The 72,089-nt window shown below is 42.7% G+C and overlaps 1 long non-coding RNA gene across 1 annotated transcript; it reads right to left on the reverse strand.

Moving 5' to 3' along the window:
• Positions 1-20,148: 20,148 nt before the first annotated feature.
• On the reverse strand, positions 20,149-22,193 carry LOC125128821 (uncharacterized). The gene is made up of 2 exons (XR_007135332.1): positions 21,727-22,193; positions 20,149-20,426 (listed from the first exon to the last, which is right to left on the reverse strand). It is a non-coding gene; the product is annotated as an uncharacterized LOC125128821 (long non-coding RNA).
• Between the last annotated feature and the right edge of the window lie 49,896 nt (positions 22,194-72,089).

The raw sequence follows: 72,089 nt of genomic DNA on the forward strand, positions 1-72,089 counted from the left end.
CTAGGATACACGTGCACTTTTTCGGGGGGCCCAGCCCAGCCCAAAGCTCTGTTCGGTTATGCAGGGAGCCACGGCCCCCCTCCTCCCTCCCTCCGCTTTTATTTGACACCCAGAGAAGGGACCGCCAGCCCCCACCCACGCAGACGCTGAGATGAATCTGAGAGGAGTAGACGTAATAGCACGTGTCATCAACCTCTGAGTCACAGCAGGTTGGTTTGGCTCTGATGCCTCCTCTGACTCAGTGGCTCTGCTCCTGCAATTCGCTCTTTGTCCTGTGATCCAACACCACAGTGTCCTCAGTAGTAGCAAACGAGTCTGTCCTCGAACACGGACCCTTGTGTTTGGCCCAGATGATCCTCCTTTTCACAACCCGCTTCCCCACCCCAACCATCAGCTTCCATTTATCTTGGGGACCTCGGGCTTTCATTCTGGGCCATTCTGTGTAGCTGAACAGCTTGCATCACAGGGGTTGTTCACCTGAGTGTCCACCAAGAACTGAACTCCCAATGCAAGGAAATGATTCAATAAAACGAGCACTGTATAATATCTATAAGTCCATTCACACACTGGAACGTAAAGAGTGTTGCAGAGGATTTTAGTTCATGTTTAAAGAGTCAACGTGCTTCAAGCCTCTGGATCTGTCTGCTCAGCCTGGGATTTAGTTTTTATTAAAACGTGACTTAAACCCTTGAAGAAAAATGACTTGCGCTGAGCCAGTTATGACATGGTTTCCCCGACGCTGCTTCCTTAGAGCCTTTAAATGGGGGACACATTCGATTAATGAAGAAAGACTTTTCTTGAGACAGCTTGTATTACTTCAAGTTGGTGGCCTTGACATGGGACCTTTCTGAGAACGTGTGATGACCGTGGAGACGCACCACTCCGTCTCCCTCCAAAAGGACTGGCTTTGAGGTTCAGTGTCAGCTGTTGTACCTTCTCATCAGCTGTGGTGTTGGTGCCAAAGCCACACTCCCCGGTGGGCTCCCTGCAGGTACCTGAGCCCTTCCTCCCACACGGGATCCCTGTGACCAGCATCCTTCATCCAGGGACTGACTCCCCATCAGCTCGGCTGAGACCTTCTCAGGAAGCACTGCAGGGACCCCTGCATCTGATGCTCCTCCAGCTCTGCTTCCTTCTCTCTCTCCTCTGACAGGTGTCAGACCCCCATCCCTCTCCCTCCCTACTCCATCCCTCTCCCCTTCACCACTGCTGCCTATGGCCTCTGTGTCTAACTCTGCCTTAGCATCTGTTTCTCAGAGGACCTCAGCTGACACAGCTGCATTAGCCCTCACCCTTGAAAACTTTTGTAAAACTAATCCCAACATCGCAAGAAGCAAAGCATCTTCTTCCCACTCTGTGCTACAGAGCCTCACACACTTGGATGAAACTCATTCAAAGACAGACAAACAAAAAGCACAAAACCAAAGTCATCATCAGGCTGGTTGCACTTTGATAAGCCTACTCAGATGTAATTCGAAAATGGCTTATTTCAAAATCTTGAAATGTCGTTAAAAGAGAAATTATTTTCTCTAGAGTGTAGATAAAGGTATTATCAAAACATAAGCTAAATCTATGAAAGCAGAGCCTGGAGGGAAATTTGATTTGGGGTTTATAATCTTTTGCTTCTGGTGAACGGAAGGAAAAGTTGGGGTTATACGTTGTGATGTTAATTCAAAGTGATCTTGCTTTGGGACTGAGGCCGTGTTAACTCCCACTAAAGAAATATCAGAGAAAAGAAGAAAGTCAGAAAGGTGTCCTCCTTGTAAATCACAACAATGGATTCAGAAGAGACAGCCGGAGAGAGGCCAGAGGGTTAATAAACACTATCATTTCCGCTTCATATACCTGTCAAAGGTGGCAGACAGGGTTGGGGGGAAGTTCTCAGCTTCATTTTGTCTGGAAGATGGCTTCGAGAGACAAACATCCCGAAAAAGGAAAACTCCCCTAAACTACTATTTCAGGACAGTTGCCCAAAGGGTTCCATTTCTCGGTTAGGGTCTTATAATGCAGCTTTCTTTTGTTGTCTGCAAAAGCATGTTAATTTTTTAGAAAAAGAGCACATTGTTTGGCAGTTAAAAAGAATTGCTGCCTTAGGAGCTCTCTCAATTTCTTTGTGGAAAGAAAAAGTGCCCAATTGTCCCAGTTAGGGCTACAAAACTGAAGCTTCATCTGGAATTTGGTGATTATTAAGAGAAATGACTTGAGCCAAGATGTGCTTAAGATCTAGTAAATCATTGTTGCAATTTTCTTCCGAGCATGTGCTTCTGTGAAGCTCATGGAAGGTGCTGTGGAATGAAATCCAAAGTCGGCTGAACTGCATATTAATTTATGTACGTTCTATATTTTTAAAAATCCATGAAACCCTGAGAGTTAGCTAGGATTCTGATTCTTGGCAAATTTGTCCTATGAGAGGAAATAAAGACAAACTTACTGGGTTTAGTATGTTTGATTTTATGAAATGACTTCAGATAAGGTTTGAGCATAGATCCTGGGCAGGCAAAGTGAAGCTGGAGCAGGCTTCTGAGCAGGCGAAGGCCAAGAGACTGGTGAAGGTCAGACTTTCAAGGTAGTGGTCTGAGCCTGGGAAGCGCTGCCAGGAAGGCTGGTGCTGCTGCAGTAGCTCAGGAGTACGGTCCCAGGCCCACATCCAAGTGCGAGGTGTCAGAATTGGAAGGAGGAGAAAGGATGGAGCCTTGAAACTGTGGTCAGTGGTTTGGACTTTTGATGTCAAGTCAAAGAAACAGGGAGAAAAATTACTTTGCTTCCTTTCTTTTTTTTTTCCTTTTTCTTTCTTTCTTTTTTTTTTGTCTTTTTAGGGCAGCACCTGTGGCATATGGAGGTTCTTAGGCTAGGGGTCTAATTGGAGCTACAGCTGCTGGCCTACGCCACAGCCACAGCAAGGCCGGATCTGAGCTGCATCTGTGACCTACACCACAGCTCATGGCAATACCGGATCCTTAACCCACTAAGAGAGGCCAGGGATTGAACCCACGTCTTTAGGACACTAGTTGGCTTCCTTCCCACTGAGCCGCAGTGGGAACTCCCACCTTGCTTTTTTCACCTAACTTCTTCTTTTATTGCTTGGGCCCCCATTCTTGATCCTCTTTATAATAGTAACAACCACAGCTGACATGTGTTCGGTGTTGGTTTCTTTTGATATATTTTCAAAAACATTTGGAAGAATCACAACAATTATTATCTCCCTCAATTTTCAATGCTAAGAAAATGAGACTCCCAGATATTTAGGGATTCATCCAAGAATTATAGCCAGTCATTAGCTGAGCTGGGACAAGGCATGTGTCTTCTCATGCTCTGTGTGCTGCTGTTGTTGTTTTAACTCTACCCCAGAGCTTTCCGTGATGAGTCGGGACAGAAGGCAAAGCACGATTCCACCACATGCTGGCAAGAGTCACCAGCTGATCATGCGAAAGAGCGCTGTGGGGCGGGCACAGCAGGTAAGGGTAGGGGGATGACACGGGACAACATATGGAGATAGAACATGATGGACAGGTAAGCCCTTAACTTCTGTTTTCCCAGGAAGGGGTTAAACCTCCCTTCGAAATCAGCATCCACTCTCCCTGCCATGGCAAAGCAAACCTGGAAACCTCCAAACTAAGACTGTCAAGGCGTCAAAGGAAATTTCCTCTCCTGTGTTCTGAGGACGCTAACCATCTTCTTGCTCAGAGGGTGCTGAGAAAAACTTTCCTCTTTCCCATTGCCGGTGCGCTACTCTTTACGAGTTAATCACCAGCCTTCACCAGTGGTAACAATCGCAGACACAATCTGTGCCCACGTGGAAAATTGCAGCCCTCGAGGTTATCGTGTCATTGCCGGCCATCCAAAGGCATGCTCGCTGGCTTGTTGGAGGTCCAGACTCGCCCCCGAGAGGCGAGAAGTTTCCACCTCATTATCTTGAACAGCAGGAATTCTAAATTCTCTCTTAAAAAATAGGTCGGTGTTGGGGGGCACAGGAGGGCACTAAAGCTGCAACCATCTGGCTGGTGATGAGGGAAAATGGCTGTGTTATCACAGAAGGCCCAGCACCCGAAGTGGGTAATTAGTCATTTTAACACATTGGCATGTTTACATAATGAAACATCTATCAGTGGTGGGTTCTTAAATTTTATTTTATAATTTACATATGGTAGCACTGACTTTGTTGAGAGATGGGTCCGTGAGGTCTTTTTTTTTTTTAAGTTTTATTGAAGTCAAGTTGATTTACAAGGTTGTGATCATTTCTGCTGTACAACAAAGTGAGTCAGTCCTACCTATACCCACAGCCATTCTCTCTCAGAATCTTTTCCCACATAGATGATCACAGCGGTCTGTGAGATTTGATCCCAGCCGTAATCAAGACAGAAAAGTTCCCTCACTTCCAAAAACTCTCTACGTAAACATCCCCCAACCCCTAACCCACTAGTGACTGCTGCTCTATTTTCCATGCTATGGTTCAGCCTTTCCCAGAACTGCAGATAAGGGGCAGGATGGGGTATGTAGCTTTTCAGCCTGGTTGCTTTCAATTAGCAAGATCAGCAACAATTTAAAACATTTTAAGCAATAGCACAATTCCTAGGCTTCTGAGAACTAAGTCCTCTTCTGCTTCACATCTTCTGCAGGCGTGAACCGAGCTGCCATAGAGGAGGTGAGAGCTCTGCAGCCTGCTCCTCAGCCCCCAGCTCCTGCCACCTGCTTTAACCTTTTCATCCTAGAACTGAGGGCGCCGTGGTCCAGGGAGAAGCAGAGACGCAGAGTGCTCAGGGTGAGATCAGGGCGAGAATTCTCCAACCCTGATTCTACAAGTGATCCTCTCTTGACCTTACTTCTAGCTACACGGCAATGCAAAGCTTCTCCTAAAATGAAAACCCAATTTTAAAATCAGCTACATATAGCATTTATTCTGTAGGCTTCCCCTTCAATGTCAACTTCAAATGAAAATAAATCCTTAAAGAGGAAAAATAAGACAAATTCCACTATGACCAGTCTCTAACCTTACAGAATGCTTACCTCACATCTTTATCCATTTGGGCTGCTGTAACGGAACACCCTAGATGAGGGCCTTGAAACAGAAGACATTTCCCTCTCATGCTTCTGGAGGCTGGGAGTCCAAGGCCAAGGTGCCTGCAGATTCAAGCCTGGTGAGAGCCGGCTTCCTGGTTCCTAGATGGCCGTGTCCTCATAGAAGAGGAGGGAGCAAGGGAGCCTTCTGGGTCTCTTTTCCACGAGCACTAATCCCATTCTTGTGACAGCTGCCCCCATGACTTCCCAGAGGCCCCACCTCCAAATATCATCACACCCGGAGGCAGAATCCCACGGACGAATTTTAGGGAGACACAAATATTCGGACTATAGCACTTCCTATTATGCATCATATGAGATAGGGAACTGCTCCAGAATTTGAACAGTCCTCCCTAGAAAGTTTAAGGAAAACAAGCAGGTTGTGATTTAAGCAAAGAGCACAGATACCCAGCCTCTTGCGAGGTCTCTCTGATCCTCTCTTCAAGATCGGCAGAGACTTACACATCATGTAACTAATAAGCAACAATACCTGTATTGGCTTCCGTTTTGCATCTAACCCTAAAAAAACTTGACCCGGAAACACATCATGGTGTCAAGGTGGCATGTGTTTGAATGAGATTTAAGGGTTTCTTCACAGAACTCTCTGGTTTCCTTAATTAAGCCAGCCGTGGAAGTCAGGAAACGTGTCTCACTTCAGTTACTCAGGATGTCTGTACCTCTGTCCATCGTACCCTTTTCAGACCATACTCTGCCCCAAGTGAAACCATCTTCCCCAGCTCCTGCTAAAGAGAAAGCCCCTAAGGGTTGGGGACCCCCATCTGCCAGCATCCTCAACCAGAGATGGACTTGGACACAAGGGTCTCGGTCCAGAGTGTGGGTAATAAACCAGACCTGGGCTGGCACAAAATGACAAGCAGAGCCACCTGAACGTCTCCCTTGTAATTCAAATCAAACATTTCAAACTGAAGTGAATTCTGGTTGTTGGAGCCGAAAGGTCACGATGCAGAAGACATGATGAGGAAGCTGGGGTTGTGAGGAAGCAGAAACCTGGGAAGCAGATGATGTTGGATGGAGGGGGAGCTGAACCCTGTGGGTTGTGGTCAGTGTCAGGAGCTGACCTCTCCCAGGCCCATCATTTGGGGCTCCTGAGTCCTCTGTACCCGCAATCTGTGTCAACCATCCTGGTCCCATTGCTGGAGGCACTTGGATGGAGGTTCCCTGGTCTGTGAACCCAAGAGCTTTAGATTCTATTGCAACACACGCTGATGGCCAAGATGCCCTCACTGACAAGAGTAGGTGGTAGGATTTCTCAAGTACAAGTTCAAAGATCTGTCTCTTAGCACCAAGTCAGATTTAACATTATGTAGTGAATACATGAGGACAAGAAAGATGGCTTAATGAAATGCCTGAATAAGAATGTTTTAAATAGAGAGCTTCCTTTAAACTCTCAAGAGTAAGCAGCAATATAGACAATAACTCACAGATTATTTCCAGGTAGAATTCCAGGCACAATTGCTTTAAATAAAAGAAGAGGCACTTTTGCAATGAACACATGTATAGAAAATCATTGCTAAAATATTTAAGAATATTTTTCAACCCTTTAATATTTTTCTCATGCTTTCTTCCTTCTCCTGAGATGCTTTATGTATCATGTTTTGTTCTCAATTGCTTATTCATCCTTCAAGGGTCAAGTTAACACATTTTCTATCCAACTTTCCCAAGCGTCCTTGTTTTAATTGGTGTCCTATTTCAGAGTGTAACCGAACTTTTTTTTACAGTATTGATCACATTCTGCTTATATTACCATCCTTGCTCTGTTTGTATACTGCCTTTTCTCTCCTGTAAGTCTTTCCAAATCAGAGACTTTTTCCCATTTAGTGTTAGAAGAGGGAGAGACCATCTAGAAATGTTAAAGCATTTTTTTTTTTTTTTTGTTCACAGGTTCTCGACTGTGACGCTCCCCCCTTTTCAGCCATAGGCACATCGGCTTCCTCAGGAAGGAACAGGGTAGTTACAGCAGAGAAGCAAAAAGAAAGGGTCAATAGGCATGTCAAAGACAATATAGATCCGAGATATTTCAAATGACAAGAGAGCCTCTTTTTAGGGGAAAGAGGAGTACATGTAATCAAAAGATAATGCCGCAAAGACACAGGTGTAACACACAGGTAGCTGACAGTAGCGAGAATAAATAGAGACCTAGGCAATTCTGCAGGAGGGGATTGGGGCTGGCTGGCTTGTAAGGGCTGGGGGATGAAATAGACAAGAGGAGAGAGACCACAAGGGTAGACGAGACCCAACAGCGCTGCCTGGGCCACAGCAGCAGTGGCCAGCCCTGGGCACGAACACTAGGGCAGCACCAACACCAAAATCCCCATCTGCCTGAGTCTGCTTGGCTGCCAAAAAAACTAGACACTTACTTCTCACAGTTCTGGAGGCTAGAATTCCAAGACAAGCATTCTGGCCCATTGGATTCTCTGTGAGAGCTCCCTTCCTGGCTTGCAGAGGGCGGTCCCCTCCCTGTGCCCTCAGGCAGTGCTCGTGGGCGGGACAGGCTGGGGAGCAAGCCACCGGTTTCTCTCTTCTAAGGGCACTAATCCTGGTGGATCAAGGCCAGCTATGGACTGAATTGTGTTCCCTCCAAAATCCATATGTTGAGGCTCTAACCCCCAGGGCTACTCTGCTTAATCCCACTGGGCTGGTGCCCTTATAAGAAAAATAGGAGACATGAGAGCCAGTGCTCGCAATCTCTCCTTCTCTTCTCTCTCTTCCCCTCCCTCCCTCCCTCCGTCTCTCACTCTCTCTCTCTCTCTCTCTGCCATGTGAGGACACAGAGAAGATGGCTGTGTCTACAAGCCAGGAAGATAGTCTCACCAGAAACTATATCAGCCAGCACTTTGATCTGGGACATCTCAGACTCCAGAACAGTGAGAAATATTTATTGTCTGAACCACCCAGTTTGTAGAGTTTGTTTAGCACCTCCGAGCTGACCGATACAGAGCCTCATCTTTATGACCTCATGTGACTTTCATTTCCTCCTCAAAGCCCCATCTCCAAATACAGTCACATGGGGGTCAGGACTTCAGCATACGAATATGGGGGACACACATTCAGTCCACAGCAGGAGATATTTCAGTGGGGTCTGCGTGTGGCCTGCCCTAGAGCTCTCCTGGGAACAGTCTTCATGGACACCTGGAGAGGACTTGCCAACTTCACCTGCCTACACCTGCCCTGACTGCCTAGCAGGAACATGCCTACCTCCGCCACAGACCTAGCTCAGCCCACCCTAAACTGTTCCACGTGGGGAGCTCCTTTGTCAATGGCAAAGGACTCAAATAAATGCCTTCAAGTGGGGGGAGGGCCTCTGGGCTCCCTAAGCAACTGGTGGTGGTGCCACCATCCTTATGTTACATGTCAGCACAAGATTGAGATTTCTGTCTACCACTGAAAAGGCAGTAAAACACATCCTCCACTTCAGACTTTTCATTTTATACCCCTTATGTTGTCATTCTAGAAAGGTCTGTAGAGTTGGATTGCACAAGTTCCATTTTAAAATTGGTTAGAGGAGTTCCCGTTGTGGCTCAGTGGTTAACGAATCTGACTAGGAACCATGAGGTTGCGGGTTCGGTCCCTGGCCTCGCTCAGTGGGTTAAGGATCCAGCGTTGCCGTGAGCTGTGGTGTAGGCTGCAGACGAGGCTCTGATCCCACTTTGCTGTGGCTGTGGTGTAGACCGGTGCTACAGCTCCAATTAGACCCCTAGCCTGGGAACCTCCATATGCTGCAGAAGCCGCCCTAGAAAAGGCAAAAAGACAAAAAAAATAAAATAAAATAAAATCTTCTAGATACTTAAATCTGCAAAACAAGGTCCAAATTAAAAGAGATGAATTTTTTCTCAAGAGCTCAAGAAAACAGTGGGTGGAAAATGAGTAACACAGAACCACACTGCTGGCTGAGGAGAATGACATGATTACTTCAATGCTATTCTATGACTTATTACTTTAAACCCATGCTTAATTACCAGTAGTAACAGAGATTACTACTGAGGCATGGATAATTGAAGATTTTTCTAAATATTAATGTGGCCACAGATTTCCATATATATTCCCATTATAGCTTTCAGAGCCATACATCCATTTCACACTGTTTCACAAACAGTGACACAGACAAAAGCAGGTTGAAAAACTGGCCTGACAAACCCATAAAGATGTTTGAGAATTCACCATGGGCGTAGTTCTCTCCAACCTTGGCAGCACCATATATCGTAAGGATGTAGAAGGAATTCTGCTGAGAATGTTGAGTTTGGTTCAACCTGAATTAGAATCGATGGTTTAACATTGTTCTCCTGAGTCTATGAAGGTCTCTCCATCTTTCTTTTTCTTGTCCCCAGTGACAGCATCATGAGCACTCGGCAGGACCTTTTTGTGCTTCAGACTTAAGAGCCTTAGTTTTTAATGGAACGTTGCATCCTGGGAATGAGGATGACACTAAGGACTGGAAAGGGACATTGATGACCACTACATCAGTCACATGTTCACTCATTAACGTACGAAGCAGACATCTATTGTTTCAAGTTCAGAGACCTGTGTCTGTGTAAGTTCTCAAATAATCCTTCCTGGGTGAGAAAGGCACATTCTGCTGCCTGCCTCTCTGCCTTTCCCTCCCATCCTGCAGGTTGTCGTGAAGAGAGACACAGGCTAAAGTCCAGATGAGGGGCTTGGAAGCAATGTGGAAACTGGGAGGAAGGTGGTGGGGCGAGGGGAGCGGTGGGAGGGGCATTGACGCTGAGAAGACAGGAGAAAGGCTCTGGAAGAAAGAAGACTTGGAGACAGAAGAAATATCAAAGAGGCAGCATCAAAGATAGTTGCACCTGGATGACTGGAATTCTGTTCTTCGTCTTGGGAAAGAATTCCTGGAAATTTTTTAAAAAACATTCTAAGTTCCTGGGAGTTCCCATTGTGGCTCAGTGGTTAACAAACCCGGCTCGTATCCATGAGGATGTGGGTTCAATCCCTGGCCTCACTCAGTGGGTTAAGCATCCAGCGTTGCCATGAGCTGAGGTGTAGGTTGCAGATGTGGCTCAGATCCTGCATTGCTGTGGCTGTGGTATAGGCCGGCAGCTACAGCTCTGATCAGCCTAGCCTGGGAACCTCCATATGCTGTGGGTGTGGCCCTAAAAAGACAAAAAGACCAAAAAGAAAAAAAAAAAAACCTAAGTTCCTAAAAACACTGGAACTGTAGGGCAGATTTGAGCAGAAAATGGTGCTGGTGTAGGTTACAAGGCTGGTAAAATGTTATGGGAGATGAACACCATTCAGAAACTGGGAGAGTTACCTCTTTTTCACTCTTCTATTAAAGATTATGAAAGGGTCCAGCCATGTAAGAGGAAGTTCATTGGCATAAAATGAAGCGTTGCTGCAGGATGGGAGAGAAAGCAATCCTTCCTAATTTCCCAAACTTATTAGCACTGTACCGTAAAGAAGAATAAAATAAGAACTTCAAGTCTGGGAAGCCATTTTTGAAACAGTTCTATAATAAAGAAAAAAACTAAATTAGGTCCGTCTATTCCTATTCTTATGAAAATTTTATTTCAGAGGAAATAAAGCATTGTACGATATAATCGTTGACATGTTGAATGTCTAATTTAATGAGACCTAAAATTTTGAAATTCTATAAGAAAAAAAGGCTACATAATTATAACTGATTTTATTCATTATTGAGGAAAGGTTATGTCAATAAATTTAATGAAATAATAACTCAGTAAGCTCCCCAAATGATATACAGGGTCTCTCAGACACAAATCATTAAATGTGGCAAAGGAAGGCATTATTCGGCGAGAGTTCTGGAATAGAAAATCAAACTTAATTATATTAGAGGGTAAATTGCTCCTAAGTTACTGTCTGTTCCCCTGAAGTCTGGCAACATGACTGAACTCTGATCCCTCGCCATCAATTAATGTTTAAGCAACTGCATAAGATGAACAACCACAGCATGAGTTAACTTAATTTTGCCTGTGGTTGAAGCATAATTTGCTGTTCCCCATTACTGTAAAAGCCATAAAACCATATTAGAAATGTCATATTGAGAGATGGACACAGTGACTCTGAACTGGACCTTGTCTCTGCAGCTGTGATTCTTTACGCATAGGATGGAGCTGGTGTTTTGCCAGCTCTGATCTTAGACGTCGTAACTATTTCATGTCACCCTATTTCACGTCCTTTACAAATTCATCCTGCGTGCTGTGCTCCCACTCCCGTTTTTCCTACTACAAAGTGTGAGCCCATCACATCCAGGAAATCTCTGTCTGTTTATTGCTATGTTCCCAGGGCTCAGAGCAGCAACAGGGACCAAATGAATGTGAAAACAAGAAGCTGCAAAAAAGAACTAAAATAATCGAATAGGGGTACGAACGGAATAACAGGATAAAGGTTTATCGTGAAACTCTTACCTCATAATGTGAATCCACTCCTCTGAGCCGTAAGTTGGAAGCCCTGGTTCTGGATTTCCAGGCCATGGAAAGTATGACTCATCCAATAGGAAGAGTGGAGGCCCTGATGTTGATGCTCGGCTCCTGCACTGCCTGCTCTCTGCCCCCAACACCACACCACACTCACGTTTATGAGCAAAATCCTTAGACATATTTTTATGATAAATTTCAAGATGGCTCCTTGCTCGCAGCTGTTACCGTCCCCACATCAGAGGCATATATCCTGAGAACCCTAGATTCTTTATTTTTGAAACTAAACCTTCTGAGAGCTAGCTCTCTCTCTGTAAAAGTTAGACCTATTCATTCTTGAACTTTTTCACACTTTTCAAAAGTTACTAGCTATACTTCACAAAGCTGAAAATCCCCAGTGGTGGGTTTACCAAGAGTGTCAGCTAAAATAATTCACATCCCCATACAAGCGACGTGGAGCCAAATGGCAGCTCACTTTTTGCTTTCCTGAAAAAAAAAAAAAAAAATTGACGCTTTCAACCTGACCTTTTAAAAAAAAATCCCTGTGCACCAAACTTCACAGACGTAGGAAATGTGCTGAAGAGGGGAATCGGTCTTGAGATTCTTTGCAAAAAAAGACCTTGCAAGCCTTTTGCCTGAGATGGGCCCAGGGGATAAGCATCATTCAGCCTTTTATTCCACGAATATTTATTTAGTTCCTAATGGGAGCTGGGCAAGTGCTTGGCCTTAAAGGTTCTGGGCAAATAACCTGGACACGGGCCCTTTCTGCCTTCTGGCAAGAGAGATTTTGCTAAGGCAAATTCAGTGATATGGGAGGAATATTAAAGAAGGACAAAGGTAAGGTGGGACAGTTCTGTGAATTAAGGGGAATGTAAGACTTTCCTAAGGAAAAGACACAGTCTGAGCGATTTAAGCAGCGTAAAGGCAGGCAGAAAGAAAACGGTCCTCAGGATCCTTGGAGCCCCTTCAATATCTGAGTCTGGCTCTGACTGCTCCCATGCAAGTTTGGAGGAAAGCAAATGATGATCCCAGCTTGGGTCAGATGTCACCCTCAGTCCAATCAGCAGCTGGTCCAGAGCAGCAGGGCCAACATTAACCAACATCAACCATCACTGCAGAGCCCAGGCCCATGGGCACAGTCTTTAATGGGCTGGTTAGAGGCGGAGACATGTCCCCTTAGGAGGAGGTGGATGAGGAAGGAACATTTCTGGCACAGGAAATGATTTTCTCTTATATGCAATGCCAAAGATGTCCTTGCTGGAGGTAAAAGTAGCTCCCGAGGATGCTGAAAGCCATACTGAGTCAAAGGACCCAGCAGTGAGAGAATGACCGCAGTTTGACTATTGGCAAGTGGCACCCAAAGGACCAGCAGACCCTTGTGTCATGACTATGCCTGACTCCAGTGGAAGAAGACCAAGCAAAATCATCAAAGGGACCTGGGGCGAGTCAGGGGGTGACCAGGTGCAAGCTTCCAGGGGAGGCCTCACCTGGCGGAGTTTCATAGGCTGATCCAAGAGCACTGCAGTCAGAAATGAGATGTGACAGCCTGTGCAAGAGGCTGCCAGCCAGCCAAGCACATCAGAGACTTGGACCAGGTTTTCTATCAGGGGCTGATCTCATGGGCCGACTCTGCCTAGAATAAACCCAAGTTTGGGCTCACAGGAATGCGAGGCTTCCTCATAAACCACATTTTTTGTACAAACACTTTGGTGGTTCTCACGGAGCCACTCCTTTGTCCTTTAGGGGATGCTGGCAACAATTCTGATAGCCACGCTCCCAGACAACTAGTCAAGGGCCCAGCTTTGTGAATGGATATTTCACAGGATGGTGGGCAGGCTGGCTGTGTTAACTCTTCCTCACACACAGATCTGAGCAAATGCCCTTGCTCTCTTCCTATAGGAAAAAGGCCACATTTGTGTCCACACACTGGGGTGCCTTGTCTATTGAGTGATCTTTGTGAAGCAGTGGCCATCCATTTTCAAAGTTGATTCTCTCTCTTAAACATGGTTCATTTTCCTTGAGTTTGGGGGTCTTGTTAATATAAACCATCCCTGCAGAGCTATGATTTGTCCCCATGGCTGTAGATACGCCTGCTTCTTTCATATCTCCAGATCTGTGTGCCATACCTTCCTACTGAGAATGACTGCATTTGCAGGGGTCAGTTGTCCTCTGTACAGGCTTAAAGGTCAGACTTCAGGGATGTTTGCCTGCTCCAGGCATGACTGTACAGGTACTGTATGCATCCTCCTCTGTGACAGCAGCAGTGTCTTGAGGGTTGTACAGGCCAGGTCCGCCCCGGCCAACCCTGATTACCCCAGTGCAGAGGATGGAGCAGAGGTTTCTCTTCTTGTCTCAAGATGCTTCTCATAACTCAGGTGGCCTCTTCTCTCTCCATCTTTCTCCTCTCCCCTTACCTGCACTGGCTTCACTCTCTTCTGTTGCTCAGCACTCTTCTCCAGGGTCTCAGCTCCACTCCACCAGTGATCCTGGGAGTCCTCAAGGGACATTGACCATGGAGCTGAATGCATGAAGAAAAGCAGCCTAGTTCCCAGCGCATCCTTCACAGTCTGTAGCATGGCTGATCCAAAATACGAACAAGCCTTTCTGCTGCTGAGGTTATTTGCCTCTCATAGCTAACCCCCAAGCTTAATTTGCCCACAGAGCCACTGCTTCTATATCCTGTATCCTGAAGCCTCCCTTCTCACTAGAGAAGGGAAAGGAAAAATGGTGAGTAAGACAGAAAACTCCTTCCTGCCACCCGTGACTTCCCACTTCTAAGCACGCTGACTCTGCCTTTGCTGGCAGCATAGCCCCTCTTGACTTTGAGAGGCCCCTCATCCTGGGACTGTGCTGGGGACAAGTGTGATTTCTACACCAGGGGGCTGGGGTCCAGCCCTGATTGCCACTGATTTTATCTGGACATTTTGCTCTATAGACATGGTCTAACTTGAGTAACTTTGAAAGGGATTTCATTTGAAACAAGACTGCTTAAGCTTGAATTGCAGCCAGGCCTTTTTGAATGCTGGTGGAATTACTTTCAATGAGAAACTCTAATGTAATTTTCTGTACCTCCTTGAGAAAAATGAAATCTCCCCTTCTGCTGTTCCTTCAGCTCACTAGGAGGCTGAATGTCACAGTGTCTGGAAAAATTAGCTAGCTACACTTGAGTAATCGTTTTTAAAGTTATCTTGCAAAATTTTTACAGCTATAAAGAATAGTGTTCCATTTCCCCCAAACTATGCTCAATCATATTCTCTCTGATGAACAGTGCTTATCTCGAGGGAAGGGGCTGGAAGAGAAGACGACTTAACAAGACCGTCGCCTTTTATTCTTTGTGTTTCTATACTGGAACATTTTATGAGCATATGTATACATAGTATGTATTATATATTAATGTAAAATACCTTTAAATCATTTTGAATAATGTTAGAGTTCAAGATATATATGCTGACCTCGAATGCAGATTTTCACTATACCATTAATCCTTCACAATCAACCACCCCACTGCTTAAAAACCATTAACTTCTGTTTACTTGTATACTATGTGTGATTGTTGCTGATTTATTAAAAATAACTCCATTTTATTCCAGTTTTTTTCAAACAGTGACGGACTACCTACAAGGCCATCTTTCAGATTTGAGCTGTAGACTAATAAGCATGGTAATGATTGCTACCTTTTACTGAAAGTTTATTATTGACAGTGCCCCTAGTTGCCTTTTGCAGGGGGGCACACCTGCAGCATATGGGAGTTCCCAGGCTAGGGGTCTAATCAAAGCTGCAGCTGCCGGCCTACACCACAGCCACAGCAACGCCAGATCTGAGCTGTGTCTGCAACCTACACTACAGCTCACAGCAACCCTGGATCCTGCACATACCGAGCAGGGCCAGGGATCGAACCCACCTCCTCGTGGATATTCGTCAGGTTCTTAACCTGCTGAGCCACAACGGGAACTCCCAGGGATGCTGCTTTGATGGTCCTTTGATCATATACTAGATGGTGATAACAAGTGTATCTTGGTTCTGAAAGTGAAACTATCAGATATATGTACAAGTCTTTTTTTTTTTTTGCATTGAAAAGCCTTCCACTAAACACACTTTGCTGTTAATATTAAGATTCCCAAGCACACGCTCCTGGTGTAGTTGGGACTATTCCCAGAGCCTCGGTGTGGCTGAAGGGCCACAGACGGACCTTGCTCAGACTTCAGCACCTTTGAACCCTCACAATAACTTGAGATCTTGGGTGTGAAGCCTGGTGTTAGGTGGTTTAGACGCGTCCTTCCTGCCAAAGCTTCTTGGTAAAATCCTTTGTTCCAGATCATATTTCCTTCTAGAGGACAGTTATGTGTTTTTTAAATTTTTATTACTTTATTTGGAATTAAGGAAAGTTTTATGCAAAACATGCTTTTGCAAAATCGTTTTGAAAAAAAAAAAAAAAAGCGAAGCATCCAATATTCCTGTGGAAGGAAACTGAGAGGAAAAAACCAGAGTCACCAGAGCCTGGATGAGTTTTCTTACCCTTTGCCATTTGGAAGGGTGGGCGAGAAACCATGTATGGGTGGAAAGTAGGTTCATCTTTGCCTGGAACCCGGGTGGCAAAGCTCATTATCTCAGGGGCCAGGCCACGCATCTGAAGAAGCCAGCAGGTGCCAGGGTGCCCGCAGCACATCTGACACCACCAAGGAAAGCAAAGGCGCAGTTATAATTGTACCAGGGCATCCAAAGAATGAGAATATAAAATGGCTTAAACTATTTTCTTCAACAATTTTTAACTTACATGATAAAGAACCCGGCCTGATCACTCCAGTGATGCTCTCCAACTGGAGGGTTCTCTCGTGTGCATATACAACTATATTTTCTTCTACCTTTTAAGATTCATATTTCCCCCTCCAGACCCCCACTCCCAAGTAAGCTGGTAGCTTTGCAACTTACATTGTGTGTGGGATCATTATCTCAAAAATCCATTCTGTTATAGTTAAACTCTTTTTTATAACTTTTGTATCATCCTCAAAATCCTCATGCTTCTCTAGCTTCTTTTTCTTTAGGACAAAACCAATGACAATAACAGCTATGGCTCAGATTATGATCTTATTTGTGAGGTACAGTGGAAAAACATTGAAAAGGGGAAAACATGCAGTAATCAAATGATGCGCCTTTATCTTAGGCACTGACAGGAAGGTTCTGTTCCTTCATTGAGAAATTTGGCAGTAGTGCCTCAGACAAATACAAGATATCAGTGTTGTGTGACTTTCTCTTTTGTGTGTGTGTGTGTGTTTTATTAATAATGGTTTTCCAGAATGGAAATGGGTCTAGGATTCTGGTCTGTGTGCTTTGGTCATTGATTGAGCTTCTTGGCATCATTCTGTGTTTCTTTAGCTCCCAATTATGATAAAACACAAAAGGTCCAGTAGCTTCTAAAGGAATTGTAGGAAGTAAACTAGAATGTGAGGTTTAATCATGTAATATAAGATGGATTGATAATTAACTTGATTTATCTGGTTAATTATCCATGATAATTGACTTAATTTTATAAAGACATATGCTGTCAAGACAGTACAATATACCTGAATGTTGATGGTGAAGATTCATAGAAGGAAGAGCAAAGAAATACAACTTATCTTCATCTTCCTCAACCTCGACTTTTCCTTTCCAAAATAATACATACAAACCCATGTGCCACGATGTGAAAGGAAACTGAAAGGCTGAAGAACATTTACTGTAAAGTAGAATACCATAAGGAAAGGATGGGCCAAATAAACTAAGAAAAAGTGGTAAACAAATTAGAAATTCCACCACCTTGGAGAAGTGAGGGGTGTGTGTGTGTGTCTGTGTGTGTGTTAGTCTGGCACAAATGCAAATGTCTGGGGTAGTTTCCTTTCTACCTTTTGGCTCAGTCCTAACATGGATGTTGAGGTCCATTCTGCTCTGTGCAAGGGGGACTTTTTAAAACCGTGAACTCACTGATTTCTAATTCTAGGAAGTGGGCTCTTATCTTTTATTGATTTCTGTTTATATACTGAAGGGGCAGCTTTTATGCCTACAGCCAGGAGTAGTATGTCATGTCCCATGTATAACTAATATACATTAATATATTAAATGATATGCAAACCAAAACTAAACATATATACTTCCTGCTCTGATCATGAAGTAGCCTGTATTGGACAGCCTTCTGACAGAACACAATTATAAAAATTGTAAGAATATATAAAATTATGATTGCTGTCTAAAAGCACTGAGAGTCATCAAAGGAGACAGGATGCTCAAAATGCTATGGTCCCTGGGAGAAGGTCAGGGTGAAGAACTCAGCTCCATTCACCCTGGTTTCTTCCTTGAGGATGCTTGTTACTTCATAGGCTGTGGAAGAATGCCAGCAGGAATTTGCAGTCCTATGAGACTGAGGGGAGGGAGGTTGGATCCAGGACTGTCTAAGAACCTGGGTCTTTCTATCATTATTATTATTAAAGTATAGTTAATTTGCAATGTTGTATCAATTTCTGCTATACTGCAAAGTGACTCAGTCCATATATATGTAGACTTCCATCTATATATGGAGATTGGATATATTTCCCTGTGCCATAAAGTAGGATATCATTGCTTATCCATTCTAAATGTAATAGTTTGCATCTACTAACCCCAGACTCCCCGTCCATCCCACTCTCTCCCTCTTCCCCTTGGCAACCACAAGTCTGAAGAACTGAGGACTTTATGGGCCAAGTCCAAGCAAGGAAGGGATCCCAGGAAAGTGAGTCCCACATCTGTGCACTGCCTCTTCTAAAGTGTTAGCCAACTTCTAAACTGCTCAGTGTAAAAAGACCTGAAATCCTGCAGAAGCAGTTGAGACTGTCAAGTATGGGGCAGATACTTTAATAGCTGCAAGGCGCTGGGAAGACAATGGTGCAGTTCAGAGTCTATTAAGACGGACACAACCTGGTCAACACCTCAGGCTCTCAGCCAAAATCACAGAAGGGCCACAGAAATAGACCAGCCCTACAAACCTAAAACTAGGTCATCTGCTGGCTCTTTATCTATTTTCAGTACCAAGCTTCACCATTTCAGGAGGAATAAAACACAGTTCCAAACATTTATGAATTTTAGTCAGCAATGTCTAGCATCCAATCAAAAATTACAAAGCATGCTATGAGGCAAAAGAAAGAATCAAATGGCAATATATTCACACAGTTTAGGACTTAGTTAGCTCACCTGGAGGGGGTATACCCGAGCTGATGCTCCCAGGAAGACTGAGAAATGGAGGGGAAGGCAGGGATCTAGGGAAGAGCACAAACAAAATGACCCAGCGTGCACAGGGAGCCCTCGCCAGTTCCATGCGTGTTACCAGTGAGCAGTAGGTGAGTGAGTCAGAAAGTGGCCAGGATGGGACAGGGTCTGAGCCACTGAGGGTATGTGCTTTAGCCTGAAGGATCTCACACTGCTTTACCCATGTAACCACTTATCTTCAATGAAATCTCACATCCAAGTCACAAGACAGATAAAGACTTTCAAGTTCAAGGAGGAAAGGCCTTGTGAAAGCTGGAAAATTAGCACCCCTTGAATGTCACCCCAAACCCTGATTCTTCCCTATTCCAAGAGCTTCCTCCACTTAATCCATTAAGTTTCAGTTTAAGAAATGACTCTGGGGAGTTCCTGTTGTGGCTCAGCAGTAATGAACCCAAATAGTATCCATGAGGATGTGGGTTCAATCCCTGTCCTTCCTCAGTGGGTTAAGGATCCAGTGTTGCCATGAGTTGTGGTGTAGGTCACAAACATGGCTCAGATCTTGCATTGCTGTGGTTGAGGTGTAGACCGGCAGCTACAGCTCTGATTCAACCCCTAGCCTGGGAATTTCCGTATGCCGCAGATGCTCCCCACCCCCCCAAAAAAGAAAAGGACTCTAAGTGACAGGTAGACCAAAGAGACTTCACAGCTGAATGCTATTAGCCAGCCTCCCGCTTTCAACAATGACTCTGGGAATGGAGTGGAGATAAATTTTAGACGATCATGATGGCAAAAAGCTAAGACAGATGAGGAGGGTGTTACAGTTGTTCGGGTGAGAAACTATGGCAGCGGTGGGAAGGCTGGCTTAGGTGTGGGATTAGAGAAACTCTTAGGTGGTGAATTGGGACAAGCTCATGACAGATTGGATGGGGGAGTGAGAAAACCTTATCTTGTTTAAGAAGAGTCCCTTCAACGTGAGTGACGATGGGGTTTGGCCTGGAGGGCGCCCTCTAAAGAGAAAGACTGAGTTAGGTGCCCTGCACTTGGAAGTGATTTCAGACGGGAGAGTGGCAGATGTGTGTGGATGTGGGGAGTGGGGCGAGGTAGGCAATGAACTAAGGAGCAGATGGAGATACCAGGAATCGTCAGGGCTGGTATTCGGAACACAAACAGACATAACAGGGCTGGTATTCAGAACAAAAGCAGACATAACCAGAGACTTTCAAGAGCCATTGCTCACTGGAGAGATCCAAAAACATTCAGAGGCCAGAATAACTTACGAAAAATAGGTAATTGAGAAGAATTCTGTCTCAGCTCTAATAAATAAGCTTTTGTAAAGGGTTATTAAATGGTTCAAGTTCCAAGGCTTTCCAGACGGCAGATGATCAACTGCAGAAACAAACCACTTCATAAGCAAATAATCGCCTTAATTTTCCGGGAGACAAGACACAACAATACCACCAGAAAGATGTATTGTTTGCACTAACATTTAATACTTAGTCTGGCAACAAACCAAGAAAATGGAATGGGTCCAACAGAATTTTCATTAGGTACATTTCCACTGCCTTGCCTGAGCTTAAAATTTTCCTTTTAATTATGAAAGGAATGGGAAAAAGAAGTGTTCATCAGACGATCCCCATTATTCTTGAAAGTTGTTTCAGTTTCGGCAAATGTTTCACACAGCGTTCTTTGTGTTGCGGAGAGATTTATCTGTCTGCAAAGACCGAGCCCACTGATCCCATAGGAACTCTGTGGAAATATTGAATATAAGAGTTTCTCACTTATGTGCAGTTACGTTCTATCTTTAAAGCACTTAAAATCCAATGATGGGCGTTCCTGTTGAGGTTTAGGGGGTTAAGAACCCAACACAGGGTCCGTAAGGATGCGGGTTCGATCCCAGGCCTCGCTCAGTGGGTTAAGGATTGGCATTGCCACAAACTGCAAGCTACAGTGTAGGTCACAGATGCAGCTTGGATCCTGTGTTGCTGTGGCTGTGGGGTAGGCAGGCAGATGCAGCTCTGATTCGACCCCTAGCCTGGGAACTTCCATATGCCATGGGTGTGGGCCTAAAAAGAACAAACACACCTCTGTCTCCTCCAACATGAGATGAGAGGCAGTGTTTAGTGGACAGAGTAGTTCTTTGAGTCTGTCTCCCCTAACTTCGCATCAACCCTCGAGATGGGAGATGACCCTGGCTGAACCATGGGGTGAAGAGGCTTAAGAGGCCGACAGCTGGGTGGGATCCCACTGCTGCCACCTACCCTTCATGTCTTGGCTCCTCTTGCAAATGGGTAGGGACAACCAGAGCAGATGGCTGGTGAGAAGTGTGGGTGTGACAGGGGCAAGCTGTTCCCATAGGGCCCGGCCCGCACTGGGTGTTCAGGCTTAACCCCCGTCTCCTCTTTCTCTAAAATGGGTCTCAGTGCCGTCATAACAGGGGAACTGGTTCTAAGCGACACTGTGACAGGAGCAGTCAGGATGGTTTGGAGCCGCTCTCCTCTCTTGGGTGTTCCCGCTTCTCTGGGGATCAGGGGCATTGGTCCCATCACTGTGGGAGGCCTTTCTAGTCTGTGCTTGACACGTCACATGTAATGCCTCTCACACAGAGATCAAAATACCCTATCAAAGTCCATTCCTCTGATCTTATTGGCTTCTTGCTACAGCTGCAAAATCTAGATCCTTTATTGTAAACTAGAAAACTGGGGTGTAGAGGGGACAGGCGACAATCCCAAAGTCATACTGCTATGTCTGGCAGAGCTGGAACAAGCCCCGCATCTCACGCTGAAGGCACCTGGCAGCCCCCACTGTGCCTCCCCCGGGCCTCCCTCCTCCAGGCCGTGTCTCCTGGAGCCTCTGTTATTCTGCACCCGCCTCAGATGTTCCCCAAATACTCCACCTCCACTTTCAGCAGAAAAAAAAAAAAAAGTCTTCTAATGCATCTCATTGTGACACTAGAACTGATACTCTTCCAGGAGAGGCAGACTAAGGCCCCATCCCAAGCAGAGACGCGGCAGCCCTGATCCCTAGAACCTCTGAGCATCGTACTTACGTGGCAAAGGGTCTTTGCAACCAGGGTGGAGGTGAGGACCTTGAGACGGGGCGCTTCTCCTGGCTCATCCAGGTGGGCCCCAGGTAATGGCGTGATCCCTTTGGACTGGAGAGACTTTCCCGGCCGTGGGCAGAGGTGGGTGACTAAGAACGGAGGATCAGAGAGATGCGACATCTCTGGTTTTGCAGACAGAGGAAAGGGCACAGACCAAGGACTGTGGACAGCCTCGGGAGCTGTGCAGACAGACACCCGGTGTGCCGGGGCTGCCATAACAGGGCACCACACATTGATGGTCCCACGACAGAAATTTATTATCTCGTGGTTCTGGAGCTAGAAGTCCAGGCTAAAGCAGCAGGCGGGGCTGTGCCCCTCCTCCCCCACCCTTCAGGTCCCTCTCCATGCTTTCAATGGTTCCCTGGCTTGTGGCAGCAAAACCCCAATCTGCACATGGCTTCTCCCTGCATGTGTCTGTGTCCAAGTTTCCTTTTTATAAGGACACAGTCCTATTGGACTAGGGCCCACCCAGCGACCTCATCTGAACTCAATCCTCAACTGCTAACATTTTTCTCCCAAATAAGGTCACATTCTGAGGACGACGTAGTTACCACTTCAACATACCTTCTTTTTTGTTTGTTTTGGAGGGGAAGATACAATCAACCCATAACTACAAGGACATGGGTTCTCCCCTACAGAACATTCTTTCCTCCCTAAAGAAACCCAGGCCTGCCGATCGCTTGATTTTAAACCATGAGCAGCAATGTGGACTTCTGAACCACAGAACTGTAAGATAAAAAATGTGTTTTTTTGGTTTTTTGGTTTTTTAGAAAAAATTATAGTTTATTTACAATGTGATAATGTGCGTATGAATTTTTTGAGGGTTTTTTTTTTGTCTTTTTAGGACCTAACCCACAGCATGTGGAAGTTCCCAGGCTAGGGGTTGAATCGGAGCTGCAGCTGTCGGCCTACACCACAGCCACAGCAACATGGGATCTGAGCCGTGTCTGTGACCTACACCACAGCTCACAGCAACACTGGATCCTTAACCCACTGAGCAAGGCCAGGATCAAACCCACATCCTCACAGATACTGGTTGGATTTGTTTCCACTGAGCCACAGCGGGAACTCCAATAATGTGTATTTTTTAAGCCACTATGTTTGTGTTAATTTGTTATGGCGGTAATAAAAAATTAATATATTTCCTCAAAGCCATTTCCAATTTAAAAAAAAACAACAACAGAATGCTAAATGATGGGGTAGTGATGACAACCCGCAAAAATCTCAGAAACATCTGCTAAGGATGAATTCCCACCACCAGCCAACTCACGACATCCCAGGAGCCGTTTCTCCCTTGTTCCTACTTGAGAAGGGAAATCACCCAGCAGACAAAAGTCTGCACCTTCTTTTCTCGAAATGCTCATACCACAAGGACGCGGGCTGTGGGCGAGCTGGTGATACCCACGCAGGCTTCCTCCTCCTCATCTACAACATTATCAAATTAACATCCTCTGTTCCAGCAGAGCCAGTCACCCAGCATTAAGCTAATGGAAAATGTGTGCGGAATGAAATTAGGGACTGACTTGATCAATGAAATGGGGGACAACTGGATCCACCTTGTCTTGAAACCAAAGTGCCATCTTGAAAGCAGAAAGCAAAACAGCAACAAAAAGAGATAAAACCCAGGCCTATTTCAAAGGTGGTTAAAATTACCAACTCAGAACACAGCACACAGGCCGGGCCTGGCGTTTGTGCAGCACAGGGCCTGATCGGTTTTCCGGGTTGAATAAGGGCGCCTCCCACTGGGTCCCCTTCAAGCGACAGATCTTGCAGACATGGTGGCGGTGCGGTCAGTTCACATTCAAGCTGTCGTTGCGCTTCCTCTGTAATATCTACACGCTGCTTCCACGGATATTTTAACGTAACCTTGGCCAAGCGTTCTTTGGTCTTTTAAAGGCCGAGGGTTTGGAGCTGGATTGAGTCCCGGCCCTGGAAGTGGACAGTCATAATGAAATGTCAGTTTGCCTCCCGTCTGCGCCACTGGGATGCACCCAGCACATCAGCAGCACGTGGCCCATAGCTGCTGGGTGCTAGAGTCGAGAATGTTCTGACCTCTGACCACGGGACAGCAAAACATCATACGTCCCAGATTCTCACTTATCCAGCTGCTCACCTGATTGCCTAGTAAGCGGCTCAGGCTTGTGACCATGTCTAGTTTCCTGCTTCCTGTCTCGTAGCTACCCCGTCCCTTCCTCCACAGCCTGACACTCCGGGAAAGTTTAGCATCTCAGTTAATGGCCACTCAGTGGGCTTAGGTCTAAAAGTTTAGAATAATCTTTGACTCTTCAACTTTCTTCATACCTCAGCTCCAGTACATCACAAATTCTGTCTCTTCTACCTCCACGTGCATCCAGAATCTAAGCGCATCTCAATACCTCCATGGCCACCGCCCTGCTCCAGGCCAGGCTTCTCATCAGATTATGCCGAGGGCTCTTCCCCTTCTGTCCACTTTGCCTTCACAGGCTTCAGCCTGTTGTGAATGGTGAAGTTTCAATTAACCTATGAAAATGCAAATCAACCCCTAATTGCTCAAAATTTTCCAGCAGCTCTCCATCTCACTTACCAGAGCACCAAAGCCCCTGCCTAGACTTAAGGGCTTTCAGGATCTGGCCCCGCCTCCCTCCCGCCCCTCCCTCTCTCCTCTGCAGCCACACCGGCACCCCTGCTGTTCCTGACTGTTCCAGGTTTGGTGTGATCTCAGGGCCTTTGCACTGGCTCCCCCTCTGCTGGAAATGCTTTTCTCAGGCCACCTCCTGGCTCCCTCCCTCTGCAGCTTTGAGCTCCTACGGAAACGATGCCTCCTTAGTGAAGTCTCTCCTGAAGCCTTCCCGCTTTATCTCCCTCCCCCATTTTATTGGCGCCGTTCCTTTCCTACCTGCTCTCTCATTTATTCTGCTTTCTGGCTGACTTTCCTTTACTGGACTGTAAGGGTCATGAGGACAGAAATGCTGTACTTTGTCCCCTGCTGCATCTGAAATCCCGGAATAAGGCCAGCCCCCAGTCACCCACGGAAGACACTGTGCGAGTGAGGGATGGGCTTTCTGAGACAGTAGGGGAGGGCCCCACACACGAGCCCCTCCCTGGGAAACTCATTCTTCCTCCACCCCGAAGCCAAGACACAGGGTGGAGCCTGCTCTCCTTAGGGGGTTAGCAGCTGAGGCAAAGTCTGCAAGGCCCTGAGTCAAGAGTGAGTGATTTTTCCTAGGTCAGGGCCTCGCATGCCTGAGCTTAGAGACGCCCCCAGAGGCTCAGGCCCTGAAGCTCTAAACTCCCAAACAGTCCGTATCCCTCCGGCCTTGAGACCCAGGTTCTCAGATTTCCCAGGGGCCAGGAGGGAGGACTGTGGAAGGAAAACTGCAGCTATTAGGAGCAGCATTTGGGCACAGAAATGTTTGATGGTAGTTTCTCCCAGTCACTAATGGTCTGGGGGTGTGTCCAGGAGGGAGAGCGTCCAGCCGCCAGAGGTGAGCAGGAGGGTGGGGACCCCTGCTACTCACCCATCCTTTAGGCATCTCTGGTAAACCAGACCTTGTGCCGGGCACTGCAGTGACCACGGGGAGGGACAAGGTCCTGTGCCGGTTCTCAAGGACTTCCAGGCTAATTACAGACTCAGTCGCAGTTGCTCAGAGGATGCCTGGGGGGCATCCATAGCGGGCCTCCTGCTCAGGGTGGAGGGCAGAAGAAGACTTAGAGGAAGGATGCCCAGCCAATCCCCAAGCTCCAGGAAGGATGGCCAAGTGCAGAGATCCGGGGAGGCTGCAGGCCGAGGGCAAGGCTGGGCTGAGACCCGGGATCAAGGAAGGCGTGCCTGCAGCCTGCAGGTGACCCAGCGGCTCAAGACCAGAGGCAAAGGACACCGGCAGGGCCGAGGGCCGGCTCCCCAGGGCGTTGCTCACTGACTTTTCTCTGAGGAGGGTGAGGCTACACTCATTACTTCACTATTTTCACCGGTTGGAAGGTGATCATCTTACAACTCTTTGAGGAAAAGGCACTGGACATGTGCCTTCCTGATTTCGGAGCCTGATGAGAAGAGCGGGAAGCAGGTCATTAGAGACCATGCAATTAGATGTCCGGAGAAATCCAACATTCAGAGAAGGTTGTGACTCTGGGGTCACACAGGGAGGTGGCAGCGGGCCACAACTTGTTTACCAGATTTCTTTGTTGCATTTTATAATGACGCAATTTATATTACACAGTTCTAAGAGGCAGTCCAATTTGTGAACAGAACCAGGAGTTAGTAATACTGTCTGCGATGTCACTTCTGGATGAATGTGAAACGAACCTGAGGCCCATTACCAAAGTGACTGGAGGGAGGACGCTGGGCATGAGTCAGACCCCGCAGGGGAGCCGGGCTCTCCCAGGGCTTCTGGCTTCTCCTTCGCACCTGCTGGCCATCCTGTCCTGTGAAGAGGCTGCTCTGGCCTCGGGGTCGGGAGAGATCCTGCACATCTAATGTCCACGTGCTTGGCTGGGGTGAGCACCAAGCATTGGGCAGTAATAGTGTTGCGGGCAGTAACGGCGAGTACTGGACACTAACAGGGAGAGGGTTCACCCTTTGAGATGATGACGCTGGATCTAAAGCCCTCAACTGAACTCACACGGCCAGTCTCTCTGCCTTAAAGAGCAGGATTGCGGCTCAGAGAGACGTGGAAACAGCAGTAGGGGCTCCGTACAAGCTTGTTTCCAAAAGAGCCTCTCATAGTGGACGGAAAGAGCTTTCTGTCAGCCTGTCTGAAAGCGAGACAAATAGATGGGACTTGCTGCCTGTGGGAAGAACGGCTTGCACTGGATTACCTTTCATATATGCATTTATATATTAACAAGAGCATACGGTATTGCTTTCTTTAGGAGATGGATCAATTTCCCTGCCACTGCGTTCCCATGACTCACGGCTCCAGCTCGGATGGTGACTCACAGTTTGCAGGTTTTGCTCAGGTCACGAACATGGAGAAATACTCGATTTAATAGCAAGGCTCAGCCACAGAGGGGGTAAAAAAAACCTGACCTTTTCTGTGCAGAATTTTCTTTCTGAGATACAATAAGATACATGGGCTGTGTTAATTTAGGGCTTTTGAAAAGAGGTTTAAGAAACATCAAGTACCATTTTGATTAAGTTGGAAAATGGAATGAAATTGCATTTCAACTGTCAAAAGACAAAGAAGAAGGAGTGAAAAATAAATGTACAAGTTTTGTGAGATTTAAAAAAAAGACTTTGCAGACATGATTAAGTGAAGGATGCTGAGTTGGAGAAACTGTGCTGGATTATCCAGATAGGCCGTGAATGGGATAAGTCTTTATAAGAAGGTAGAGGAAGATCTGCCACAGACAAGAGAGGAAAAGGCCAGGTGACAGCAGGCAGCAGTGATGGGGCCACAAGCCATGGAATGCAGTCCCTGCCCCCACCGAGCCTCGGCAGGGTGGACAGTCCTGCCAGCACTTTGATTTTGGCCCAACGACACTGATTTTGGACTTTGGGACTCCAGAATTGCCAGAGAACAAATTTCCATGTACAAGTCCTGCTTTCTCCGGCACAGCTTCGTGGCAAGAATTTGGTGTGCATGGAACTATAGCTCAGAGCTTGCACCTCAGGAAAGCCTAGCACACAACCTGAGCCTCCAGGAGAACAGAAAGTCAACTACCACTCCCTCATGTTTCTTCCTTTTTCTTTGAAACCTTCCTGCTTCAGAGGGAGTCATCTGAGAGTTCCCTTTAAACATTTCATTTTAGGGGACTTGGAGCATTAAGTGTCTGTAGAGAGTTAGTTAAATAACTCAAATTCTCTGAGATTTAAAAAAATGGGGGGAATTTCCTGGTGGTGCCACAGGTTAAGGATCTAGCATTGGCCAAGAAAAGGGGAGGATTAAACAAAAAACTTGGCTCTGAAATCACTTAGCAGGAGAAATAGCTTGAGCCCTTGAAGATGGGGTCCCGTCCATTGACTGATGCTTTGCAGATGAAGATGGAAGCCCCTGACCATCCTCCACACTGCTTCTGGCTTTTGAGATGAGCCAAACATTTCCCTTTGTTTCAGTTTTGCTTCTTGAGTCCTTAGGTGGGTGTCTTTAAAAGTCTCGGAGACTAGGAAAGGCAAATCTATGCAAACAGTAAAAAGTTCACCGGTTGCCGGGAGACGGAGGGAAAGGAACCCTGAAGAGGCAGGGACTGAGAGGATTTTCTTAGGGCAGTGAAATATGCATTACATGTAATGGTCCATTTGCCCCACCTCAGAATGTACAGCACCAGGAGTGAACCCTAATGTAAACTATAAACTCTGGGTGATTATGAAGGGTCCGTACAGGTTCATCAATTATAAGAAATGTACCATCAGGTGGGGGATGATGACAAGGGAAGAGGCGGAGCTATGCGTGTGGGGGGGCAGGGGGTGTATAAGGAATCACTATAATTTTTCTCAATTTTGTTGTGAGCCTAAAACTGCTCCCCCACCAAAAGTCTATTTTTTTAAAGCCTTGGAGAACTACCAGTTCTGCCACAATGGAGTAGCTTCTAATCCTCCCAGGTTCTCCCCTGACAACTGAGAAACTCTGGTCATAACACAAGAAGCCTAGAACACTTGAACCAGTAGAGAGAAGGTGGGACGCCTGGGGACCTCAGAGAAGCACAGTGGGGACTTCCTGGGGTTTCCTTACTTCCTCCCAGACATCCTCAGCAGAGCACCGCAGAACCCCCAACAGGCACAAACACAGAATGCCTGCAGAAAGCCTATTCCCCTGCCAGCCAATGGACCAGGAAAGTGCAGCTTATGACAGAAAACCTTCCAGGCTGGGTCCACTATACTCTGGCCAAATACCAATGGATAAGGATCACACCCCATGGTTTCCGTAGGGCCAAACAAGTGGGAAGCTGATCTCTCAGCTCATTTTTGCCCCTACCTGAGCCCCCCCACCCCTCCACAGAGCCAGCTGTGGGCCCAGTGCTCTGATTCCTTGCTTGGTGATATCTCTGGGGATACAAACAGCTGGCCTCCCATCACCAGTCCAGAAGAAACAGACAGCACTCTGAGCCCCCCACCAGGGTTCAGATAAGACTGAGCCTTGGCTTCCACCAACATCAACCAGACTGAACTCCTGAATTCAGGAGTGCAACTCGGGGTCAGTCAGTGCTCCTCTTGGATTTTTTCTAACAGTTCCACTTTGGTTTTTTGGTTTTTTTCCTAAGCTATTGTGTTCCTCTTTATTACTTTCTTTTCCCCGCAAATATCTTGAAGCTTATGCTTTATTTCCTTGTAAGGAATTAGCATAGTCATTTTGCAGTCTGCATCTGATCATCCCAACTGCTTGAGATTATTAAGTCCTTTTCTATTTCTGCTGTCACTCATGGAATTTCCTATTGGGCCTTATTACTGTTATCCTGAAGAGAATATTTGAAATATAATTTGTAGATTGTATAATTTCAGGTTGAAAATGATGATTTTTTTTCTTCCTCCAGAGAAGATTTGTATTTGCTTTTTGCCTGGAGATTGGGTCCCCTATAAACCAAGCGGAAAGCTTGAGAATGACAGATTTGAACTTGGCTGTAATTCCTGTGGTCTTTTCCACTTCTGGTTCACCTTAATCCTGGAAAGTAACACTTTAGAACCTTGGCTCCCTGCAGGAAAATCTTCTATGACTCTCTCCAGTTTCTTTTCTGTCCCGCTCTCTCAGAGGCCATTAAATATTCTTCCAATTCCTATCCCCATTTTAAATGCCCTCAGAGCTAAAGCTTTTGTGTACCTTTGCCTCTCTGCATTCTTTTTTTTCCCCACTCTCTTGTGGACTCTCTTTTGTATTCCTTCTTTTATCATATAGTCAATGTTTCTATGAAAATTTTAAAATATGCATTTTGTTCTTATTTTTCAGTTGGTTTACAGGGGAAGATTGACGTGAATTGTCTAATATCCCATTATTTAATACAGAAAGTTACAGATCTATTTTTTTTAATTAAGTAGGAACAAATACTTTTATGAAAGCTCAAAATTTTGAAGGTGTCATTTCTAATGTGATCGGCAATTGGAGTGCCTATGCTAATTAGTTTACATTCTGCAAACATCCATAAACATTATACATGCAAATCTAATTGGAAATTATGCAGACTATTTGCATGTGCCCAAAGAGAACCCATTGTTCATTAAGATTTTAAATTACACCAATGATATGTGAGGGCTGCTTACTGATTTTTGAAAGTAAATTAGTAAGTTTAAAAGGAAAAGAAAATTGGGTCAAAGGTACTATAACTGAAAGGACATTTTTAATTTACTTTGATAATTTTAAATGTGCTGGCCATGTCATTTAGCACACTTTTGAAGACTGATAATATAAACATTTGAGGGATTGATGTCTCAGGTCTACTTCAAAAAGGTTATTAGGAGGAGGCATCTCAATTGTTTATATATTTTTGTTTATATATTTTATATTGTTTATATATTTTTAAAAATAAGCTATAACTGTTAAATATTGCTTTCTGTATTCCTAGAGATCTTCTCATGGACTAATCCACTAGTTTCTAAGCATCTGATTTTCAGCAGTCCAATGCTCTACTCCTGAGCTAGCCCACCTCTAAGCATCTGACTTCCTAACTCTGCTGGTAATCCTCACGTCTCATCTGTTGGGTGCTACAGGTAAAGTCAGCGTCACAACTAACAGGTGGTCTATTAATTAAGTAAAAGCTGAGGTCTAAGTCTATGTCTGTAGCGCTTGAGCTGCCTACCTCTCAACAACCAAGGGGGTCCTTTCCATGCTTGGCGGATGGGCTAAATTCCATCATTTGAGAATTAATAATAGAAGAAGAAATCATACCATATATTTGAGCCATCAATGAGCATTTACGAAATACTTTTCTATGCATTATATCATTTGGTTGTCACAAGAGTTGGAAGAGGTGGGATCAAAAAAAGCTGCAACACTGGCCTTGAATGGGAATAACTTGATCTCTCTGCCTAACTTTCTATCACTCCTCATTCTACCAGGTGTGTGATAGAATGGTGATTATTTAAAATGGTGATCAAGGAGTCCCCATGGTGGCTCAGCAGGTTGCAAACCTGACTTGTATCCATGAGAATGCGGGTTCAATCCCCGGGCTTGCTCATTGGGTTAAGGATCTGGCATTGCCCTGAGTTGTATTGTAGGTCAGGTCTCAATCCCAGCTCAGATCCTGCACTGCTGTGGCTGTGATATAGACTGGCAGCTGCAGACCTGTAGCCTGGGAACTTCCATATCCTTTACATGCAGCCCTTAAAAGCAAATAAAAGAAAATAAAATGATGATCAAGCAAAAGCCAGTAACTCTTTTAGAAAATATTTAAAACGTATATATCTTATAGATTTCTCCAAATTTCCCGCCTATGAGTAATCTGTCTCTTTAATTTTCTATTTATTAATTTTTCTAGCTCATAGGTCTCCATCCACATTCATACCCCCCTTCACTCTGCTGCCTTTTTTATTTGAAAATTTTGCATAATCGGACTGTGCTCAGCATTGGAGATAAACTACTGAGAATCAAAATAAGTCGAAGCTGACATTCAAGTCTAAAAGAAGGATCACTCTGAGAGTATGGTTTTAAGTTAAAACCGATCATTCTAAAATCTATGTCCTTTGGGAGCATTTTGATTTACAGAAAATGCTAAACACTTTAGATATCGTATTTGGAAAATAGTAGGTTTGCCCACAGAATTTTCAAGGTAAATGCCTTTTTTCTTCCTGAACAATACTCAGACCAAAGCCTCAGAGGAGAGACCTAAACAGTTGCAAGGCTTATTGTTATTTAATAAAGGCAGAATTACTTTCCATGACAGATATCCCTTTAGCTTTATTAAGAGATAAGAAAGGTCAGGTTGAAATTAAATATGCATTTTGTGGTTTAAATAAGGTAATAATGAGATTTCCTTAAGATGGTGCCTGATAAAGAAATCAGCTTGCTGTTTCCTGCAGCTACGCTGAGTAGGCAGCAGTTTCCAGAAGGCAGTATAGAGCAGCACAGATGGGGGTTTGCATGAAACAGCACCAGCCTGAGAAAGCTTGGCTTTCCCAGTCCCGAGACACAGGGCTGAGAGCTGGGTGAGAGGAACCTGGGCAGGTTTAACAGCCAGTGAATGACATTTCTAACCTTTGGAGAATATTGGAAGATGGCCACTTCTGCCCATCTGTGTAAATGACGTTGTGTAAATGACATTGATGTCTTTGCTTTGAGAGATCAATAGAGTGTGAAATAAAGAAAATAGCACCTCTCATAAACTAGAGAGACCTCAGATAGCCACAAAGCATCTATTACCTGTCATCACCCTAATGAGCATTGGCTGTGGGCCACCTTGAAGAAGGTCCTACTCCGTGTACCTTTTACCACTTCTCAGCATGATGCTCTGCTTCTCAGAATCTATTTTTTTTTCTCTGCACTAAGAGACTTAGCATATCTTCTCCATAGCTCTAGAATCTCTCTCTCTCTCTCTCTAAATCACTGAACTTGTGGCCTCTCCTTGAATTGTAAACAGCAGGTAACACTGATGGGTTGATCAGAGAGCTGCCTGTCCTCTGAGGGGATTTCATTCTCTTCTACTTCTTTGGCCCAGCCCTGAGCCGCAGAATGATGATAGAACATCAGAGTTGGACAAACTCTTAACTGGAATTTCCCAGGCTAGGGCTCAAACCAGAGCTGCAGCTGCCAGCCTACTCCACAGCCACGGCAACGCGGGATCCGAGCCATGTCTGCGAACTACACCACAGCTCACAGCAACACAGGATCCTTAACCCACTGAATGATGCCAGGGCTCAAACCCGCATCCTCATAGATACTAGTTGGATTCTTAACCTGCTGAGCCACAACAGGAACTCCATGAAATACTGTCTTAAATGTACTTGAATCCCATGGTGAAAAAACTAATTCCCTTTGCAATTCTTTTTAAATTCTTCTCATAAGTTAGAAAAAAATTTCTTTGTGCTAGCTCGTCCTTAAAATCCCTCCAAATTTTGTCATTTCTATTTTCTATAAAGCGAAATCTGGTTTTCTGCTTAGAGGTTTTGTCAGTCAAGAGAACCTAACTAGAATTAATCAATACTGCCTTTTTGAAAATATTTATTTTGCAGTTACTATCTATTTATAAGATATTATCCTGGCTGTACATTTATAGACGTCCTTAAAATTGTATTAAAAATAGACTAAAGCAGAGTGGATCAATATAAATAAAGTTTTAGTGTAGACAATGCTACAGGTGGAAAGCAGCTCTGGCAAAATCATGAAGGTGACGGGGCCACAGACCATTGGAGTTTAGGAAACACTCCGCTAGCACAACCCCCTTCTTCAGAGATGAGAAAATTAAGGACAAGGAAGCTTTGGTGACAAGCCCAGATTTACCAGGAAGCTCACGGCAGACTCAGAAGGAGAACTCCAGTCTGCTTTCTCCCAGCCTGCTGAATGTTCTGCTAAGCTGCCTGCTCTTCTCCCAAGACAGGAGACCAAGCTGAGTTAGTTTCTCCCACAGAAGCTGAAAAAGTCTGACAGGCATGGCACACATCGCTGTTCCATGAGACACAAATTTTAGCGTTTCAGAGGAGGTTTTTAGAACAACGCTGAGTCATGATGAAGGGTCTAAGGTCATTTTCAAGAGTGAAACACTAAAGCACATGTTAGGGAATTTAGCCAAGCTCCACTTGCAGAAGCCATTTAGCTAATTTCAAACAATCAATTGCCGTATTGATAAATTAGGCTCTCTTGCGAATGCTCTACAGAAATACAGAAATATTCAGTTACAAACTGTGTGTGTGTGTCTGTGTGTCTGTGTGTGTGTCTGTGTGTGTGGTCCTAATGGCCTAAATTTTGTCTTGCCTCTGTTGCATGTGTATGATTTCCTAAGCATCTCTGAGCCCATGCGAGAACATCAGTATACTGTGTTTTTAGCCAACAAAAGACTTTTGAAGATACATTTCCTAATAAAAGTCTACTTCTCCGGAGGCTAATATGCCAAATATATATTTTCTAAACTGTAAAGGCCATTTACTCCAACTCAGTAGGTTTCAAACGTGCTGTGAATTTAAATCACCTGAGAACTTGCATCTAGGAAAGATGTTTTATTATAGTAAGAGAAACACAATATAAAATTTACCATTTTGACAATTCTTAGGGATACAGTTCAGTAGAATTAAGAACATTCACATTGTTGTGCAACCATCACAGTCATCAAACTTCAGAACTTTTTCATCTTCCCCAAATGAAATTCCACATAAACAACAACACTCTCCCCCTTTCTCTTCTTCTCTCAGCCTCTGGCAACCGTCGCTCTGTGTTCTCTCTGAATTTGACCACTCTGGGGATCTCACTGAAGATGAATTATACAATATATATGCTTTTGAGGGCTGGCTTATTTCACTCAGCATAATGTCTTCAGGGTTCATCCATTCGTATCACGTGTAAGAATTTCATTCCTTTTTAAGGCTGAATAGTATTCTCTTGAGTGTATAGGCCGTGTTTTGTGCATCCATTCATCTGTCGAGGGATTTTTGCCATCAATGTTGGTGTACAAATATCTGCTTGATCTTTCAGTTCTTTTGGATACATACACAGAAGTGGAACTTCTAGATCACATGTTAATTCTGCCTTTAAGTTTTTGAGGAACGAGTATACTCTTTCCCTAGCGAACGTGCCAGTTTACACATATCGCAATGCACAAATGTTTTGACGGGTCGACCTCCTCAGCCACACTTGTTATGTTCTGGTTTTTTGGTTTTGTTTCTGTTTTTTTGATAGTAACCATCCTAATAGGTGTGAGAGGGTAGGTTGCTGTGGTTTTGATTTGCATTTCCCCAACCATGAGTGACATGGAGCATCTTCTCGTGTGCTTATTGGCCGTCAGTATATCTTCTTTGGAGAAATGCCTATTCACATTATTTGCCCATTTTCACTTGGGTTGTTGGTTTTGGTTGCTAATTTATACAAGTTCTCTCTATTTTTTCACATTAATTTCTCATCGAATATATGATTTGCAAATGTTTTCTCTTGTTCCGTGCGCCACAGAACATTTTCTCCAGCGACTTTTTCAGGGGTGCACGGAGAGGGCTGGAAAACTGCAGAGTTCCTCGAGTGATTCTATGGGTCTTCGTCTCAGGCTGCCTCCTCTCCTGTCCACCCTCTCCAGAAATAACCACCACCCGCAGGTGTGTTTATTGTCTCTTTGCTATTTTAAAACCATTTTGTCACATTAGTGTGTTTATATATACATATACACACATATATAATATATTCCAAAAATATATTGATTTTGTTTGCTCTGTTTGAGTTCTCAAAAATAAGATCACTGCGTGTGTTCTCTTCTGAGTTCCTTTTTCTGAATAATGTATTTCTAAAGTGCCTCCAGGAAGTATGCTATTCTGTTGTCTGATCGTGTTCTTGTATTACGTGATGGATAGTGGGTGTCTCTCTCCCTTCACTCTCCCCCATTACTGACTGTGCCCCCCACCATCCCTAGAAGTAGAATTGATGAGCAGAGCGTAAGTGATTGTGTAACTTTACGTGACAAAGCCAACTGTTTTCTAAAGTGGCCATATCCATTTACACCCTCATTCAGGGTATTCCTGTAACCTTACCTTTGGTGTTACATGATGCCTTTATTTTTGTCAGCCTATCAGATGTCAGACGCCTGTAATCTCATTTTGCATTTCTCTGGTAATTATGAGGATGGGTCGCTTCTTCTTTGTTTACTTATTTAAGTTTCTACTTCCGTGAAGTTCTTATTCACATAGATTGTTCTTTTTATGTGGGGTTAGCTTTCTTCAACTTATTTATGTGTGATTTTTTTAGTGAAATTTACCAATCTCCATGCTTCTTGTCTAGGAAAACCTTCCCTTTCCTGAAGTCAGTAATTTTATAGCTTTACTTCTTATATTTGTCCTTAATCCATTAGATGTGACTTTGGTAAACATCATAAGGTAGAGACTCTATGGAATATGTTCTTTATGGAATAACTAGTTGTCCTGGAGCCATGTACCTGGCCATCTACCATGCCCTCAATCACAAGGCAGCTTCCAGGGTTCCCGTCGTGGCTCAGCAGAAACGAATCTGAATGGTATCCACGAGGACCCAGGTTCAATCCCTGGCTTTGCTCAGTGGGTTAAGGATCTGGCATTCCCGTGAGCTGTGGCATAGCTCGCAGGCACAGCTTGGATTCTGTGTTGCTGTGGCTGTGGTGTAGGCTGGCAGCTACAGCTCTGATTCCACCCCTAGCCTGGAAACCTCCATGTGTTGTGAGTGTGGCCCTAAGAAGACAAAAAAAAAAAAAAATGCAGCTTCCACACACAGGTCCTGGGCTGGGCTCCCATTTCTATTCCATTGTTCAGTTCATTTATCCCTAAGTCAAAACCTCACAGGCTAACATCTCAAGGACAATGCACCATGTAAGAGATTAATTATAGTTCATAATTGTCTCGCTCCTGGTTATAAAAAGAATGTTTGTAACCTGTCACCACTGAGACTGCTGCTTACTATGGTCGATGACTTTTCTTGGATTAAGAAAATTTCCCTGTTATTCCTTCTTGCTAAGAGATTTTTAAATCATGAATAGATTTTTGGATTTCATCGGACAGTTATTCTGAATCCAGTGAATGCTTTCCAACTTTATAAATGTGCCAAAGGATCAAGCTTTTTTAACATAAAGCCATCCTTCCAATGACGTACCATTAAGCCATTAAACTATAATGGTTCGAATAAACCTTTATAGTTTACATCACAAATTACACACACAAACATATAGCAATTTTTATATATTTGCCTATAGGCATTACATTTATGTGTGTAGGTATTTTTTCCTATTCAAAGACCCTGCTTTATCACAAATACAAGAGTTTTATCATTGTCCTTCCCGATCTCAACATGCACATGACAAACAAAACTCTGAATTTTGCTGCTAAGACTTGGAAACAGCATAACAAACTGCAACAGTCCCTCCCAGGTCAGGCAAATAGGTGTACAAATTTTTGAAATGCAATAAACTTAAATTAGTTAACAAATTAATTTATTTTTTCAAAAAACTATAGAGTTTGAACTACACAATGTACAAAGAAGATAGAAGTCCATTTATGTCTTCAAAGGTTAATATCTTTATGAAAAAAGAAAGTTTACTCATAACCATGCACTTAATTACTTTAAAAATATTTGGGTGCCTAGCATGTCCCAGGGATTTTATTAGGCATCTGGCATAAACACCAGGTCACTTCCTAATAAGAGTTAGTAAATCAGAATGAATGACTACAAGATACTATGTGTGAAGTTAGTAACTTCGCTGACAGTGTATGGCTTTCTGAAACTTCAAAACAAAGTGATGCCTTTCCATTTTCATTTACAGAAGAAACAGTTTCTTCAAAAGATTATCACCTTAGATAGTAAAGAAAACCAAGGCAAGAGTACCCCAAAGCATATTCAAATGATACAGTGATTTTGCAGTTTCCATATATGTGTATACAGACATGAATATTTTTTCTTTTTTTTTTTGCTTTTTAGGGCTGCACCTGCAGCATATGGCAGTTCCCAGGCTAAGAGCTGCAGTTGCTGGCCGGCCTACACCACAGCCACAGCTACTCTGGATCCAAGCTGCCTCTGTGACCTACACCACAGCTGATGGCAAGGCTGATTCTTAACTCACTGAGCAAGGCCAGGGATCAAACCCGTGTCCTCATGGATACTAGCCGATTCACTACCGCCGAGCCACCACGGGAACTCAAATATTTGTTAATAATACCTTCTGTATCTGTCTCAGAATTCCCACGGTAGATTTTTAAAAGTTATTTTAATTACTTTTCTTTTGGTTTGCCCAAAAATCATATTTATGATTGTAATAAATTAGTTTTTTAGATTTATTAAATACTCTGTATTTTGTAGAGTAATTATTTCCTCTGCATGCCTCTTGTACAGTCTTATATTTAATAGCATTTATTTTAAATGACTCCAGGAAGCTAATGTGTAAGCAAAATAATTATCTTTTTTAAAAAAGATTAAGTAAAACAACCAGGAAGCATGATTTAAATTCATAAAATCCAATATTAAAGTGAGCAAGTAGCAAGAAAATTATTTAATGGATTGAATGACTATGGAAATTCAGAGATAGATTTCATTCTTAAAAAATAGCATTGTAAGGACAGTAGGTTCAGAGGTGTTTCCAATGAGCCCTTAAAATGAAAAAGAATGTGTCCAGGTTTTCCACGTGTCCAATTTGCATAAAGCATTTCCTCTGCCAACGTTGACTCACCAAAGCATGAATTGCCACTAATACAGAAGAAATTAGGTGCCCTCATCTCCCTCAATGTCTAAAGGCCAGATTTCTAGTTAATGTGAAACACAGCAGGGGTAGGACAACAGAGCCATAAAACCAGTCTTGCAGCAAATGGGAGACGGTGTGTGATCATAGCAACTCTGACTGACGCACGTCTCCAGGGCCTGCATCCCTTCGCCTGTTACTGGAAGGATCCTAGGAGATTATTCACTCATATTTCCTTTTAAATACGGCTCCAACAAGTCTTTTCTTTTAATTTTTTTTTCCTGCAAGAAATCAAGGTTCTGATTCTATCTGCAATTTCCTATCCAGCTATGAGAGCCTGGAGAATCATAGCAAATTCTCAGCTCTGGCAAGAGTAGCTTTCCATTTTCTTGGTATCCCATCCTGATGGAATTCTTCATTCCTTGCTAAGGTTCGGCAAAGTGGATGCTAGTGTGCACTTCACAGAGCTCTGAGGGTGTGGGCACCTCTCGGGGCTCCCGCAGGGCCCACAGACAGGGAGCAGACCCACGCTACGGATGGGGAAATGCTTTTATCACAGTTGAAGAACTGAATCCCAGCTTTTATAACTAAAAGGTGGCTTCACATTTTCCAGATACAGTAGTGGAAACAAGAAGCCTTATTCCCATAAAAAAGAAGCTACGTGACAAGGCAAAGAAGCATGAAACACATCATTCAAGAGAGATGAGGGGGAAGAGGCACTTGGCAAAAGGGAGTCGGGAGGTGTGGGTGGCAGGATGCACAGTCTCGTGACCTTGAAAGTGCAGTCTGTTCATGATGGACGTGTAGGAGCCTGGCTTTCTACTGCAATTGGTGACCTCAAAAAAGCTTATTCACTCATTACATGGGGATAATGAAGTACCAGCCTCATGGGATTGTTGCGAGAATTTAAAACATTAGTTTAGAAAATTTTCCCAGTGCATAATGACTTTCCAATACATGTTATCTATCATTACTGTTTTCCGAAAGATTCAGATATAGTATATGGAGATAAAACCCAGAAGAGGGTCATATCTGATTATCAGCTACAGCTGATTATGCCTGAGACTTTGTAGGTTTTCAGCAGGCATTATTGAATTCCTTTGACATTGCCCAGAGTACTAGGGAAATAACGTTAAATTCAACAATTTAACTTAAATCCCTCCTATGTTATTTGAAAAGTTGTTATAAAACAAATTTAATGAGATGTGGAGTTCCCGTTGTGGCGCAGCGTTGTGCATGGTTCCGACTAGGAACCATGAGGTTGCGGGTTCGATCCCTGCCCTTGCTCAGTGGGTTAACGATCCAGCGTTGCCGTGAGCTGTGGTGTAGGTTGCAGACACGGCTCGGATCCTGCGTTGCTGTGGCTCTGGTGTAGGCCGGCAGCTACAGCTCCGATTGGACCCCTAGCCTGGGAACCTCCATATGCTGCGGGAGCGGCTCAAGAAAAGGCAAAAAAAAAAAAGAAAGAAAGAAAGAAAAACTTTAATGAGATGTAGTCGATATGTAATAAACTGCACATGTTTACAGTGTACAATTGGTTTTTCCATGTGCATACACACACACACACGTGTGAATTTGTATATATACCATGACATTATTGCCATGATCAATATAATGAGTAGATCCATCACCCCCCAAAGTTTTCTGATGCCTTTTGTAATCCCTTCTTATAACATCCCTCCTCACATCTCCCCGGGCACTCTTCATCTGGCTTTTTCTCCTCAGCATCATGGTTTTGAGTTTCCTCGACACTGTTGCATGTATTAACAGTTCATTACTTTGTATTCCTGAATACTATTTCATTGTATGGATATGCCATGCAACCTGGTTGTCTATTCATCTGTCAGTGGGCATCTAGACTGGTTCCAGTTTTTGGATATTACAAATAAACCTGCTGTGAAAATTCTTGTACAAGTTTTCATGTGGACATATATTTGCATTTCTCTTCGGTAAGCAATTAGAAGTGAAATGCCTGGGTCATATGATAGGTATAGTTTCAACTGTTTGATAAACTGGCAAATCGTTTTCCAAAATGATTGCACCATCTTATATTCCTGCCAGCATCATATGACAGTTCTTGTCCCTGGCCACCCTCAACCATAATTATTCATTTAGTCACTCTAATAAAGGTGTGATGTGTCTAATTGTGGTTTAATTTGCTTTTTCTTGATGACTAACTCTGCTTAGCACCTTTTCATGTCTTCATTTGCACCTTCTTTGTTGAAGTATCTGTTCAAGTATTTTGGACCTTTTTTATTGAGTTGTTTGCACCAAATTATGAACTTTTAGAGTTCTTTATACATTGTATACGAATCTTTTACCACATAAAGAATTTGCAAATGACTTCTCCCTTTCTCTTACATACTTTTCCAATATCTCTAGGAGCACTTTGAGGAGCACAAATTCTTAAATTTGATGACACCCAGTTTATCGACTTACTCTTTCATGTGGCATGCTTCTCATATTATACCTATGAAATCTTTGCCCAGCTTAAATTCGCAAAGATTTTTCTTTTCTTTTTTTTTAAATTGAAGTACAGTTAATTTACAATACCATATTAGTTTCAGGTTACAGCAAAGTGATTCAGTTATATACTTTTTTCAGATTATATCCCATTATAGGTTATTATAAGATATTGGATATAATTCCCTGTGCTATACAGTAAATCCTTGTTGCCTTTCTATTTTATATGTAGAGTAGTTTGTATCTGTTAATCCCATACATAGAATCTGTTATTTCCTCCTTAAATATTTGATAGAATTAATCGGTTAAGCCAGCTGGGCCCTGAGTTTTCTTTGTAAGAAGGCTTTTACTATCATCAACTTCATTAATAGATGTAGGGCCACTGGGTGATCTCTAAGTGAGTAAGCTCATAAATTTGTGTCCTTTAAGATCATGTTGATTTCATCCATCTAAATTATTGCCATAAAATTAGTCATGGTAATTACTCATCTTAATAACTGTAGAATATGTACTAATGCTCCCTCTCATTGCTGATACTGGTCATTTCTCTCTTTTCTTTTTTCCTGATATTTCTAGCTAAAGGTTTATCAGTTTTCTTGATCTCAAAGCACCAGCGTTTGAGTTCATGGATTTTTCTCTACTATCTTTCTGGATTTTCTCTTTAATTAATCTCCACTCTACTCTTTATTATTTCCTCTATTCTGCTTACTTTGGATTTCATCTGCTCTTCTTTTCCTAGTTTCTGAAGCAAAAACTAAGGTTGCTCATTTGCAATCTTTCTCCTTTTATGCTGTAGTCTTTAACATAATGAATTTCCCACTAAGTAAGGTTTAGCACTGCCCACAGATTTTATACCTTATATTTTTATTCAGCTGAAAATTGCTTTTTAATTTCCCATTTGATTTCTTTTTTGACCTGTAGGTTGTTAAGAAATGAACTGTTTCATTCCGAAGCATGTGGGCATTTTCCAGGAAGTCTTTCTGTTATTGATTTCTAACTTAATTCCATCATGGAAAGAGTACTTTCTTAGTATAGCTTGAATCCTATTAAGTTTATTGGCACTGTTTTATGTTATAGATTATTAACTGTCTTGGAAAATGGTCCGAGTACACTTGAAAAGAATGTGTATTCTGCTGTTATTGGATGGGACGTTGGATAAATATCTGTTACATCTGTTTGAAAGTATTGTCAAGGTCTTCTATATTTTTACTGATTTTGTGTTTGCTTGTTTTGTCAGTTATTGAGAGAGTGGTGATCAAATCTCAGACTATAATTGTGGATTTTTCCTATTTCTCCTGAAAGTGATTTCAGCTTTTGCTTTACTTATTTTGCATAAATATGTAAGATTATCATATTACCTTAAAGATGTGACCTTTTTATCAATATGGAAGTTTCCCTTTTTTCCTAGTAATTTTGTTTAAAAGCTACCTTGTCTGATATTAATGCTGTTACTCCAGGTTTCCCTCTAATAATGTTAACATGATATATATTATTCCCCAAGTTTAACCTTTTCGTATTTACCCCCTGACTCTTCCCTTGTTGAGGCCAATCTTGACTTTTTGGGTTTTTATATATAAAGTTCACTTCCTATAGGCAGCTTCTAGTTGAGTCTCCTCTTATCTGACAATCTTTGTCCTTTAATTAAGGTGTTTAGACCGTTTGTTGTCAATGTGATTATTGATATGGTTAGGTTTAAGATGACCCTCTTACTGTTATTTTTCAATTTGTCCCAATTTCTTATTTGTTCCCTATCTCTTATTTTTTCAAAAGACTTCTTTTATATTCATTGAATATTTTTCCTGATGCCATTGTATCTCCTCTGTTGGTTCATTAGTTTTAACTCCTCATGTTGTTATCTTCGTGGTTGCATTAATGTTTGTAATCAAGGGCTGGCAATACTCTTCTGTAAAGGGCTAAATAATAAATATTGTAGAGTTGTGGGCCACATATGGTTGGTGTTACATATTCATTTTTTCTGTAATTTTAAAAGATGTAAAATCATTCCTAGCTTACAAACCTTGCAAAAACAGGCTGTAAGCCAGATCGATCTATGAGCTGTAGTTTACCAGCTGGTGGTACACATTATATCTATGCTTCCTGCAATAATATTATACCACTTTGTACAAGATTCTTGCAAGAGTGAATTTCTATGTCTTCCTTTCTGGATTCTGTGCTATTTTACTTATACATTTTACCCTTGTGTATGTTATAAACCCAAATGCCTTATTATTTTTGTTTAAACAATTATCTTTGAAATAGATGGCAAGTATAGGAGAAAATATTTGCTACTTAATGAAGTTGCCATTCCCTGTGCTGATTATTCTTTTGTGAGGATTCAGATTCCCATCTGGTGTTATTTTCCTTCTACCTGAATGATTTCTTTAACACTTCTGGTATTGCAGGGTTGCCGGTGTTAACTTCTTTCTCGGAGTACAATTTTTCTGGCCACGATTTCTTTCAGGTTGTATAAATCTGAAACATCTCTTATTTTGCCTTTGTTTTTTCAATATTATTCTGCTGCATATAGACTCTAGGATGGCAGCTTTTAACTTCCTAGTTTGCGGTTCGGTGGGTCCTCAAAAAGAATGTGTATTATAATGTAACCTGTTGTTCTAAAAATGTTGATTAGAGTCTCTCGTTGAGTGACATTGCTAAGTTCTATATTCTTGCTGATTTTTTTATCTGAGTATTCTTTTAATTGTTGAGAGAGGGATGTTGACATCTCTGTATTGTGGTTTTGTCTATTTCTCCTTTCCGTTTTTTCAGTTTGTGCTTCGCGTATCTTGCCGCTCCGTTGTTGGGATGCATATATATCCGGGGTTGCCTTATCTCTGTGATGGGTTGGCACTTTCATCATCATATAATGCCCCTCTTGATCCTTGGTAATTTTCTTTGCTCTGTTGCCTATAAAGGTGATGTGAAATTAACAAAGATATTATGGTTTCTTTTTTAAATTAGGTTTGCATGATAAACCTCTTTCCATCTTTTTGCTTTCAGTCTATGAGGTTACATTTCAAGTGACTTTCTTATAGACGGCATCTCGTCGGATCATGTTCTTTCTATGTGCTCTGATAACATCTCTCTTTTAATTGGTTCATTCAGACCATTTTTATTTCATGTGATTAAGGAAATGTTGAGTTAAGCCTGCTGTTTTATTTTTTGTTTTCTGTTTCTTCTCTATGTTTATACTTTCTCCGTTTTATTTCCCTGTTTTTCTGAGTTACATGAACAATTTTTCTAATATTCCATTTTAACTATAGTGTTTTTGAGGACATCTCCTTGAGTGGATTTTTAAGTAGTTTCTGTAGGTATGCATTATATATATTCATAACTTATCAGAACTTATGGTGTTGATATTTTACCCATTTGTATAAAGCATAGAAACCTTATCACCACTTATGTCCCCTTCCCAATTAATAATATAATTCTCTTCAGTATTTCTTCTCTACATGCTGAGAGCTACATTAGATTGTGCTGTAATTTTTGGTAAAAATGTCAAGCACAATTTAGGAAACTCAGGAGAAGAAAAGTCTTTTGCATTTATTTTTATTTCGTTCTTTCCAAATTCTTTTTTCTTTCTTAACGATTTAGTATTCTTTCTTTTACCATTTCGTTTCTGCTTTAGAGAAATCCCTTCAACATTAGTGTGGGTCTACTAGCAAAAATTCCTCTGAAAATGTCCTACATCCCCTTAAGTTTGGAAGGATATTTGCTGGGTATAAAGTTCTGGGCAGACGGTTCTTTTATTTGACACTAAAAATATTGTTCTACTTCCTCCGGGCTCCATGGTTTTACTGAGAATCTCATCATTCAAATTGACTTCCATTACATATAAATATATCTTGTCTTTTTGGCTGTTTTCTTGTTGCTGTTTTGTATTTAGTTTTCAAAATTCTTACTATGTTTCTTGACATGGGTTTCAGGGGGGTTACTTTGGGGGGTTCATTAATTTTCTTCAATCTGCCAGTTTGGGGTTTTTTGGTCAAATTTGGGACATTTTAGCCATTATTTCTTCAAATATACTGTTAGTCCCACTTTTTTCTCTTTTCATTCTAGGACTCGTTGACAGAAATGTTAACATCTTTAATTCTTACATGTCTCAGAGGTTCAGTTCATTTTTGTGTGTGGGTGTGTCTTTCCTTTCTGTTGTTCAGATGGGGTGATCTTTATTATTCTATCGCCAGTTAATGGATTGTTTCTTCATGTTTCTCCACTTTTCCTCAAGCTCATGCATCAAGATTTCCATTTTAGCTATGACTTTTAGGAATGAAGTTTCCATTTGGTTCATCTTTATAGCTCCTGTTTTGTGGACCCAGTCTGGTGGAAGAGGAGCTTCACCACAGCCCAGCAGGTAGAAGTCCAGGTTCTCTCCATCTTTCCTGTGGGAGAGGGGTTGGGATGAACACAGAGCATAGTTTTTCCGTGGTGTTTGCCTGGAGCAGATCAGCACCGTCCAAAGGTTCCTTAGGCAGAACTAGAGTAAATCTGTAGTGTAGGGCTCACTATCCCCTGCTTCAGAAGCAGGACCTATAAGTGTAGTGAGTTATGAGGCTTTCCAGTGGGGTTCAGGAGAATAGGCAGTATTCCTGTACCTGTGGGAGGCTATACTCACCTTTCCTGTAATCCTTTCAGTTGCTTTGTTCCTGCACCTCAGGTTCTTGAGGGGACTCCTGCAGACATCTGGAGTTTTTTTGTTTTTGTTTTTGTTTTTTTCTCTCTCTCTAGCCCTTTCCTCTCCTGTAATCTTTCCTGTCAGCTCTAGCTGCCTTTTTCTCCCCAAACTTTCAGCTCAATCCCCTCAACTCAGAGACCGTCAGGCTGCACCTGACTCCCCTCTCCTGCATCACTGTCTGCTGACTCTCAAGTTCATAAACTAGGCTTTGCCTAGGGCTCACCTCATTCGTTTCCTGTGTTGGGGTCAGTGTCTGGTGGCCAGCATCTTGAAAACTCTTGTTTCGTCTGGTCTTTTTATTTTGTTGTTTCAAGCAGGATGATAAGTTCATTCCTAGTCTTCATCTTGGCAGGAGGTACCAGTCCAATAGAAAGGTTTCAAAAGTGTATTTCCTAGTTTCAAGGACAGCTCCAATCCTCCAGCTTTCAGGCAGGAAACACAACCCAACTATCAGGTAAGCAGACCAGGAATGAAGCAAAGCAAAGCCTCCTCTGTGTCCCACAGATGCTGAGAGAAGCATGGAAACATGTCAGCTTCAATAGTGCGTGGAAGAGGATGTAACAGGAATGCACATCCACCATTGGTCCTCTGATGTTTGGGCCAAAATATTTTATCTCATTTTCATATTAAGCTACATATAAACCTAAATATGATACATAGCAATGAAGGGGGGAATTTCCGTTGTGGTTCAGCAGGTGAAGAACCCGACTGGTATCCTTGAGGACGCAAGTTTGATCCCTGGCCTCACTCCGTGAATTAAGGATCTGGCATTGCCATGAGCTGCGGTGTAGGTCACAGATGCAACTCAGATCCCACATTGCTATGGCTGTGGTGTAGGCCTGCAGCTGCAGCTCTGATTTGACCCCCAGTCTGGGAACTGCCACAGGTGCAGCCCTAAAAAGCAAAAAAACAAAACAAAACCCCAAGAAACCATGAAGGGGGCTTTAGAGAATACCTAGCTCATCACTTCCCTTCCCATCACAATCAGTCTTCTGTTGAGTAGATACCTGAAAATATTCACCTGTCCAAGGTTAAGTAGCTATTTAGATACACAAGAGGTCCAGAATCTGTCATCCTGCCTTCCAGTCCCACACGCTTTCTACCACACCACACTGATAGACATTCCGAATCCATTTCTATTTCCAGGCTTCACTATATCTTGACCAGAATCATAACAATACTAGAAAGTCTCACCTATTCACTACCTACTATGTACCAGGCAGTTTGGATGTGGTGTCTTCTTTCTTACCACCAACCTTGGAGGAGAGAGATGACTTGCCTAAGATGAAGGACTCCTAAGTGATGGCGCTGGGATTTGAACCTGGCTTCAAAGTCTGCATCCTTTCTACAACACACTGTTACTGCACTTGTCCTATTGCAGTTGGTGTCATTTTCCTTTTATTCGTTTGCTGTACTTTAGTAGGCATGCATTTTTTTAGTGGTTTTAGATTTATTTTCCTTCCTACTGTGAGGAACATAGAATGAGCTGCAAAAATGTTTAAGAAATGATGTCTTTAATTCTTATTATCAGAGAAGGCAGCATTAGATTATAGATCAGCTAATTCCATCAGGGGCATATAGTGAATTAACAATAGGACTTAGCATTAAAGTCTCCAGATAGTTAGTCTCCATACATCTTGAGCTGGACTTTAGGCCTTTGCTTTATATTCATTAACAAAAGAAATGAAATGAGGAATCTGGTCCTTCACTCTGACAAAGAGTTAGGATGAGAATTCGGTGAGAGGGTAATAAACAAAGATAACAAATTGCTAGAAAGACAATGACTCCTTGGAGGTGCGGGGAGATATACATCTGGAAATCCATCAACAACGATAAACTACGATGGATGGCAAACAGCTTCAACCCTTGCTATAACCAAGCCATTGTGGTGGTTTAATTTGAGTCCTGTTACTAATGCTAATGAAATCATCTTAAAGAATACCCATGTCACTTTGGAAGAATGATTTCCTTAAGGATGCGTTCTTTTAAAGCAGGAAATAAGTGGAACTATTTGAAATACATTTTCACTGAAATAGGAGATTTTAACTTGCTTCTATATGAGTAGACATTTGTTCCAACTATGTTTACGTCACCTCGAACTGATTTACCTTCCATCTGTTATGCTCTCAGGGAGTTTCCAAGTCAGAGGTGAATGGATAAACGGCTAGTAAGTGGCTCTGGATGACAGGCTGTAGCTTTTGCCAGTTTTGGTGGTGCACATACTCCCATCACTGTCAATTGCAAACTACTGACCCAGCACCAACTGGTTCACAAAATTCTGGAAAACTTAACAATCCGCCCTCACAGGCCATCGCGAACCAGCTCCCAGCGCCTATCCTAAAGGGACACTCGGCTCCAACCTGTGGCAGATTCACTTGAAGAAAATTTACTGGTCATTTTGCAGGCATCTGGACATAAACCATGTACAAGACAAGATCCCTGTCCTATTAAAGCCTGAGTTCTAACTGGGAAGCATGACTGTCATCAAATATAAGGAGTAAGAAGTAAGCAATTTGCCAATAATTGGTATTGGAAATAAAATCTAAGAGATTCCAAATGGATTCCATATGCCTGACAATTTATAAATTAAAATGTAATTGTATTCACTAGACTTTTGGTATCACCTTTGTTTGATTTTTTTAAAGTATTAAACACTTGGTCCAAAAAACTGAAATGTAGGATTGAGAAAATAAGGGATTGTGTGTTCCTTGACTGGCCTGGCCTCAAATTCAGGATAAATCATATATAGCTTTAGGGTCTCATTTGCCATATTCATTAATTAACACATTGATTTTTGAGCTTGTATGTCACAAACATTCTACCAGCTGCTGCCTATACCAAGAGAAATCGAGATACAGCCCAGCGTTTCTTTTCTCCTGCTTCTGTCAGTCACCACACACTTAGTGGCACAAAAAAGACAGAGATGTATTATCTTACAAACCTCAAGGGCAGAAGCCTGAAATGGGTCTCATTGAGCTCAAGACAAGGTGTCAGTAGGAATCCATTCCTTCTGAAAGCTCAGGAGAGATGCCTTATTCTTGCCTTTTTCAGCTTCTAGAGGCATCTCCCACTCTCTTCCTCCACCTACAAAGCCAGCAATGGCCGGTGAAATCTTTCTCACATTATGCCACTCAGACAGACACTGACTCTTCTGCCTTCTTCTTTACTTTTAAGAAACCCTGTGGTGATACTGGGCCCACCCAGGATAATCCAGGATAACTTCTCAGTGTTAAAGTCAGTGGATTAGCAACCCTGATTCCAACCTTAATTCCTCTTTCCCATGTAACGGACCCTATTCGCAGGTCCTGGGGTTAGGGTGTGGGCAACTTAGGGGGGCATTATTCCATCACAAGACCTTATATTGAGGGAAGTCAAAGTCTGGCTCTTTGACATGGACACATAAACATCCACATAACCACAAGTGCTGGTGGTCCCTTGAAATCCCAGCCACCCCTTCACCTGTCCACTCACCCCCACCCACTGTCATGGTTTCAGCTGCTCTCTCTCTGTGGGCATCTCCTCATCTCCATAGATTTTCCCCCAAATATGGCAGCACCTATTCAGTTGCCTAGCAGGTGTACCACCTGTACCATGAACAAAAAGAAGCATTTTCCTCCTAATTCTGTCCCTTCCATCTTCTCTAGTTTAGGCATCACCACCCCCAGGCAAGAGTGGGAACCTGGGGGCCAGCCGCACTTCCTCCTTCCTCATTGTCTCATCCTAAATAAACCACTAGCTTTGGATGACTTTGTCTTTACTACTTCTCAAGCTGCCTTGCTTCCCACAGCCATCACAGTATAGTGGGCAGAGGGCAACGTTCAACCTCCTTGACTGTGCAGTTTCACACCCACGTGACTTCGCTCGGTGGTCTGCTTATCAGGAATGCTTTTCCCTTTGGCCTGACTGGCCTTGACTTATCTCCCAACTGGGCCAGGCTTCTCCCCCAGAGCTCCCCAAATGCCCTGTGACTACACCATTGCAAGTGTCTCCTTGTCCTAGAATGACTTCGCTGCTTATCCTCTCTTAATAAGCATGAGAGGCTCCTCAAGAGCAGGAACGGACTGAGTCATCACTTTTTCCTCTATTCCAGCACAAGGTTGGGGCATCGCACACCCTCATAAACACCTGTTCTAAAAAAAATTAAGTAGGTCAATAACTGATGTCTGGAGTTCCCGTCGTGGCGCAGTGGTTAACGAATCCGACTAGGAACCATGAGGTTCGGGTTCAGTCTGCCCTTGCTCAGTGGGTTAACGATCCGGCCCGGCATTGCCGAGAGCTGTGGTGTAGGTCACAGACTCAGCTCGGATCCTGCGTTGCTGTGGCTCTGGCGTAGGCTGGTGGCTACAGCTCCGATTCGACCCCCTAGCCTGGGAACCTCCATATGCCGTGGGATCGGCCCAAGAAATAGCAAAAAGACAAAAAAAAAATAAAAATAAAAAATAACTGATGTCTGAGAGTCTTTTATAAGAACTCAGAGTGATTTTGCATTTAGATGCTATGAGGACTTAGCATTTCAAAACACATGAAGCATTTTGAGCTCATTGAAAATATTAGGAAAATTTAAGGTGTTATTAATAAAAACACTAGTGAGTTTGTCCTTAAGGAAACAGTATACATGTTCACAATAATCTAACTATACATATCCTAAATACACCATTCCACAATTGATTTTATCTATTAAATTAATTAATTAATTTATTTATTTATTGTCTTTTTGCCGTCTCTAGGGCCACACCCGCAGCATATGGAGGGTCCCAGGCTAGGGGTCTAATTGGAGCTGTAGCCGCTGGCCTACACCAGAGCCACAGCAACACAGGATCCGAGCCGCGTCTGCAGCCTACACCACAGCTCACGGCAACGCTGGATCCTTAACCCACTAAGCAAGGCCAGGGATCGAACCCGCAACCTCATGATTCCTAGTTGGATTCGTTAAATCACTGAGCCATGACGGGAACTCCTCTATTTTATTTTTATTAAAGTATACTTGATTCACAATGTTGTGCCAATTTCTGCTGTCCAGCAAAGTGACCCAGTCATACATATATATATATACATTCCTTTCTCCCATATTATCTTCCATCACCCCAAGAGATTAATTGTAGTTCCTTGTGCTTTACAGAAGGACCTCACTGCTTATCCATTCTAAATGTAGTAGTTTGCATCTACTAACCCGAAACCCCCAGTTCATCCCACTCCCTCCTCCTCCCCCTCCCCCTTGGTAACCACAAGTCTGTTCTCTATGTCCATGGGTCTGCTTCTGTTTTATAGATAGGTTCACTTGTGCCATATTTTAGATTCCAAGTATAAGTGATATGTGGTATTCAGAAACCATTAAAAAAAAAAAAAAACAACACAAAAAGACAACCCACCGAATGGGAGAAAATCTTAGTAAACAATGCAACCAGTACAGGCTTAACTCCAAAACATACACAGATGCATTTAAACCCACTTGTTTGACCTTGGTCCTTACTTGGTGTGTGGGCTGTTGCTCCTCAAGCTTTGACCTGTGGGTCAGGACAGAGACTCGGGGTGTCTTCCAGGGGGGTGCCCTGGCTTTCCCTTGTAGCCTCCTCCTGCCTGATTTCAGAGGCTGAGCTGCCAAAGGGAAGACAGGCAGGGTGGATGTCAGGCAAAAGTTATCCATGTTGAGCCAGGAATAGTAGAGTTAACGAAATTCTGGACAGGAAAAAATGATACTGAAACTAGTCTCTCAAGATATACAGGAAAGCATCTAGTGATGAAGAACTAGACCGAGCTACCTCGGGAATTTGTCAGTTTTCCAGCATAGAACTCAGAAGGAGGAACTATTGGTCAGATACACTGGACACATTCGTTTGTCCTTTCGAATTCATTTGCCAACCTAGAAGCACTTGATAACATGGAACTTCCATATGCCACAGATGCAGCCTTTAAAAAAAAAAAAAAAAAAGTAACTTTTTTTCAATGGAGGAGTAACACACTGACTCCAGTCAGTTAATACTCTGACATGGAATAGGGTGATGACTGAGAAGCGAAGGAGAGACATAAAGGGAGTGCCATCAGAGCACAGAGTAATCTCCAGTTTTCTCTCCTCATTTTCCTCTCCTGGACATGAAGTGCCTGTCCTGCCCACTTGAGAGATTTTTGTCATTTTAGAATAAACTGATCATTGAGGCTCAGCATGACAACTGCATTTTAAAATTCTGCTGTGCTCCCTGGAAGCACAATAAAGGATCAATCACTTCATCTCAGGCTTGTTCTCTGCTGGTTCAGGAGTCCCTAAAGAACCCCAGTTCCTTTCCTCATTTTTGGTTTCACATTAAGTGAATATTTTCCTCAAGAATGTTCTGCCTCTATTGAATTCAACTTGATTTTAGAATGTTAAATATTTTTTGTACGAATGCATGGGGAACAATTAGTTTTCCAATATCATTAATCAGAGCCAAAATATTGTTAAATAAATAACATTGACATACTACTTAAGTTATGAAACAGCTACTACATAAATTATCAAATAGATGACTAAGTAAAATACTAAATGCATAATCAATACAGTTCTAGGTAGACAAAATTAAGTGGATAAAATGTCAAAATCACATATTATTTATTGTCTTTCTGGATTATTCATTTATTATACATTTATTGAAACAGTCAAGGGATAAAACTCATGAATTCCTTCTCCTATAGTAACCAGATTAACAAAGGTGAAATCCTTAGAACAGTGTCTAGCTGTAACTTACGTAACTATTTGCTACTAGTATTATTATAATTTTTATTATCTTCTTAATGTGACTGTGGGAAATGTCCAGTGAAAATCTATTAGAAAATTATCTTTTGATGAATATAATATGAGATTTTTAAAAAAGGAACTCTAGGCAAAATGCAAATGGCTAGACAGATTGGCTATTTGCAAATTTATCACACATAATATTAACTATAATTTATTGCACCTTTTCTATTGCTAAGCTTTGGGCTGTTTTGCTAAATTATTTTACTCATTTAGTCCCCTTTTATCCTTTGAATATTAACTTCAAAAAGGGAGGTTTATTAGCCTCATTTTACAGAAAGATAAGGTGAGGCTCAGAGAAGTAGAGTAATATATATGTACAATATGTAGTATATATTATAAAGCCAAACCCTCTCATTCAAGGCCTGTGTTTTCAACCAGTCCTCCTTCCATATCTCCACAGTTTATGTAAACTTACTCTAAAGATGGTTTATAAATGTAGCTGTAAGTGGTTGATCTGGTTGTTATATTAAATTCAACAAATATTTCTGAGCATTTATTTGGAACATCAATAAAATTGATTCCATGCATCAGTTTCATCCAATCCAGCTATTGTACTGGGATAGACCTTGTCAAGGGCATGGAGAAATCTAAGACTGAACCACCTAGGGGATGGAGTAGGTGAAATGTTCTTTCAGCCCTTATTCTCCATAAGAGTGATTCATATCTGGAGTACCCATCATGGCTCAGTGGTTAAAGAATCTGACTAGGATCCATGAGGATGTAGGTTCGATCCCTGGTCTTGCTCTGTGGGTTAAGGATCTGGCAGTGCTGTGAGCTCTCGTATAGGTTGCAGATGCGGCTCGGATCCCGTGTTGCTGTGGCTCCGGTGTAGGCTGGCAGCTACAGCTCCAATTCGACCCCCAGCCTGGGAACCTCCATATGCTGCGGGTACGGCCCTAAACACACACACACACACACAAGAGTAATTCATTTCCTTTTTACATGATGTCTCTAATTTTTTCTCATTCTTATAACCAAAGCCCCCACAAACATGCGTGTCCTCAGGTCAGCTTACATTATGTATGAAGGCTTTAATGGCATCTCTTGTGAGAACTCACAGGTCAGCTTACCCTGAACATGGCTAAGAAAGCTAATTGCAAGGGCCTTCATGAGTTTGTTAAAATTTTTCTGAGAACGCCAGACTTCTGCTTGAAAACAATTACTTGAGAAATAGCACTATTTCCAAATGAGAATCATGACCATGACTCAGAACGTGGGCTGCCCTGGGAAACAGAGAGAGTCAGCCTTTCAAGTTCAGGCTGAGCAAATTAGTAAGAACTAACTGCTAACCTGACACTGGGCTCGAGGGTAGTCACGGCTTCAACCAACTAGGGATTGACTAAGAAACAGATGTGCATAGATAGCCGAGCTGAAAAATAACACTGCGATTGAGATTGCTCATTTTTATTTTATTTTGTCTGCTGCACTGTGTGCCATCCTCAGAAGTACATTTTACGAAGGATATTGGCAAATGAAGATGTGCCCGAAGGCAGATGGCAGGAATCTGTGAATCACATCACAAAGAACGTGACAGATCTCCCTGGGCGTGTGCAGCCTAAGGAGGAGAAGAACAAAAGGAAACACATCACCTGGGGCCAGATATTTGAAGAATGTTTCATTTTGTTTTTGAGTAGCTCTGAGAAACAAATCAAGGTACAGGGAGTTGGGAGGAGACATTGTTTGAGTCAGTGTAACAAATGTTGCTGGCACCTGAGCTGTCCAAGGAAGGTGCTTGAGAGTTCATTGTTATTGAAATTATGAGGTCAAACAAAAGGCAAATTCAAATAATCACGAGGAAGTGCCTGTCACACACCCTTCCTTTTGCAAGTGAGGAAACAGAACCTCAAAGAAGCTACCCATCATGTTATAAGATCATTGCTACAAGATCATTGCTATGGGTGGCAGAGTCCACAGGTGTTTCTGATCACAGCTTTTTCACCGACTAGCCCGGGGACAGCAGTGCAGATACTGGGTGACCAATAATGTCATAGAAAGGATGCTGAATTGTTAGATGGTTGAACCAGATCACCTCCAGGAAGTGTGCTAGTCCTCGGGGTCTGTGCTTCCAATTTAGGGATTGTGTGATGTATATATTCGGTTTATTTAAGAATGAATTTTGTATGGCATGGAAAGAGCTTTTCTCTTCTGGGAATGCCCCTGTACTCAGTTGTTCAAATCACAGGACCAGAATCTCACACTGAGAAATATCAGTTCTCCCAGGGAAGCTGAGCCTGGACACCGTCCAGAGAGGTTTCCAGAAGTCTCTTAAGGACTCAAATAAAAATGGTCCCTTTTCAGGCTACTACGAGCTCAAAGGGTTCCTGCTCTCAAGGATGTTGATGGTGAACAGGGAAGGCACTGTAATGATGCAATTTCACAACAAAGTAATTAGAAGAAAACAAAATTGGTTTGGGGAGAAGTGGAAGAGAGATTCGTCTAGATCATTCTTTGGTCCCAACACTATTATACCTCTTTTTGGAAGACGTCATGGTCAGAAAGAACTTCATCTTCTAATACATACACTCTCAACTTTGTAAATGTGTGTTCCTATCCTCAACTCACAAATTCCAAGCTGGAGTTTTTCTTGCCTGTGAGTATATAAGAGGTGGGTTCATTAGAAGCTTAAAGTTTTAGAAACTTGATTCCTATTTGGCTGTGAGTAGGCAGAATTCTATTTCTACAGAGCTGATGATGATAATAAATGCCAATAAGAGGTAACATTTATGGAGTAAAAATGATCCTCTAGGCCGCATGATAAATCCTTTACATCTGTTATATCGTAACTAGTATTGGATATCCTTATTGTTGCAAATTATATTGCTGGCAACCTAAATTTTGCAAAATGAAAAATTCATTCTCTAAACAGACTTGCAAAAGTCACTCAGGTGGGAAATAGTCAGACTGAGACTCAAACCCAGATCTGCTTGAGCAAGAGAATAAACTGCAGAGAGAATGAAAAAGAGCATGTGAGAAAGAGGAGGGCTAGGGAAAAAGACTTGATTCATAGAAAATAATCTTGAATATGACGAATGCTTTCTTTTTGTTATATTTGATTTACTGTGCTAATCATACTGTTTGGAGAAAAAGGAATCATCCCTTTCTGATTCTCTCAATGCAATGATCAAAACTATACCATCATTTAAAATTTTTTTAAACATAAATTGTCATAATTGATTGGATTTTCTTCATTTCTGTGTTCTTTATTTGCAAATTCCTGAAATTATTCATTGAACAGCTGGTATGTATCAGGCACTGTATTTGATACACAGAATATAAATGGAGAATAAGACAGACACCATCTTTGCACTTCTGGATCTGTCACCCTGATGGCACAGGCAGACATTAATCACATAATTACACAAAGAAGCATGCAATTACCAACTGAGTGCATGCTATGGACAGGATGGAGAAACTTGATGGAAGGATAGTATAAAACAGGTATGTGTGTTGGTCCTAGCTCTCCAAGAGATAGACACCAACACATCTTTGAGAAAAAGGAAAGAGAGGTGTCAGAAGCTAGGAGAGTCATCAGATAACAATGTAGGTCTAAGCTATAGTGAAGGGGAGAAGGGAGGAAGGCAGCTTGGTTTGAAAAGTCCTTCAGGGATCACCCAGGGAGTCACTCATCAGAGGAGTCTTCCATCTCCCTACAGAGCCCAGTCACTGGCTGGGAGCAGCCAATGGGAAATGTGGCCTCAGGGAACATGAACAGAATCAATTATACCCCCACAGTTAGAGAGCTGAAAAGCAAGTTGTCATGGTGACACTAGGAAAGTGGCCTGGGGTGCTCAGAAAACACTTTCCTGAGGAAGCAAGAGTTAACCTGAGGTTAGAGGAGAGGGAGGAGGTCTTCAAGAGGTGAAAGGTGACAGGTGGGGGCTCAATCTTGTAAGATTTGCAATTCTCTTTCATGTGGTTTTTTAATAGTTAAAACAAGTTTTCAGCTTTATTGAGAGCTAGTTGACATATGACATTGTGTAAGTTTAGGGATACAATGTGTTAACATGCTTGTACATTGCAAAGTGATCACCACCATAGCATTAGCTAACACATTCATGGTGTCACGTAATCGGTATTTCTTTTCTGTGGTGAGAACACTTAAGATTTACTCTCTTAGCAACTTTCAAGCCACATAATAGAGTATTATTAGCTATAACCACCATTTTGTACATCAGAACCCTAGAGCCTATTTGTCTTATGACTGGAATTTTATACACTTTGACCAACATTTTCTCACAGCCTTCATTCACCCCACAATCCCTGGAAACCACAATTCTATTCTATTTCTATAAGTTCAGGTTTACTAAGGCTCCACATATGTGTGACAGCATACATTCCTTCTCTTTCACTGCCTGACTTCTTTCACCAACACAATACCCTCAAAGTCCATCAATGCTGCAAATGGCAGAACTTCCTTCTTTCTCACCACTAAATACTATTTGTTTGTGTGTGTGTACACCAAAATATAAGATTTGGGTTCTTTAAAATATTTTCAGTTATGGAAGAACTCTCCGTGGATCCTCATGACAAAATAAAACAAAGCAGGGGATCTCAGGAATTTGGTCAACTGGACAATTCTTAGGGGTTCTGGGCCCTTAAGTGGGGACCATTCTACTTATTCTACTCTTATACTCCAAAGCTTTAGTTTTTGTCCTATTGCCAACTTTCTACAAATTACTCATTACTACCTAATCTGTACAGTGAGGATCATGGCATTTATTAACTCTCACATATTAATGATTGATTGGTTAAGTATAAATTAGGGAAAGATACTATATTAATTCAGTTGGTGTAACATTTTTATCCACTTGTAATTTCGTGAAAATGACCACAGGTTAATTGCCAATAGAACCTTGGCCCCTTCTGGGGGTAATGGCATTTTGAAATACCACAAATAGTCAGTTAATAGGAATGAAATCATCCATCTGGCTTTCTAGGGCCATTGGCATGTCATCCTTCTCTAGCTTCTGTGTCCTTGAGGACAAACTCATTAGGCTCAATGCCACGGTCAATACAGGTTGTAATTGGTGTCTGACTATCTTCAGAATGAACATTTTTAGAATAATATTTTGTATTTTCAAAATCAGACTATAAAAATCCACACCTGATAATCACACAATTTGACAGAACCCGAAATATTTGACCAAAGAGTTGAGAGTCAGAAAAACTTGTGATCAAAAATTTCCATCTGTAGCTTAGGAATATGCGGAATGAGTTCTTAATCAGCCTGGTCAGTGTCTTGGTGGAAGTGAGTTTATCTCAGAAGACACATCTATGCTAGGCATCTTGTGTGATCGATGATAATTACCTTTTTGTCCTCAATTTGGGGATGGTGAACTCCAGATACGGGAGTGAAATCTTTACATCTTGAATCCTCAAAACAATGTTCTTTGTATTTGAATGTAACAAGGAGTATTCCAACTTGGCTGAACTGCAGGCATGAAGAGTTGTTATCAACACGGACTAGACTGAGCCTGAGGATCTAGGGAAGCACTTGTCCATGGGGGCCAAATTTCAACACCCCCCTCCCCTGAGTCACTACACAGCCTTCTGAACTGCCTCCTTGCTCCTGTCCTTTCTAGCTCCAGTCCTGCCACAGAAGTGACTAATTCTACTTCACAAAAATCTAATCATGCCATTGTCCCACTTTAAATTAACAGCCCCGCAGAGCTCTCTGGCTGAAGTCCCAGTTCCTTAGCATGGTGTTAGCTCTTTGTGATGTCGTCCTTTCTCATACTTCCAATTTCATTTCTCACCGCCCCAGTGCCCTACCTCCATATACCCAGCTCACCATTCACTAGACACATCACGCTGGCTCTGGCTTTGTCCCAGTTGTTTCCTCTGCCTACGGCTCTATTCCTACCCTCCCTCCACCTCCGCCAGACCAACTCCTAACCACTCTTCAGAACACACTGCTATTCTCTTCTAAAAGATGCCTTCCTTGCTTTAACTCCTTAGCTATATATTTACCACATGTCTATACAATTGGCTTTTTGTCTTTTTAAAAAAGACCTTATTTGAGATAAAACTCACATGCTAAAACTATTCACCCACTTAAAATGCAAAGCTCGGTGGATTCTATTATACACACAGCTGGGCAACTATCACCATAATCTAGTTTCAGAACATCTTCATCAGCCCCAAAGAAAACCCCATACCTATTAACCATTCCCTGTCTTACTCTAACCCCTTCCAGCCCTAGGCAACTCATAATTTGTTTCCTGTTCCTTCTTATCTGCTTATTCTGAACACTTCATAAAGATGGAATCATAAAGCACATGGTCTCTGGTGACTTTCTTTCACTTAGCAAAACATTTTCAGGGTTTATCCAAGTTGTAGTATGTATCAGTGTTTTATGGACAATTACTATTTCATTGTATAGATATGCTACATTTGGTTTACCCATTCAACAGGTGATAGAAAATTTGGGTTGTTTCTACTTTTAGCTCTTCTGGATAATGATATTACGAATATTTATGGCAGACTTTTTGAGGACATATGTTTTCATTTCTCTTGAGTTCATACATATAAGTGGAATTCAGAGTCATATAGAAATTTTATAATTAACATTTTGAGGAAGAGCCAAATTTCTTTCCTATATTGGCTGCATCATTTTACTTTCCCACCAGCCATGCATGAGAGTTCCAGTTTCTCCTCATTCTCAGGACTTGATTTTTCTTTCTTTTCCTTTCCTTTCCTTTTCTTCTTTTTCTTCTTCTTTTTTGCTACAACCACCCCAGTGATTGTGAAGTGCTATCTCAATGTGGTTTTGATTGACATCTCCCTAGTGGCTATGGATTTAGCATCTTTGCACATGCTTATTGGCCATTTATATATCTTCTTTGGAACAATGTTCTGATCCATTGCCAATTTTTTAATTAGATTATTTGACTTTGACTTATTGAATCATAAGGGTTTTTGTATGTTCTCGATACAAAGACTTTATCAGAATATAATTTCCAAATAGTTTCTCCCATTCTATGAGTTGTATTTTCACCTTCTTGACAGTATTGTTTCCAATACAAATGTTTTTAATTTTGATGAGGTCCATTTTATCTATTTACTCTGGAGTAGCTTGTCTTTTAGTTGCCATTTCTGAGGAACTTTTACCTACCCCAAGTTTGTACAGGTTTACTCCTAAGGTTTTTCCTAAGAGTTTTACAGTTTTAGCTCTTATATTTAGGTCTTGATTGATTTTGGAGTTAGTTTTTGTGTGTGGTATAATAAAGGGGTCCAGCCTCATTTTTTTTTCCCAATGTGGATTTTTAGTTTTCCCAGTACCATTTGTTGAAAGAGCATTCTTTGCCCCAGTGAATTGTCTTGGCACTCTCATAAAAAGCCAATTGATCATAATGCAAAGCTTTATTTATGCACGCTCAGAAGTAACTCCAAAACCCAGGCTCAGGTTCCCTGTGGAGCCCACAAGGAGCACCATTTTTCTCCCCTAAAATTGCCTAGATTTGGCTTAATGTAGCTAGACTCATACCCTCTCACTAGAATCGTTTTGCATGATTTTTCTGCTTCGGCTGTATTCACACTGGTGGCCTCCTTGGCTGAAACTGCCTTTACCTTTTCCTCACACAAAATGCAGCCACATGTATTCTAGGGTCTTAGGGTATATTGGAGGCAAACAAATATATATATTTCACATATATGTTTGTGTATAATAATTTACCAAAAAAGTTAATAAAATGCCCCATAAACATATGAAAAATCAGCAAGGTCAATGAGAAAAAAATGCATATGTATATGTATGACTGGGTCACTATGCTGTACAGCAGAAACTGACACAACATTCTAAATCAACTATACTCTAATAAACATAAAATTACAAAATACTAATTTCAAATGCAATTTAAAACATAAGATGGTATTTTTCTGAAATACATTGGTCGTATTTAAAATGTTCATAATAATCCAGTGCTAGCAAAGAAATGAGAAAAAATACACTCTAATATACAACTGATAAGGGCATACTATGGCCTTCTGAAATTCAATTTAGTTGGATCTTCCAAAAACAAGAATGAAGATGCTTGGCAGAAAAATATGTGTGTGTGTGTGTGTGTGTGCATAAAGATATATGTGCAAAGATGATGGCATGTTTTAACAGCAAAACACTAGGGTGGTGAGTTTCTATCAGTAAGAAGATGAATATATTTCTATGATAGATCCATTCATTCAAACCAGAGAATACTTGTAAATGGTTAAAAAGCATGAGATAGATGTTTATTTCTGATGTGGGATGATTTCCAGGGTATAAATATTGAGGTAAGAAACAGAAGCTGCAGGGAGCTCCCCTTGTGGTGCTGTGTTTGGCTTAATGATCCAGCTTGTCTCTGTGGAGGAACCAGTTAGATCTCCAGCCCAGTGCATAGGTTTAAGAATCCAGCATTGCTGCACCTGTGGCATAGGTCATAGCTCCAGCTTGGATTTGATCCCTGGCCAGGGAACTTCCATATACCATATGGGAGGACAGAAAAAGAAGAAAAAAAAAAGAAAGAAAAGAAACAAACAAACAAAACTGCAGAAAGTAAGTGTAAGATGAACCACCTAGTTAGAAAGAGAAAACAAATGTACACGCAAAGTCAGGGGTATGTATGTATTTCGCGTAAATTAAAGAATAGATTGACAGTTTGCACATCACCGTTGTGCTGTAGGACAGGTTGAGGAGGGAGTGGGACCGCAAAGGAAGGCTTGCTTTATTTTATTTTCAGTGGTTCTCTGTTATTTACATGGTTTCCATGAGAAGCATTCACTTCCTGGACTAAAAATAAGATAAGTCAGGTAAAGAAAAGCAATCAGACTCTTCCCCCAGATACGACATACTCAATATTCTGGAATCTTCTAGGGGAAAATGGGTAAAGCAGAGTTTTTAAGCACATGAACCAGAAAGAAGTAGGTAGCAGCAGACCTTTCAGGTGGGAATATATTTCAAAAGGTTTAGCAAAGCCAAACTACTACCTTGTTTTCATTATGCTGCACAATATAGTTTTCTGCTTCAGTATGTGTACAACTAATACTTCAAACAAAAGGAATCGTATTTGATATATATGTCCACCCTCCGTGAGTAAGGCCAACCAGTTAATTGGAACTGTCCTTGGTGAAATGAGAAGCAGAACAACCACTCCCAAGGACAGATACCTCAAAGGGATGTGACAGTTGGTTGTTTTATCGTCTCCCAGTCATCTACCTCCTCAAGCCTACAGTAAAATAGAATGTCAAGGAAAATACATGCTCTGTTTAGTCCAGCACATTCTTGACCAAAACAAGTTTAAGTGTTCTGTCGGTGGTCATAATTTTAAGGACAAAGATTAATTTGACATACAAGAGGGAAGATAGCCTGCGGCTTGAAAAGGAGAAAATGGAACTCATTTTAGCCAAGGAAGCAAGTACAGGCTGAACACTGGTCTCATAACTCATATAAGGCAATTCTCTCTCCTCGAGTGTTGTCTTGTAAATTAGGAAAGAACACAATGGTTTCTTACTAAATGCTTCAGAAAGAAGAATCATATTCTTTAAGCCAGGGCTGGGAGGCTGGAGATGAGGAAGAAGGGAGATGGTGATTAAAATTTTTTCAAATCTAAGTCTAAACTGGAGTGAGACGATGTTCCCAACCACCTCGTAGAAGCTTTTATGTAACTAACAGTGTTTATGTCCAATTCTTCTGCTAGTTGAACAAACTAAGAGTTTTCCAGGTGAAAAACTTAGCATGCGGTTTGCTCGTGGTTGACCCTCATAGGGTACTGGATCCTGGAAGCAGTTACCTATATCTGTATATGTCTAATTGGTATTATTGCAGTGTAAGAAGAGGACCTGAATTTTTTGGTCAATTTATGCACTATTTTGTCATTCCTTAGCAAGAACTCACTCCATGTCAGGTGCTCTGAAGTATATTGAAAACAAAAATAAAGGAAACCATTTCTGAGAAATGGAGTCAGACTCTATCAGGGCCATCGCAAAGGAACAACCATAGGCACTGTCCAGGGATGGCGTAACTGTGTCTGACCAGGACCTATTCCCTCATCCCTGCTCCCTCTGTCCATCAAAATAAAATGCCAAGTGGAAAGTTCAACACCTTACTTGGCACAAGCACGGGGCAGACTGCCCCAGCCTCACATACACATTTCACAGGGTTGATCCCTCTATGGGCAAGAGCAGAGTCAACCCTGTCAAATGATGCTGGCAGGGATGGGAGTTCCCATCGTGGTGCAGTGGTTAACGAATCCGACTGGGAACCATGAGGTTGCGGGTTCGATCCCTGGCCTTGCTCAGTGGGTTAAGGATCCGGCGTTGCCGTGAGCTATGGTGTAGGTTGCAGACGCGGCTCAGATCCCGTGTTGCTGTGGCTGTGGTGTAGACCAGTGGCTACAGCTCCGATTAGACCCCTAGCCTGGGAACTCCATATGCTGCAGCAGCGGCCCTAGAAAAAGGTAAAAAGACAAAAAAAAAAAAAAGAACACCAAGGATAACCACCATGTTTTAGCAACATGGAAGTAATTTTAAAAGCATTTTCAGTGACATGATGTGGGGGTGGAAGAGCAGATATTCAAGGGAGACCGCAAGAGAGGTCTATCCAGGCTTGAATGTCTGCTCCACCATAATTCTCTCTCAAACTCACTCCAATTAAATTTTAATCCCATCATTCCACTTTTCAGTGTCAAGAGAGAAGGGTATGGGTTTTTTGGCCATACCCATAGCATGTGGACCCGGGATTGAACCCAAGCCACAGCAGCAACCTGAGCCCCTGCAGTGACAACTCTGGATCCTTAACCCACTGCACCACAAGGGAACTCCAAGGAGAGCTTTAAGGACAAGAAGTGACAATGAGTTTGCAGACTGATGTAAATAAGGAAGCAGAGGGTAACAAATCACTGATTTGGGGATGAGAAGAGACTCATAAATATACTAACTTATGCTAACCCTTAAGGCTAAAACAGTAATAATCATTCTTTTGTTAAACTTTTTTGGCTTACCAATCGTATACTTTATTGGAAAGAATGAATAGTTAAAACAGGCATTTTACTGTTACGAATGACTTATGTGCTGGAGCCGCATCTTAGCTAAATGAAAACAGTTCTCTGTCTTAGATGCCCCAGGCTTCAGACCCATGAGGAATACCTTTCTGTTGTGTGCAAGCCTCCAGTCTATGGTTCTGCTACAACTTCCTGAACATTCCCCCATGTGTCCATCTTTATGTCCAAAACCCCCTCTTTATAAGGACACCCGTGGAAGTTCTTGTCATGGCTCAGTTGTTAACGAATCCAACTAGGAACCATGAGGTTGCAGGTTCCATCCCTGGCCTCGCTCAGTGGGTTAAGGATCTGGCCTTGCCGTGAGCTGTGGTGTAGGCCCACTGCTATAGCTCTGATTCAACCTCTAGCCTGGGAATCTCCATGTGCTGCGGGAGTATCCCCAGAAATGGCAAAAAGACCAAAAAAAAAAAAGGACACCCGGCATATGGGATTAGAGCCCACCCTGATGGCTTCGTCTTTAGGAATCACATCTATGGGGACCCTATTTCTTTTTTCTTTTTCCTTTTTTTCTTTTTTAGAGCTGCACCCACAGCATATGGAGGTTCACAGGCTAGGGGTCAAATCAGAGCTACAGCTGCTGGCCTACACCACAGCCACAGAAATGCCGGATCTGAGCCACATCTGCAACCTACACCACAGCTCAGGGCAACACCAGATCCTTAACCCACTGAGTGAGGCCAGGGATCAAACTTGTGTCCTCATGAATGCTAGTCAGATTCATTTCCACTGAGCCATGATGGGAATTCCTGGTGATCCTATTTCTAAATATGGTCAGCTTCTGAAGTACCAGAGTTAGACTGCAAGATGTGAATTTTTAGGGGACACAATTCATATAATGCTCTTTGTATTTTTAGGAACTTTTCTCCTTTTTCCTTCAATTACATACTATTTTTTTCAATAAACCATGCACCCCCTGCTGCCCTATATTTGCTTGTGTTCATCCCCTGTGCCCTCTCCCAGCGTAAATGTATGGAAATCTCCTATTCTTCACAGAAAAACCACCTCAATTTAGCAGTTTATCCAGCCCTTCGGAAATCCCGGCTCATGCTTTATTCTGGCTTACTGCTGTACCATCCTTTTATCATTGTTTTTATCAAACTTCTTTCATTGAAATTTTGTTTATTACCTTATCAGGGCTATCCCCCAGCCAAACACAATATTTTATATTAAGTGGTCAGTCAGTGTGTGGGGGGGGGAGGGGAAGAGTGTGTGTGTGTGTGTGTGTGTGTGTGTGTGTGTGAAATAAATAAGTAAATCATAACTTACTGAATGATTATTAATATTTTGCATAAGAATACCTTTGTTGCCCTGCAGAGCAGTTTTGTACATGTTATCTTCAAAAAGAGACTATTTGATGTCTAGAGATATTTTTAAAAAATGGACCAAGGATGGGGTGAGCTATGCAGAAAATTCTGGAAAACTCTCTGTGACTTGTTGGAAGGAAAAACTTTTGTGGCCTAAGGGGGGAAAAAAATAATAGCAAGTACATTTTAAACAGAAACAAAACCTGAGGACCAGTATGTACCAAACTTAACACTGCTGATAAAATGCATTATCTTTTCCTTGGTGGCTTAAGGAACGACTTTAATGGTTTATGGAAATTAAATTGCTTTTTCCCCTACCTAAAACACTTCCATGATTATACCCACTCCTAAAGCACAGCTTTCTTATCCAGACAGAGTTAAATACAACTTTACCTCTTAAAATTATGATACGTCACTGTAAGTTCAAGACCTGCTATTACCATTGCTCAGATTTTTGCTTTTTTATTAGCTAGAGCATGCAGAGAGTTCCTACAGTTTATTGCTAGAGACTTGACTGAATCTCAGTACAAGTTCAGTTTTCCTCCAGCTGATAACCTCATACCCAAGAATTACCCTTGAAAGACTGTGGTGACAGTCACTGCTGAACCCTAGGCAGCCGGCTGACAAACAATGGCACAACAAAGTGGGACCTCTCATAGTAAGAACAGTGGCATGGAGATGCTTTTCCCTCCAGGTTCTTAATTCTGCACTGAACCTGCCATAATTCGAAACTATGTTTTTTGGACCATAGCGAAGTCTGAAGTTCAGCAAATAGACTGTGGTTTTGCTAGTGGCCATAATCATTAATATGGAATCTCACCAGTGTCAGCGGCAAACACCCATTTTAGCTCATCTTTTAGTTCAGCGCCATCCTTTAGCTCAGATTAGAAAGTCAAAGGGATAAGGACACAACATTGTCTCAGTGGGGATGCCGGTATGATCCCTCGCCTTGCTCAGTGGGTCAAGGATCTGATGTTGCCACGAGCTGCAGTGTAGGTCACAGATTTGGTGTTGCAGCTTGGATCTGGTGTGGCTGTGGCTGTGGCTGTGGCTGGCAGCTGCAACTCTGGTTCAACCCCTAGCCCGGGAACTTCCATATGCCACAGGTGCAGCCATTAAAAAAAAAAAAAAGAAAAGAAAAGGCATTCTGGAGTCCCAGATTGTCCTCATCACCAGCACACCCAATCTTTCATGACTCTTTCATGAAATCCTACAGGTTCTACTGTCAAAACATGTACAGAATTTAACCTAACCACGCCCTGCTCTCTCCAGAGCCACCTCTCCAGCACCAGCCATTGGCTTAACATAATAACTTCCCGAATGTCTTCCATTCTTCTCCTTTTACCTTTAATTCTCAACACAGCAGCCAAGGTATGGGTCTTAACATCCGAATCAGATCAGGCACCCCCTCCGCTCAGAACACTACAGTAGCTTCTCTCCATTCCCTCAACGTTAAGCCAAGGTCCTCCCAGGGGTGGGGCCAAGGCATCCTCCTGCCCTAAGTTCTCCCGAGGCTGCCTCATGCCTCCACTACTCTGCCTCCAAGCTCTTTCCCTGTCTTCCCCTCCTCCTCCAGGGGTGTGTTTAAACATTAGCCTTAAAATGAGACTAACCCTGACCACTTAATTAAATTACCAGCTGTCCCTCCCACCTTTATTCTGGGTCCCCTTGCACTGCTCCACTTTTCCATCGCTGGTGGCACTTGTTACCTCCTAACATATGAGATAACGTCCTCATCTATTTATCATCTGTCTTTCTCTGCTAACTCAGGAACTCTCTCAGGGCAGGAATCTTTCTCTGTTTTGCTCACTGATGCACTCAGAGCAGGACCTGGCTCACTAAATGTTTCTTGAATGAATGAACAGATAAACTAGTAGGTTTTACCTGAATCGCATCTAGAATTCTGGAGGATCTGAGTCTAGCCATCTCCATGGGATGAGGCCTTGCGCTGACCCCCTGGCACTTCCCTTCTGACCTTGGTCTCTGACCCCCCCACACACACACATGGGGGTGGCTCTCTCGATCTTAGCAAGGAATAGAGATCAAGTATTGATCAATTGCTAGTGGATCAAGTAATCACCAATTTTTTTAAACATGCGCTATGTTCTAGGCATTGTGCGAAGCTCTCTGTAAACATCATTTCATTGAACCCTACATCTCAGTAAATCAGAGAGTATTTTCCCCATTTTACAAGTAAACTGAGAATCAAGAAGCTGAAAAACTTTCTCAAGTCTCAAAACTAACAAGCCACACGCCTGCAGTTGGAACCTAGATTTGTCTGAATCTCAAGGCCATCCTTTTTAGCACTTTAGTAAACTACCTTTCTCTGCACTAGGTTTCTTTCTTTCTTTCTTTCTTTCTTTCTTTCTTTCTTTCTTTCTTTCTTTCTTTCTTTCTTTCTTTCTTTCTTTCTTTCTTTCTCTCTCCTTCTTCCTCCTCTTCCTTCCTTCCTTCCTTCCTTCCTTCCTTCCTTTCTTCTTCTTCTTTCTTTCTTCTTTCTTCCTTTCTTCCTTCCTTCCTTCCTTCCTTCTTCTTTCTTTCTTCTTTCTTTCTTTCTTTATTATTTATGGCATGTGGAAGTTCCACAGCTGCAACCTGAGCCACCCGACAGTGACTATGCTCTATCCTTAATCCACTGCACCACCAGGCAACTCCCTGAACTGGTATTTTAAAGATAGATACTCTTTGTGCTAAGTTTTGGTATCCAGAAAATGGTGCTATTTGAGGTTTTAGGAAGAGATACTTTGGGAAGGTTTTAGGAAGGACTTGGAATCAGAAAATCAAGGCTTTCATCCTTTATTGCCTGTGCAAATGTCACTGAAGCTCTCTGAGCTCAGTGCTTTTATACCTAAAATGAGGGAAAAAAAAAGTTTGCTTTGCACCTAAAAGGGCCAGGCATCATGGAACAAAACACAGGAAAACACATTAGGAACAAGTAAAGCCATACTCAACCTAAGATTTTTATTTTAACAGATGCATTTCATGGCCCCTAATGCTAACATTTTGTACAAAGTAGAACTGATCAAAAAAAAAAATGAAGTTGATGAAGACCGCTTTGCAGTCCAGTGTGTTAGGAACTTGGAAGTCATCAGCTCATTGTAATAGCAAGTAAAAAAACCAAACAAACTGAGAAATCAACAATTCTTAGATCTCTCAGAGAAGCGAGGTCACAGGACAAAACACTGCCCTGACACTGGAGAGACAGACTGGTGATACAGATAAACCACAGATTATGGGGGCAGAAACCACCAGGGAACCAGGGCCAGTTAGAAAAAAATCTGAACTGTAATTGACAAATCAGTGGAGGCTCGGTGTGGAAATCCTGAGAGACCAAGTCTCCACAGGGACCCAGTCATGGGGGACCCACCCTCTACTTGTGTGAGTTTTATGTCCAGGAGATGGGGCACATTCTCACAGTGCAGCTCAGAGGAGAATCTCCTTGTGCTTCCAGCAGGAGCAGGGGGAACAAGCCATTTCTAAATATGTCAGAGCATTCTCTTCTTCACGACCAGCTCTCCCTCAAGAGAAACTAATTACCGGAGCCCAAACTATTAGGGTTTCATCAAAACCTAACATGGCAAGTGAGCAGAAGACTGATGTGTCTCAGCCACAGCAGATGAGCCAGGCCAGATGCAATGCACGAAACATTGCAAGGGTCCAGCAAGGGATCCTGAGCAGTACATCCTGCTGATGACGGGGACTTTAGGGATGATTCTCCTTTGTCTCCCCAACACAAAACGGTCTCTCTACGAGGTTAATTGTGTCTCCTGAGAACCACATCTACCCAGAACCTGTTAATGCAAACTTATTTGGAAACAGGCTCTTAACAGGTGGAGTCAGGTTAAGGGGAAGTCGTACTGGAATCCCGTGGCTCTTAATCAAATATGACTGAAGTCCCTATAAAAAGAGGGAAACTCGAACACAGACAGGCACCGAGAGGAGGAGGCCGTGTGACCATGAAGGCAGAGACTGGGGGGAGGCATCGAAAAGCCAAGGAACCTCAAGGACCACCAGAAACCACTAGGAGCTCGGAGAGAGGATGAAAGAGATTCCCCCGCAGAGCCCCAGAGAAAACCAGCCCCTCCTTGTTTTCAGATTCTGGCCTCCAGGACCATGAGACAGTAAATGTCTAAGCCACCCAGCTTGTGGGACTTTGTTACAGCAGTCCTAGGAAGCCCATAAAATCTCTCACTTGAGTCTTATAAAAACATTCGAACCAGCCTTCTAGATTTTCCTTCCAGTTCCTTAATTGAAAATGGAAAGAACTCCTGGCAAAGTGTGTTCTTCTTGGGGTGTGCATTGACCTTCAGCCCCGCTCTCCCACCTCCACCAGTTAGCCTTGGGTTGCAGGGGGGGAGGGGCAGGGAGTACAATTCACTGTGATTTCAGAGAACTGGAGTGTGTGTGTGTGTTCGTGCGTGTGCACGCATGTGCACATGTTCACATGCTAAGGCTCTCGTCTATGTCAAGGTAGGAAATTTGAGCTTGTTTTGGAATTTAATTCAGGCAGAGGACATTCTCTCAGAACGAGATTTGCAAAAAATTGGCTTTCTTTATGTTGGAGCCACCTCTATGGTAACATCTGAGAGACACTGGCTTTTTGTTTTTGTTCTCTCTTAACTGAACCAATAACCAAATCATGATTCCACCAGCTCAGGTGATCTCAAAGCAATGGCACTCTTGTTGCTGATAATCTAATTGAAGAGCCCAGAGGCTCCAGACACCACAGAACAAGCAGGTGTTGGCAGAAGCGTGGAATCTATGTTCTAACTACCCAGGAGGAGTCTGGAGAAGGGCCGGCTCATGATGTCATGGCTCAGAAACCTTCTTCTCCACCCGAAAGTGCTGCAGCATGTTTGTTCAGAAGAAATGTTTTCAAGGAAACTTTGGAAAGAGCTCTTTAGGAATCAAGATGCAGTTTCAAAACCATGAAAACCGTTTGTTTTGTGTTTTCTTCAGTCCGAAAATATGTGACACTGAAGCCAGAAGAACTGGAAAACCCCCCTAAAGTCTAATTCACAAGCATCCTGCCAACTTTGGAGAGTTGTGTTTACCAAATAGTATTTCTGGAAAAATAAGGAAAGATGTGTACATTTGCATGTAGAAGCTGGAATTATCAATTCATTAGTATCGTTTCTATAACCTCATCCCAAGGAGATATCTCAACCCAGGTGCATTTAGTATTATATAATAAGAGACTAAGTTTGAGAAACAGATGCACATTTTTCTTTGGATTTTTAAAATTTTTTTACAAGCTGCATGTGCCTCACATGGAAGTTCTTGGGCTAGGGGTTGAATTGGAGCTGCAGCTGCCGGCCTACACTACAGCCACAGCAATGCCAGATTGGAGCCTTTTCTGCAGTCTACACTGCAGCTTGTGGCAAGGCCAGATCCTTAACCCACTGAGTGAGGCCAGGGATGGAACCCACATCCTCATGGATACTAGTCAGGTTCATAACCCGATGAGCCACAGTGGGAACTCCTTTTTGGATTCTTTTAAATAACTTCATGTGGGAAAGGTAGAATGGGGAGTGACTCTTCTAAGGGATTGCCATCATTATTTTTAGATATTTCAAGTCTGTTGTGGAATAGGGCAAAGAAAGAAGGAAGGATGAGAAGGGGGAGGGGTAGTGGGTGGGAAGGAGGGCAGAAGAAATTATTCAGCAAGTAAAAAGTACTAGAAATAAAGCATTGGTAGGATATGAAACCCGCATCAGAAACAGCTGATATTCTTCTCTAAAACCAGAAAGACAAAGCTGCTTGCTGTTTTAACTATAGAAAGAAGATTGGCTCTGGGGAGAAAAAGTCATGACCACACTTTTTAAAGTAAATATTTCTGTTTTCGTTTTTTTTTTTTTTTTTTTGCCTTTTCTAGGGCCACTCCCACAGCACATGGAGGTTCCCAGGCTAGGGGTCCAATCAGAGCTATAGCTGCTGGCCTACACCACAGCTCACAGCAACACCGGATCCTTAACCCACTGAGCAAGGCCAGGGATTGAACCCGAAACCTCACGGTTCCTAGTCGGATTTGTTAACCACTGAGCCACGACGGGAACTCCCTAAAGTAAATATTTCTAATTATTTTTTCTGTTTTGAACATAAATGCAGCAATGTTGATCAATGAGATAAAAAATAATTCAACAAACTGAACAGAAATATCCCATAAAGACTAATGATATGAGTTACAAAATAGCAGCAAGAAATCTAATTTAGAGATTAAGATGTTTTGAGTTTCTTGTTCTCCGATTTATGATGTTATTTGCACAGGATGTGATACCTACAAGTATGTATGAAGTAGAATCCATGAAAAGTGCTGAGGGCTTGCAGACCAGTTCATTCCAGGCTCAGAAGAACAGGGCTGGGACCCAGCATGAGGAAACTGGAACAACAGCCCCCACTCCCATGGCAAGAGGACCTTAACCCAGTTGTTTTACATGAAAAAAAAAATGCAGTTGGAGGTGGTGTGGAGCCAGAGTGGATGAAGACGGATGGTATGATCCTATCCTTAGTTGTACGCTGTCCCCCCAGGCTGCCCAGGTGGGAAGAGGTGGGACAGAAACCACAGGATTTGTGTCATATGTTAGATTCCACATACAAAACAGAAACAGACCTGTGGACAAGGAGAACAGACTGTGGTTGTCACGGGGGAGGGGATGGGGGTTAGCAGATGTCAGCTATTACACACGGAGGAGATAAGCAAGGTCCTACTGCGTAGCACAGAGGACTATATCCAATGTCTTAGGATAAACCAGAATGGAAAAGAATATTTTTAAAAAGCCTATGTATAATGAGTCACTTTGCTATACAGCAGAAGTTAACACAACATTATAAATCAACTATGCATCAATTAAAAAAAAAGAAAGCATGGGAATTTTGCAGGAGATCTAAAATATTAGCAAGAAGGAGTTCCCATTATGGCTTAGCAGAAACGAATCTGACTAGCACCCATGAGGATGCAGGTTCGATTCCTGGCCTCATTCAGTGGGTTAAGGACCTGGCATTGCCTCAAGCTCTGGTATAGGCTGCAGACACGGCTTGGATCTGGCATTACTGTAGCGGTTGGTGTAGGCCGGCAGATACACCTCCGATTTGATTCCTAGCCTGGGAACTTCCACTTGCCATGGGTGTGGCCCTAAAAAGACAAAAAAAAAGAAAAAAGAAAGAAAAAAGAAATCTACCTGAGGAACAGGGTCAGTGTGGTTGATTTACTGTACTCTTTAAAAAAGCCATCTTGGAGTTCCCATCATGGCACAGTGGAAACAATCTGACAAGGAACCATGAGGTTTCGGATTTCGATCCCTGGCCTCACTCAGTAAGGATCCGGTGTTGCCCTGAGCTGTGGTGTGGGTCGCAGACACAGCTCGGATCCCGAGTTGCTGTGGCTCTGGCGTAGGCCGGTGGCTATAGTTCCGATTCGACCCCTAGCCTGGGAACCTCCATATGCTGTGAGTGTGGCCCTAAAAAGACAAAAAGACCAAAAAAAAAAAAAAAGCATCCTAATGTTACGATGCCACTTATTCGAGCCACTCTAAGCTCTGAGGTCAACTGGTGTTTGCTTCCCAAACAGCAGCGAGTGTCTCCTCAAAGGTGGCCAACGGCCTGTCACCTGTGATTTCACAGCCACTCAGCAGGGATGTGGCAGGGAACACCAGCTGGTTTCCAACACACTGTTTAGAAAACCGCAGATGATGGACTGAATGGTTTCAGGGTGTTCTGGCAACATTTATCCTCACTGGGACTCTTAGGAATTTTATTTTTAATTCTCCTTTTAAAATCCTTCTCCCTTAACAATCTTTTTTTTTTTTTTGTCTTTTTGCTATTTCTTTGGGCCGCTCCTGCGG

The sequence above is a fragment of the Phacochoerus africanus genome, chromosome 6, assembly GCF_016906955.1.
Source record: "Phacochoerus africanus isolate WHEZ1 chromosome 6, ROS_Pafr_v1, whole genome shotgun sequence".
Classification (NCBI taxonomy): Eukaryota; Metazoa; Chordata; class Mammalia; order Artiodactyla; family Suidae; genus Phacochoerus; species Phacochoerus africanus.